Source organism: Mercenaria mercenaria, chromosome 8, assembly GCF_021730395.1.
Source record: "Mercenaria mercenaria strain notata chromosome 8, MADL_Memer_1, whole genome shotgun sequence".
Taxonomy (NCBI): Eukaryota; Metazoa; Mollusca; class Bivalvia; order Venerida; family Veneridae; genus Mercenaria; species Mercenaria mercenaria.
In genome coordinates this window covers 30438615-30510703 of record NC_069368.1, presented here as the reverse complement: position 1 = coordinate 30510703, position 72089 = coordinate 30438615, and the positions used below count along the sequence as shown (strand labels likewise).

Sequence of the window (72089 nt, the reverse complement as noted above, 5' to 3'; positions counted from 1 at the left end):
AGGACATAAACGGAATGGGGGCCCATCCAGCTCGTTTTTTCGGAAAATAACGAAAATGTTCCTGAGTATCAATCAACAAGCACAGAACCCTTCCGTGAATTGAATTTTTCCGCGAAATGGTGTCTCATTGATCATACAAAGCTACCAGCAGTTAGTTTTCCAACTGACATCAGAATTTTACATGTATCGGCTGTATAAATTTTCTAAAGAATTAATAATCATTATCTCTCACCGTAATTTACAGACATCCAAAATCACGATGTTCTCTTTATAACAAGTATTGACGGGGGCCAAAATTCGAAAGTGTACCCTGCTACCTAATTACAAGGTTTGATTAAAATCTGGCAAATAATTGCTGAGAAATAGCCAAACAAATTCCGTATACAGACGGACGGACGGACCGGAATCCAGAATAGCTAGTATCTGGGGGTATAATGATAACTGTGCAAACCAATAAAATGATCATAGCAACAAAAGGTGCCGATATTGTTTGCAATTTAGGTATAAACAGAAATGCTATGATCCATGTAATCACGAAGAAGCCGATAATCGTATATTTGTTCATGCAAAGCATGCCTCATTGACAGGAAACCGAACAATTACAATTGTTAGTTCTCGCTATATAGCAGTGTATTGATGTTATGTGGCTTGCATACTTGGTCCTCACTCAAAGGCATTGCCATTGTTTCTGCATTTGTCGGCAAGGGCAAGAAATCTGCATGACAGGAATGGAATGTTTGTGAAGCAGCTACTGAAGTATTTCATAGTCTCAGTGATTCCAAATACACAATAACTGAGTAGGAAATGGATACATTAGAAAAATTTGTAGTTATGTTGTATGCTCGATCAAGCATGACATGTAAGGTGGATAAAGCTCGACTTGATTTGTTTGCCCGGAAACAAAGAGCGTATAATGCGATTCCACAAACAAAAGATGCTCTAAAACAATTCGTCAAACGAGCGATTTTTCAGGCAGGTCATGTCTGGGGTAAAGCAACTTTTACCGTGCAGCAACTGCCGCCTCCGTCAAACTGAAGCTGAAGTAGAACAATGTGTGAATCCCTTATTGGATGGAATTGTCGGTTATAGCAGAATGCTGCCAGGTGCTTCAAAGGTGTGGCTGCAAAAGGACTTCTGTACTGGAAATTGCAAGTGCCACCGCTTAGGTCTGTTATGCACAGCAATTTTATGTTGCAGCTGTTAAGAAAATTACTAAATGCAGCATATGCATATTTTTTTTGTTTCGGTTAGAACATGTTTCCGATGTGTATAGTTTCATGGGTATATATAGTAAAGCAACAGATATAGTTTCTTAACGTTTGCATTATAAGAAAATGTTGCTCTTGACTAGGCAAGTAATTACAAAATGGCGGCCATTTTGTTTTTGCGGCGGCCATCTTGAAAACGACATTATTTCAAGTGGCCCTTGATCTTATGTTAACGCGCATGCCAGGTAGTTACTATCCTGTAAATCTGATGCTTGTAGCATCAACTGAAGTATTTTTGCAATATCCTCCTCTACTATAACAGAATTTATGTGTTATCTACAATATTTTCAGTGACTATAGTAAAAGGTTATTGATAGACATATAAGAACTTTGTAGTTACACGGTGGGGAAACCAAGAATGCAACGTCATCAAAACCCAGCGCAAATGAGCTGACCACACACAAATTTACGTCGATTCAGGTCAGAAAAGTCTTGTAACTTTTTTATTACTGCAGCTTTCGACTCGAGATAAAAAGCACCGTACCCGGCCTGGAGTATACTATTCTGCGGTAGTGTTCCATATTGTACGTATAGCTTGGTTTTTGCTCGAAAACGCGAACAGTTGGCAAAGAGGGCATGAGCTGTACCACACTTTTGTCTAAGAAAGTGAGTTTTGACCGTATTTTCGTGAAATGAGGACAGATTTGACGCTCATTTAATATCAGTGACGAGCATAATAGTCAATCATTGTTTTATTTTGCTATTTTCAAGGATTTCTGACGATATTTTATTCAAAACAAACAACATTATTAAAATGAGAACATCCACACTGACGACTTTGTTGGAGAACATCCAAACTCTTAATTACCATTATTGTAGTTATGCGTCCTAAAATCTATGTCTTAGGCAGTCAAGCTACGTTGTTCAACAACAAATGTCGTTGGGTAATTAATTTTGGTAAATCAACATTTACTTCCAGTCGTTTATTAACCCGGTAAGTCACATACTGTACGCGGAGCTTAAATTTGTTAACAAAAATAATTTTAAACACTAAACAGGTTAGCCAATAATTAGAAAAATAAAACTTCTCATTCCATTTAAATAATTTTGGCACCACTTACATATGCGAGATAACAAAGTATATGTAAATTTCTTTTGCCAAACCACAAACCTATACTTAAACACCCTTACAATTTTCCTGGCTGAACTACTATTAACGAACAATACGGCTAAAGCTCTATAAAACAGTTTGAAATTATTAAGATCTGCTAATGTGAATAGGTGTCCGCAACTAGTAAATTTATTAATACAGTTGTAACAGTATTTAGTGTTTGAAATTATTTTTTTGTCCAATGGCATTGCAATACATTTCAAATTATGGGAAATTTATTTTAATAAATCAGCATTTGATTAAAGTGCGATATTAGGGGCTAACCAGAAAACCTGCTCTGCGGGATCACTTAAGACAGTCACAGCGGAGAGAGAAAACCAAGATGTGAGGAGTGTGGAAAGGTGTATAAATACTGACGAAAGTTTAAGGCGTCACATGAAAATCTTTCCCGTATGATGCCTAAGGTAGTTCTACAAGTTCAGATCCATTTTTTTTCTTCACTGATTTAAAATTTGATTAAACTTCGATTTTTTTCCAAGTTATAGAATACTTTTGGCAAATGTAAATTGATAGTGTCATGTGATTTTTCTGCTTAACAAAATGTTTTGACCTTAAGTAACTTTTTGTAATATGTGCCAATATGAAATCATCTTTTCAAAAGTAAATTGTCCCCAATGAAGCTTTTAATGAATCTTCTCAGTCGAAAATATAAGCTACGGTCTTACGTGTGCCTTTATTTTAGTTTATACAGAATTCATTTTAGGTCGATTGTGAGGGAAGTTCTACAACTTATATTATTCACTCTCGACCCCTCATTCCTGATAGGATCAATCGCCACGAGGGTATGAGAGAAGAGGCCAGTTTCCCTTTTAATGATGAGCGCCAAGCAAGAGAGCTACTGGTACCATTTTTCACGTATTTGGTATGACGCGGCCGGGGATCGAACCCACGACCTCTCGCGCTCGAAGCGGACGCTCTACCACTAGGCTATAGACGTTGCCTTTATATTAAGAGATCAGCGCATTTCAAGCTGATTTAAAGACACTATTTAGAACTATTTAATGTTCGAACAATTTTATTATCACGTTTTATCTTTAGAAATATAATATTGTTGTCATGGGGTTGCCATTCAATAAATGAATTTCGGTTCCGTATGCAGAACCCAGGCTTTAGTCTCCGTAATGATAATACACTGTATGCCTTTCTGCCGGTTTATCAAATGTGCATAATCAGTGATTAATCACCTTAAGTGATAATGCCCTTTTTATGTATAAGGTAGGATAGTATTTGATATTTGAAAGAGACTTCCATTTGCTGAAATAAGATTTAAAATATCTTACAGTTATAATATTTAGATAAAGTACTAACTATCCGTGTTTTATGCACTTTGGAGTGGATATAATTATAAACAAAATAACAATACAATAACTATTCCAATCCTCTATTTGCTTTTAAACTTTGTTTGCAGGACTTTTATGCAAATTTGTCTTATTATCTTAAAATAATGTTTTTCCTAAAATGCAATCAATCTTAACACCGTGTCCTTATGCCACACTATACACAGAGATTAATGTTAGCCTAACATGTGCTCAGCCATTGCTATATGATTTGGCAGATCTATTTTAACTGGACTATAGCCTCGCGGTAAATGGTTAGAACTGCTGATTGTATGTATAGACGACATTTGTTGTTGAACAACGTAGCTTGACTGCCTAAGACATAGATTTTAGGAAGCATAATAATGTTGTTTGTTTTGAATAAAATATCGTCAGAAATCCTTGTAAATAGCAAAATAAAACAATGGTTGACATGATATGACTCAAGGTTCATAATTCTAGCAGCAATATTTCATGAATTATGTTTCCCTTTACTTAGAATTTAAGGTTCATTTCGATGCATTTTCACTATATCTCTGTTATTACAAAGAGGTTTTGATTCAAACTTAAAATAGTTGTTCCATAACATCACTCACTTCATATGATACTAGGACCATAACTCTTGCACCAGGATTTCATGAATTATCTGCCCTTTTTACTTTAAAAGACACTCAGGTTAATGTTTGGTGCATTTCACTCTATTGCACTTATTATTAAATAGATTTGATTCAAACTTGAAGTAGTTGTTTCACATCATCACATACATCATATGACACAAGGTACATGACTTTTGCACCAGTATTTCATAAATTTTGGCTCTTTCTTAGCTCACCTTAGCCAAAGGCTCTTGGTGAACTTTTGTGATCGCTCATTGTCTGTCATCCGTTTTCAATGGTCCGTCAACAGTTTCAAGTATCAAGTCAAAAGCTTTAATAGTAATAGAGATATTTGACTTTATCAAAAACTTAAACCAAAACTTGTAAGTAAAAAGGGGCATAATTCTGTCAAAATTCAAATCAGATCAGAGTAATGGGGATTGTTTCTCCTGGTTTAGACTTTAATTGTAAATAACTATTTAAAGTTTCAACTCAAAAGCTTTGATAGTAACAGAGATATTTGTCTTAATCAAAAAAATTAACCAACGGTGACGCCGACGCCGGGGAGAGTGCAATAGCTCTACTTTTTCTTCGAAAAGTCGAGCTAAAAACCACCCCGTCCAGTTTTTAAAAAATTTTATATTGTCTCTATCATATGTTATCCTCTACACCATACCTGTCCATATTTATTTAGTGGAAACTTTTATAATCATCTTGTCAGAACAGACATGCCCTATTTCAAAATAATTTGACAAATATTTTCCTTGCATGGCCATCTACCAAAATTGTTCAAGCAAGCAGTGTAATTCAGGTGAGCAATCTGGGATCTTTATAGTCCTCTTGTTTTTTTTTTAACACCACAGACTCTATATGACACCAACACATTTGTTTTACTATAGTTAACCTATAGACTTTCTTTTTTTTTAATATCTCAAACCAAACTTGAGTAATTGAGGAGAAATAATGGATGCCTTGTTAAAAAATGCATATGAAATCAATCTGTAACCATGGTAACAAGTCATTAGATTTGTAACCATGACAATTTCTAAACTTACAAAATAAGATAAAATAGATATAAAACAATTAACATTTCATGATGTGTCTTTATGGTGAAAATTTGAAAAAATATGCATTTTAGTTAATTTTTACCTTAATTTCCAGTTGTTTTGAGTGAAGAAGAGTTATCTCCCTTTATATTTCTTTTCTTATCCAAGTATTATAATGGATATTAAATGTCAAAATAAATTTCACACTATATTGGCAATGAATGATCAAGTAAATTTCTAATTTAAGTTAAGTAATAGCTTCAATATGACACTTTTTTAAAGCATACCCCCTTATAATGCAAATATTCACACACTTGGACGCATGTATATATAAATCAGTATTTTTAAAAAAATACTGACTTTATTTAGATATTTGGCAACTAAATAAAGAAAATAGACATATTTTATAGTCTAATGATGCATTTAAAAACAAAATTGAATTGGGGGCCCAAAACACCCCTTATCATACATGGTCCTTTGTGTGTGGCCAGCTCATTTGCGCTGCTTTTTGATGACGTTGCATTCTTGGTTTCCCCACCGTGAGTTATGAACGTGTGTTTTTAGTGAAAGATTATAATAGATTTATATTTAACTGGTCTTATCCTTGTGTTTTCATTTAGGAGTGTGTGGACTTTTCTTAATTATAATGAAAATTGTGCGGGAAAGACAGCCAGAGTGAAAACTTAAAATCTGGTGTTCACAAGTGACAAATATTTTGATCTGACATGTAAAAAAAGAACGCCATGATGGCTCTGTTGCACTCATCTGACCTAGTTCTTACCCAAGGTAACCTAGTATCCAGTCTCATCAATCTTTCATTACAACAGACATTCTGATAATGCTTTATCAGCATTTATAAACTTTTTAATTCATTTGACTCTAGCTGACCAAGTTTTGTACTTCATGTAGAGACATACTGACAAAATTTTATGAAGATCAATGTGGCCTCAAGTATTTAAAGAGGTTTTTTTTCACTTGACTGAAACAAACATTCCAACAATATTTTTTGAATATTAAGCGTATAACGTGACTAAGTATGGTAACTGGGTTTTTCTATTTTCTAGATTGTTAACACAGATAATCCAGTTTCAAACTTCATATAGATGTCATGAGGCATAAATTCGGACAAACTTCTACGAAAATTAAGCAAAATTGTTGTAACAAGCTTTCTCTTTGATTTGACCTAATCACCTAGTCTTTGATGACTCAGTTTCAAACTTGACCTAGATTTTATGAAGACAAACAATCTGACAAAAATATCAAGATCAGGTATAAAATGTGACAGCAGTAGTGTTAACAAGATATTTTATGATTTGACCTAGCTACCTAGTTTTTTTTATCCGGATATCCCAAACGACCCAGTTTTTGGCTTGGGCTAGATTTCATAAAAACATTCTGTGAAAACTTACAAGGATCAGGTAGAACATGTTGCATTCATACTGCTAATGTTTTTCAATAATTTAGCCTAATGACCTAGTTTTTTACCTCAGTTTACCCAATCTCAAACTTGATCTACTCTTCATAAGGATAAACAATTTTACATCTTTTTGAAGCTGAAAAAGTTGGTTTTAGATTGTTTATATGGTTTTTCTTATGATCTCATCTAGTGACCTAGCTTTTAAGTCAAAATGACCCAGTTTCAAAGTCAAACTAGCTTTCATAGAGACAAACAATCTGGCAAAATTTGATGAAGATGAGGAAGAAAATGTTGCTTCTAGTGTTTACCTTTTGCCTGCTGGCTGCAAGTGAATTTGCCTTTGCCAGTGCAGACGAAATTCAACCTGCATGCCTGTGCAGGCTCGTCACAGTCTGCACTGTCCGCTGTTCAGTCAGTTAATGTTCAATGAAAACCCCTTTAAATAACAAGTGGAATTGCCAAAATTGTATAATGGACCAGTCCATTGCAGAAATTTAGCAGGGTAAAGGTTAACAAAGTTTCCCTACATATTGAGCTAGTTTTTAACCCAAGATGACCAAGTAATTAACCCATCTAATAATTTATTGAGAGTAACGGCCTGGCTAAGTTTCATTAGGACTGGACCAAATTGTGACCTCTTTAGGGTGCTAACAATCAAACTGTTGACAATGTCACACGCAACAGGTAACGTCATAAGCAAAATCATAACAACTTTAACATGGAAAAGAACTTATTCTTTAAGAGTCTTTTAAATTTTAATACATGTACATTTGAAGGCACATCTGCATGACAGTCTTTACGTATTAACAAAATAAACTGCAATGCAACGTAAACTTTTCATTCATCACGATGTTAAACACCTTACTGTTTAATCACCTGATTTCGTGTGAAATTTCGTATGCAATTACTCGGATGACAATGAAATTGCATACAGTCGATTACTCTCTGACAGTGTAAGTTCATGTGAAGTATTGAAGGTAGTGCCTTTCTAACCATGCTAAACACCTATTTTAATAGCTGTTTGATCTAGTTTTTTTACATAAAATTTCAAGTCTCGCGGAACTTTAAGTACCCGTTTTCATCCAAAGGTATGCCTGCCTGAATCAAAATTATAGTCGAACTTCGTACGCTTGGCAGGCTCAATTTGTTCGATTTATCGGTTGTTCGAGCAATTAAGGTTTTGAGTCGTTACACCTAAATGTGTACTGGTTACTAGACTACTGGCATATGTATAATATATGCCCTTTGCCTCTTTCAAATAAAAAACAGTATATTGTACATGTGTTTATACAACAAGAGGGCCATGATGGCCCTATATTGCTCATCAGAGTTGACCTGGCCTACTGGTCTAGTTTTTGACCCCACATGAGCCAGTTTCGAATTTAACCTAGAGATCATCAAGACAAACATTCTGACCAAGTTTAATAAAGACTGATTCACAACTGCTGCTTTAGAGTGTTCATAAACTTTTCCTTTAATTTGACCATGTGACCTAGTTTTTGACCACAAATGATCCAATTTAGAACTTGACCTAGAGTTCATAAAGTCTGAGTCACAACTGTGGCCTATAGAGTGTTCACAAGCATTTCCTTTGATCTGGCCTACTGACCTAGTTTTGACCCAACATGACCCAGTTTCGAAACTGACCTAGAGATCATCAAAGCAAACATTCTGACAAAGTTTCATAAATATTTGGGTCACAACTATGACCTCTAGAGTGTTAACAAGCTTTTCCTCTGATCTGGCCTACTGACCTAGTTTTTGACCCCACATGACCTAGATTCGAACTTGACCTAGAGACCACCAAGATAAACATTCTGATAAAATTTCATTAAGATTGAATCACAACTGTGGCCTCTAGAGTGTTCACAAGCTTTTCCTTTTATCTGGCCTACTGGCCTAGTTTTTGACCCCACATAACCCAGATTCGAACTTGACCTTGAAATCCTCAAGGAAAACATTCTGACTAAATTTGATAAAGCTTGGGTCACAACTGTTCACAATCTTTTCATTTGATCTAGACTAGTGACCTAGTTTTGGACCCCACATGACCCAGTTTCAAATTTGACCTAGAAATCATAAATACAAACAATCTGATTCAGTTTCATAAAGATTGAGTTACAAACTGTGACCTCTAAAGTGTTCACAAGCTTTTCCTTTGATTTGAATGGGTGACCTAGTTTTTGACCCGACATAACCCAGTTTCAAACTTGACCTAGAAATCATCAAGTCTAACATTCTGACCACGTTTCATAAAGACTGGGTCACAAATTTGGCCTCTAGAGTGTTCACAAGCTTTTCCTATGATCTGGTCTACTGACCTAGTTTTGACCTTACATGATCTAGTTTCGAACTTGACTTAGAGATCATCGAGAGACTAACATTCTGACCATTTCATAAAGATTGGGTTACAAATGTGGCCTCTAGAGTGTTCACAAGGCAAATGTTGATAGACAACGCACGACGCACGCCGGACAATGACAATAGCTCACCTTGAGCACTTCATGCTCTGGTGAGCTAAAAATGATAGCCAATAGAAGATGCTTTTATAGAAAAGCACATGTTTCCGCCAATGCATAGTAGTAATAGGCAAGAAGTCAGAGAAGAGGAGCAAAAGTCCAAGAGACACCGATGGTTGGTTGCAATAGGTATCATCTACTCAGCATGTCCAATCATCCAAAGAAGTTTTAACAGTCTGGGCCTAGTTAGTTCTCAAGTTAAGGATTTGAAATGGTCTTCCATGTTCTGGCCCCTGTGACTTTGACCTTTGAGTGGCCCCAAAATCAATTGGGGTCATCTACTCTGCATGTTCAATCAACCTATGAAGTTTCAACATTCTATGCCCAGGGTTCATACAGCCAGACTAACAAAAAATTCAAGGGGTTTTCAAGGAGTTTTCAAGGACTTTTATTACGTTTTCAAGGATAAGCAAAAAATTGAACAAGCACTTATTACACACGAAATGACTGTCTTACAATTGGTGAACACTTCTTACATCCAAAATGACTATCACGTGATATAAGTTTTTCTATAAAGTTCCAATTTGCAATTGATCAACACTTTATCACACACAAAATGACTGGCAAACAATTGGTCAACACTTCTTACATCAACAGCGACTTATCATGTCATATAAGATCAAGTTTTAGGTGCCTCTGGCTGCTGGGGGCGAAGGTGGAATAGTAAACACATCAAGAGTGGCCGTGGGTGACCCTCGATTAGGTACAATTTCTTGTGCTTCTCAGACTTGACGTGCGATTTCAGCGCCGATTCACCCATTGAACTAATGTCAATAACTTTGTTACAATATTTGCACATGGCTTTCCGTTTGTTTTCGTGCTCGACCAGCCATGGATAGGATACAAGCCACTTCTTGTTGAAAATACACGACATTTTCTTCAATATCGGTAACGGAAATGGTGTCCGTAATTTTTACACGTTGTAATTTTCCTAGTCCCAGTCTGTTTAAAACCCGTTTCGTACGGTACACATAGGTTATGTAGACATAAAACATGGCGATGCGTACATATAACAAAGCGTCTTTTACGATCTATTTTTATTAAGCTGACCAAAATTTCTGAAGAAGGAAATTCAAGGACTTTTATCATAAAATCAAGCACTTTTCAAGGCAAGAAACGAATTCAAGGAGTTTTAAGGAGGTTTTTGCAAATTCAAGCACTTTTCATCTAGCAGCTTGAAATTCAAGGAGTTTTCAAGTCTGTGCGAACCCTGATGCCAAGTGGCTCTCTATTTATTTGATCGGAAATAGTTTTTCATGTTCAGGCCCCTGTGACCTGGACCTTTGCTCAAGTGAGCCCAAAATCAATAAGGTATTTTACTCTACAATTCTAAGTCCTACCAACCTATGAAGTTTGAAGGTTCTGGGTCAAATGGTTCTCAAGTAATTAATCAGAAATAGTTTTCCAATTTCTGGCCCCTGAGCCCTTGTGTTTGATCAAGTGCCCCAAACTTCAACAGGGGCCATCTACTCTACATTTCCAGTCATCTTATAAGGTTTCAACATTCTGGATCAAGTGGTTCTCAAATTATTGATCAGAAATAAGTTTTCCATGTTCAGTCCCCTGACCATGACCTTTGATCGAGAAACCCAAAAATGATAGGTGTCATCTAATTCATAAGCTCTAAAAGCCAATTAAGATTAAAGGTTCTAGGTCAAATGGTTCGAATTCTCTAATTATTGATCGAAAATAAAGTGTGACAGACATATGGCCCCTGTGACCTTGGCCTTTAATGAAGTGACCCCAAAAACAACAGGGATCATCTACTGTAAGTCCTATCACCCTATTAAGTTTGAAGGTTCTGGACCAAATCGTTCTCAAGTTATTGATCAGGAATGGATTTCCATGTTCTGGTCCCTGTGACCTTGATCTTTAATCGAGTGACCCCAAAATCAATCGGGACCATCTAGTCTGCAAGTCCAATCATCTGAAGAAAATTGGGTATTTTTTCAATGTTTCTGGCCTCTGTGACCATGACTTTTAACAGAGTGACCCCAAAACCAATAGGGGCCATCCACTACATGAAGTTTCAACATTCTGGGTTAAGTGGTTCTCAAGTAGTTGATCGGAAATGGTTTTCCATGTTCAGGTCCCTGTGACCTTCACCTTTGATAGAGCGACCCCAGAAAAAACAGTTGTCGTCTACTCCATAACCCCTACCATCCTATAAAGTCTGACGTTCTAAGGTCAAATGGTTCTCCAGTTATTGACGGACGGACAGGACAAAAACAATATGTCTCCCCCTAGAGGGGGGTGCAGTGCGGGGGCGGGGTGACATAATCATATTGCTTACAATTTGAAATTATATTACAGTGCTTTAGTGTATACAGGAGAGCCAACAACTTTTCCTGAATTCGTATTTAACGCAAATAAATGTGTATTCTTGTCAAAGTTTCATTATTCAGAGGACCCATACTTTACATCCTATCATCACATAGCTGGTTGGGGTGGGGTTGCGTCTGTCAGCTGTGTACATGTTTCTATTTCATTATGTTTTTATTCAGCACCTCACTTGATATCCCACCTTCAAAACTTACAAAATACTGAGTTTTTTACGTAGAAATGATTAGGTAAAAAAATAGACCAAAGTTCCTTAAAGTCAGAAAGAAAGTTGACCTCTAGACTGTTAGAAATGTTTTGATATGATTTAACCTAGTAATCTGGTTTTGGACTGTAAACGAGCTGTCACAAACTTTTCTTACATTTTCTACAAACGTTCTGACCGATGAAGAACATGTAAAAATGAGATCTCCACAGCGCTAACCACAACGTTTTTCAATGATTTTACTAGTGACCCGCATAAGATTCTGACGTTTCATGAAGACTTGTAATAAATTGTGGTCTCTAAGAGTGATTACGACCTCTGTTGGAGTTTCTTTAACCTAAGCAACAGCGTGGAATGGAAATCCGAGCGCTAGCTAGATTTTTTTATCTACGCTGTCCCAAGTGTTGGGAAAACATCCGCATTACTTAGACATCTTGTCTATCGTAATTAACTTTGCAACATTTTCGAAGAATTGTAAATTAAAAATTGCTCATACGTACATGTAACTTACCTTTCCAATAAGGTGACCTCCTTCCAGGATAACTTTGACTTTCTCTACTAGGTAGACAAGAAAACAAAGATTCTCAATAATCTGACTTGGCGACCTACCTTTTACTTTGATAAACAAGTTTTGAAATTTACTTAGAAATTATACTGAGTTAAACATTTTGACAAAGTTTCATTAACTAAGACTGACCAAAAGTTGTAAGCTGTAGAGTGCTAAACGTCAAGTTGTTTGAGATGACCACTTGGAAAGATGAACAGCCACAGAGTGATCATAATTGCTCACCTTAAAAACTTTGTTCTTAGTGCTCAGGTAACATAAATATAACAAGAGCTCGTAGAACACGAAATTCACCCCGCCCCCCTCCTTTGATGCATTCAGTAATTGCACAAGGAACAGAAATTATTTGCTCACTGTAAAAAAAAGTTCTACTGTTCTGGTTCAATGTGACCTTGACCTCTGACCTACTGACCTCAAAATCAACATGGGTCATCTGCTGGAAATGATCAACCTCCCTATTAAGTTTTGTGATCCTAGGCCCAAGCGTTCTCAAGTTATTGTCCAGAAAGGGTTAAACTGTTCTAGGACACTGTACCTTTGACCTACTGCTCTCAAAATCAATATGGGTCATCTGCTGGTCATGATTAACCTCTCTATCAACTTTCATGATCCTTGGCCCAAGCGTTCTTGAGTAATCATCCAGAAACTCTTTAACTGTTCTTGACCAATGTGACCTTGAACTTTGACTTAATGACCTCAAAATTAATAGGGGTCACCTGCTGGTCATGACCAACCTCCCTATCAAGCATTCTTGAGTTATCCTCTTGAAACCATTTTACTGTTCCTGGTCACTGTGACCTTGACCTTTGATCTACTCATCTCAAAATCAATAGGGGTCATTTGCTGGTGATGACCAACCTTCCTATCAACTTTCACGATCATAGGCCCTTGCATTTTTAAGTTATTATCCAGAAACGGTTTAACTGTTCTGGGTCACTGTGACCTTGATCTTTGACCTAATGACCTCAAAATCAATTGGGGTCATCTGCTGGTCATGACCAACCTCCCTATTAACTTTCATGACCCTAGGCCCAAGCGTTCTTGAGTTATCATCCGGAAACCGTTTATCTTTTCAGGGAGACTGTGACCTTGACCCAAGACCAACTGACCTCAAAATTAATAGGGGTCATCTGCTCGTGATGACCAACTTCCCTATCAACTTTCATGATCTTAGGCCCAAGCGTTCTTGACTTATCATCCAGAAACGGATTGGTCTACATTCCGACCGACCGACCAACAGACCAATCGACTGATATCTGCAAAACAATATACCCCTCCTTCTTTGAAGGGGGGCATAAAAATATTGCTACATTTTCTAAGACTCAAAAAATAAAATTGTCACAAAAAATTGAAGAGCTAATGAACTTGAAATGTAAACTTACATACTGATCCCTAGCTCTGTGTGGAGTTTCAGTTCAATACATGCAAAGAGTTAAAAATTCTCCTCTGCCGGCAAAGAGATAAAGAATATCACATCTGGAAGGGAATTAATTTATCAAAACAAAATCAAAAGTCATATGACTTATCACAAAGACTTTCTTAAAAAACCTGAACATCTATTCTAAATTTCAATAATATCTACATCACTTCCAGACTTTCTAGGACAGGCGGGACTCATGGACGAAGTAAATCCAAAAGAGCCCAATTCCAACACAAGATGTTTTGTTGGGGTATAAAATAGCTAGCCTTAGCACTTAACACAACAATAGTATTTTGTTGAAACCAAACCAGTAATTTTCCAACTAGGTCAACAAGAAAATACAAATAACTGGTATAATATAACAAAATTTATTTGTGCAAAGATTACAAGTTTAAACATATCCCCTAAAACAAATCCCTCTGAGCAATATTATGGTGTATTAAACAGTCTTCTTTAACAATGTATTAATAAGCGAAAGATGTCGAAATTAAGATCATTAAATTTTTTACCAAATACAAACCAAATTAATACTAACCTACATATTCATACAAAATTTCTGAATCCTTATATTGTATTTATTCATTTATCTATTTGGGTTTTTTGGCGCACCAACACAGTAAAGGTTGTAATTTAAGGTAATTCTGCACATGTGAAACAAATAGTATTCTACAAAGTAGAATTTTATTAAACTAAGTGACAGTGACATGTGCTCGATCTTTTGTTAGACTTACTTGCACTTGTGATGACATTTTCGAGAACAGAAAAAGTTCCACAATGTAGGCCTAGATTTTAATTAAATTCTCATACTTCATATTTCCATACTTTCAATAATATGGTCAAATAATATATATGGGTCTGCGTGCTTAATTTCTCACATTTGCCAAAATATCAAAATATCAATGCTAAGTCCTTATATTTTGGCTAATGTTATGCTGTTATTTTAATAATTTCATATAAAATTTGTTGTCAAAATTAAACCTACTGTTTAACATTTAGTATAAGGCATATAATATATTCCCAGCAACATTTATGTTACCTGTAAAACAGCTATGAGGTAAAATTCTAAGTTCTGTGGATAAATCAAATGTGCAGGACTGCCTTAAGTTTAACTTTACAAATTCAAATATTCTAAACCACTGAATTTATCTGATGTTTATTACCATCACTTTTACACAGTCATGTTTCTTGGGTTTATTTTCACATATTTGTATATGTACAGCATTACAGATTTCCTAACTGTTTTCGCAAATATTGAAATGTAAGATAATGAACCTGTTGTGGCAATTGTTAATTTGCGTGCAACTTAAGTGTTGTTGCATGACATTTCTTTGGGACAATTATGTAGCTTGTACCAACACCTGGATTACTGTCCATACTAGACAATGCCAAAATCACATACATCAAATACATAAACCAACGGAAATTTCCAACTGTGATTAAGGGTTCATTACCCTTTGAATTAATTTCAGCAAAATGTTCAAGAATACAATGAAGTAATGTGTGTTTATCAATTTTATAGAATACAATGTAGAAATATGTGTTCATATAATTTTCAAGAACACAATGTAGTATTTTGTGTTTATATTATTTTCAAGAATACAATTTAGTAATATGACTTTGTTCATATAATTTTCAAGAACACAATGTAGTAATATGTGTTCATATAATTTTCAAGAATACAATGTAGCAAGGTGTTTTTATCACATTTTCAGGAATAGAAATATGTGGTAAAGTATTTTTGAGAAATAAAATACAGTAACTTGTGTTCATATAACTTTTAAGAATAGTATGATGTGTATTTTATCAAGATATTGAAGAAAAAGATACAAAAGTACAAAATATATTCTATGTAACAGAAATAAATCTTATTATAAAGTCAAAACTATTGGGCCCACAGCAAATTCCAATGTGTTCAACCCTGACAAAAGTAAATATATGTGTACATAATTTGGTAGGATACATTCTGTTTAATACATATATATCATTAGACACTGTTAAGCCTCAGCATGACAGACATTTCGTCTACTAAAGGCCATTACTGCAGCATATCTTTTAACAATCATAGAGAGAAAAATAATGATAAGAACCAATCTAAGTGAGTGCAAATTTCCATAATTATAACCTTTTCTCACTCTCATAACATCAGCAAGCTCAGTTCTTGTCATTCAAACTTTTTATACAATTTAAAGACAGACTCCTATATATAGTTTGATGTAGAGGCCCTCTCAAAATTTGTTTAAAAAAAAATTATAGGTCACTTGCATTAACTTACTGGCAAGTGAGATTTTTGCAAAGGTCAATGGAATGTAAAAGAACAATGTTTAAAAATATGTACAGTGTCTCGAAAGCTTCAGAAACAATAAAAAAATTATTATTGTCAATACTGTGAAATTATTGATATTCACAGGGGACTTACTTTTTGTGAATTTCATAGTTCAGTCAAATTATGAAATAACATCCCAACAGACAAGTAAAATTTCTATTCATTTTATGTTCAAAACAAGAACTCAACACATCTATATCCCCATGAAATAGCTATTTTTGCTCAAACCATGACATTCTGAGCCCATAAACTCAAATGATTTCATAGTATCTAAAACCAGTTTTATCATTAATTGAGCCACGCCATGGGAAAACCAACATAGTGGGTTTGTGACCAGAATGGATCCAGACCAGCCTGCACATCCGCGAAGTCTGGTCAGGATCCATGCTGTTTGCTATTAGTTTCTCTAATTCCATTAGGCTTTGAAAGCAAACAGCATGGATCCTGACCAGACTGCATGGATGCACAGGCTGGTCTGGATCCATGCTGGTCGCAAAGCCACTATGTTGGTTTTCTCATGGCACGGCTCGATTATACTTTTATTTTTCAAAGTCAGATATAATTGTATGGCAAACTCTATGTGAACAAAAATATTTATTTTTTCACCAAACAAGGAGCATATTCTTAAATTAGCATATAAAGCAGAAGCAAAGTTATTTAAAAATAGATTAAATCAAGTATTCTGTTGTGGTTTTTTTTTCTGGATTTAACTTCTCATAGACATTAATACAAGCCATATGGCCGCCTTCTAGCTCTTGGTATTGGACGAAAACTCCCAGAACCCCTCTAGGCATGATTTAATCTTGGGCAGGCAACTTGGTAGAACATCGACTTTTCAAAAGTGATTTGGATGACTTTCTCAAATACATTATAGCTACTATTCCGGGGTTAAATTTGTTAAGACTGACTTTTTGTCAATGAATGATATTGTTCTTCTCCAAACAGACAACAAAATTAAATGCCATTATATGCTTAAGTCAACAAAACAAAGAAAAAAAAAGCACCGTGTCTGTTATATAATAAGTAAAAAAGGAGAATATTCTACAATGCTTCTTGATTAAAACAAGAGCTCCGCCAAGTGGGGCAATATACGTCGGAAAGGTTACATCAGAGGATGGGAGCAAAATTTAATCAACTTGACTGTTGAAGCCTAAAGGAAAGAAACAACAAAGGGAAGAAATTTAAAAAAAATTCTAAGTCAGACACTGGGGATATAATGGACACTGGGGATATAACATAATACGTCCCTTCTGACATTTAAAAACTCGTACAACATTTTAGAAATAATGAACTTTTTCACGCAAGTCAAAATGACCAACTTAAAGAAAAAGCAATAAAGCTACCCGAAAAGCTTTAGACTTATTATTTTGGATTAATAGGTGCAATAAAATAATTGGTGCAATAACAAAGGTGCAATAAAGTAAAAACAAATACATGTTTACACACTTTTAAAAATTAAATTTATCAATGTATAAAATTAAAACAGACTATGCATCTTAATATATATACATACAATATATAATATGATATTAAAGAAATAAAACATCAAAACAAAAAAGAATAAGGACGATTTATATATAGACAGTTGATAATACTGTCAATTCTGACTGTACATTGAATAAATGAACACTTTTACAAGTAAAATTATATTCAATTAATGCAAAAGAAGAACAGAAATGAAAAAAAAAATACACTTCTACTAAAAGGATTTCATCTTAGAATCACCACTGCTCTAACATGGCCCCGATTTGTTTTCCAGTTTAACAAAGAAGAATGAAAGTGTGAAATGAGCCGTGCCATGAGAAAACCAACATAGTGGGTTTGCGACCAGCATGGATCCAGACCAGCCTGCGCATCTGCGCAGTCTGGTCTGGATCCATGCTGTTCGCTTTTAAAGTCTATTGGAATTGGAGAAACTGTTAGCAAACAGCATGGATCCTGACCAGACTGCGCGGATGCGCAGGCTGGTCTGGATCCATGCTGGTCGCAAACCCACTATGTTGGTTTTCCCATGGCGTGGCTCATTAATTATTATGCAACAAAACCACTGCTTATAGGTCATAATTATAAAGTCAAACAGCATAGCAGCAAGCTGAATATGAATACGAAAAACAAAAGAAGCAAATATATATGGTGGATGTTATCAAGGACGCCATATTTAACATTTACATGTGTGGCATGCATGAATAACTATATCAGGTTTCAAGTCAAAAGTTTTGATAGTATTTAAACATAGTTATTTGACTTTATCAAAAGCTTCAACAAAACCATCCTTGCAAAAAACGGGCATAACTCTGTCAAAATTCAAATCATAGCTATGGCGATTGTTTCTCCTGCTATAGACTTAAATAGTAAATAACTATTCTAAGTTTCAAGTCAATACCTTTGATAGTAACAGAGATATTTAACTTGATCAAAAACTTTTAAGAACTGTGACGGCGATGCCGGGGCGAGTGCAATAGCTCTTTGTTTTCTCTGAAAAGTTGAACTAACAAGAGCTGTCAGTGGACAGCGTGCTCGACTACTCTCAGTGCTTGATAGTATAATACAAGCTATGAGTAAACCTTTAACATTACAATAAGCATATTCTAAGTCGAAAAGGGGCCATAATTCAGTCAAAATGCTTGATAGAGTTGCCTCCTCCTTTTTACAGACTCGGGTCAGGATGGTTAGTAAGTATGCAAAATATCAAAGAAATATCTCAGTGGACTTTGAAAATATTTGGGGTGGTACGCAAACTGTGATGCTCACGGTAACGCTCAATTAACCTCAACATAAAATATTACAAGTGTATCAAACAAGCAAGAGATTTTTGGGGCACAGTAACAATCAAAAGATGAGCCATGCCATGAGAAAACCAACATAGTGGGTTTGCGACCAGCATGGATAACCCACCAGCATGGATCAAGAGCAGCCTGCACAGGCTGATCTGGATCCATGCTAGTCGCAAACCCACTATGTTGGTTTTCTCATGGCACGGCTCAGATATAGAATTGTAAGATTCTTGATGCATAGCTAGAATTTATTTGATTACTTAAATGGTTATACCTATAAATTTTCATGCCAAAAGAAATTTTAAATATTTACACTATTATTCTTTTTTAACATGAATTGTTTTAAATGCCATCACGCATTCTATATCAAAGTAGAATGATATGACGACAAGATAACATTGTAACTTAACAGTTCTTATTGTTGTGTTTAACACTACATCGACACAATTATAGGTCATATGGTGACTTCCTAGCTTTTGTACGCGGAAGAAGACCCCCAGGTGCCCCTCCATGCATAATTTCATCACAGGTAGGTACCTTGGTAGAACCAACGACCTTGGCATGACTAGATGGCTTCAAGTCGGACTCAAACCAACATCGATGAGGCACATGTTATCAGCGATATCAACCACTAGACAAGATAAGACCACTTGTAACTTACAGAGTTATGAGATATGTAATGTAATAAGACATAATGATTATGATATGGTACTTCTGATTATCAAAAAAAATCTATATATATATACCTATATATGGCCCACCAGAGCTGATCTGGCCCACTGACCTAGTTTTTGACCCCACATGAGCAACAGTTGAACCTGACCTAAAGATCATCAAGACAAACATTCTGATTAAATTTCATAAAGATTTGGTTACAACCATGGCCTCTAGAGTGTTCACATGCTTTTCCTTTGATTTGACCGGTGACCTAGTTTTTGACCCCACAAGACCCAGATCGAACTTGACCTATAGAATATCAAAACAAACATTCTGACTAATTCTCATGAGTTTCAAACTTAAATTGTGGTCTCTAGAGTGTTGAAAAGATTTTCCTTTGATCTGGCCTAATGACCTAGTTTTTGACCCCACATGACCCACATTCAAACTTGACCTAGAAATGATTAAGACAAACATTCTGACCCAGTTTCATAAATATTCGGTCACAAGCTTTTCCTTTGATTTGACCAGGTGACCTAGTTTTTAATTCAACATGACCCAGTTTCGAACTTGACCTAGAGATCATCAAGACTAACATTCTGATCAAGTTTCATAAAGATTGGGGCACAAATGTGGTCCCTAGAGTGTTCACAAGCTATTCCTTTGATCTGATTTACTGACCTAGTTTTTGACCCCACATGACTCAGTTTCAAATTTGATCTAGAGATCATCAAGACTAACATTCTGACTAAGTTTCATAAAGATTAGGTCACAAATGTGGCCTCTAGAGTGTAAGAAGCTTTTCCTTTGCTCTTACCTACTGACCTAGTTTAAGACCCCACATGACCCAGTTTCGAACCTGACCTAGAGATCATCAAGGCTAACATTCTGAACAAGTTCCATAAAGATTGGGTCACAAATGTGGCCTCTAGAGTGTTCACAAGGCAAATGTTGACGGACTACTGACTACGCAAGACGGATGCTGGACAATGACCGGTCACAGTAGCTCACCTTGAGCACTTCGTGCTCTGGCGAGCTAAAAATAGAAACATGAATATTGCAGATATATAGTGAACAAAATACATAGCATAAATATGATTTTATCAATGCAAAACTTACTTAACAGTGTGACTAAAAAAATAACAGTTGTGAATATTTTCAAGCAATTTTCTCTGAGGTGAACCAGTTAATGTCATATCATTAAACTTCGCTGACATAAAATTTCTTGATTCTATGTTTACAGAGAAAATATATCAAAAATATATTTGTAATTTTCTTTGTGTTTCGAATATGTCAAATAAGCCGCACCAAAAAAAACCCAACATAGTGCATTTGCAACCAGCATGGAGCTGCGCATTCTGGTCAGGATCCATGCTATTTGCTAACGGTTTCTCTAAATGCAATAGGTTTTGAAAGCAAACGGCATGGATCCTGACCAGACTACACAGATGCGCAGGCTGGTCTGGATCCATGCTGGTCGCAAATGCAAAATGTTGGTTTTCTCACGGAGCAGTTCAAATATCAAACAAGAGCTCGTAGAACACGAAATGCCCCCCTTGATGCATTCAGTAATTGCACAAGGAACAGAAATTATTTAGTCACTGTTCACAAAAGATCTATTGTTCTGGGTCAATGTGACCTTGACCTTTGACCTATTGACCTCAAAATCAATAGGGGTCATCTGCTGGTAACATTAACCTCCCTATCAACTTTCACGATCCTAGGCTCAAGCATTCTCAAGTTATTGTCCGGAAACAGTTTAAAGTTCTGGGTCAATGTGACCTTGACCTTCAGAATCAAAATTAATAGGGATCATCTGCTGGTCATGACCAACCTCCCCCATCAACTTTCATGATCCTAGGCCCAAGCGTTCTTGAGTTGTCCGCTGGAAATCATTTAACTGTTCCGGGTCACTGTGATCTTGACCTCTGACCTACTGAACTCAAAATCAAAAGGGGTCATCTGCTGATCATGACCAACTTCCCTATCAAGTTTTGAGATCCTAGGCCCAAGCCTTCTCAAGTTATCGTCAAGAAACAGTTTAACTGTTTCAGGTCATTGTGACCTTGACCTTTGACCTACTGATCTCAAAATCATTAGTGGTCATCTGCTGGTCATGATAAACCTCCCTATTAACTTTCATGATCCTAGGCCCAAGCGTTCTTGAGTTATCATCCGGAAATCATTTAACTGTTCTGGGTCACTGTGGCCTTGACCTTTGACCTACAGACCTCAAAATCAATAGAGGTCATTTGCTGCTCATGACTAACCTCCCTATCAACTTTCATGATCCTAGGCCCAAGCATTCTTGAGTTATAATCTGGAAACAGTTTAACTGTTCTGGGTCACTGTGACCTTGACCTTTGACCTACTGATCTCAAAATCAAAAGGGGTCATCTGCTGGTCATGACCAACCTCCCTATCAATTTTCATGATCCGAGGCCCAAGCGTTTTTGAGTTATCATCCAGAAACCATTTTAACTGTTCCGGATCACTATGACCTTGACCTTTGAACTACTGATCTCAAAATAAATAGGGATTGTCTGCTGGTTATGACCAACCCCTCCATCAACCTTCATGATCCTAGGCCCAAGCGTTTTTGAGTTATCATCCGGAAATGGATTGGTCTACATACCGACCAACAGACCACCGACAGACATCTGCAAAACAATATACCCCTCCTTCTTCGAAGGGGGGCGTAATAACAAAACAAGAGGGTCATGATGACCCTGAATCGCTCACCTGAGTAATATGAGCCACATGTTTAAAATGGCAAACTGATGCTAAAATATTAGAAAGTAGGTCAGTAGGTCAAATTCATGGTCACTGAAAGTCAGTTTTAAGATTGGTGTGCAAAACTGTACATGTCATCTAAATTTCAAGGCTGTATCTTAAAAATCAAGAAAGTCGGTCAGTAGGTCAAGGTCACAGTCATGTGACCCCCTAATCACTTGGGGTCAGCAGGTAATTATAATTCAACAGTCTAGGAAATATGATCTGATAATTTTTTAAGTGACCTCCAGGACCCCAAGGGCAGGGCCTCTTTTCACCCAAGGGGCATAATTTGAACAATTTTGGTAGAGGAACACAAGGCAAGGCAACAAACCAAATATCAAAAGCCTAGGCCTTGCAGCTTCAGACAAGAAGGTTTTTAAAGTTTTTTCCTATATATGCAAAACTTGAGACCCCCGGGGCAGGGCCTCTTTTCACCCCAGAGTTATAATTTGAACAATTTTGATAGAGGACCACAAGGCAATGCTACATACCAATTATCAAAAGCCTAGGCATTGTGGTTTTATACAAGAAGATTTTTAAAGTTTTTTCCTATATAAGTATATGTAAAGCTTGAGATCCCTGGTGCTCTTTTCACCCCAGGGTTATAATTTAAACAATTTTGATAGCGGACCACAAGGCAATGCAACATACCAATTATCAAAGGCCTAGGTCTTGTGGATTTAGACAAGAAGATTTTTAAAGTTTTTTCCTATATAAGTCTATGTTAAACTTGTGACCCCCGGGACGCGGCCTCTTTTCAACCCAGGGGCATAATTTGAACAATCTTGATAGAGGACCATTACATGATGTCACATGCCAAATATCAAGGCTCTATGCCTTGCGGTTTTGAACAAGAAGGTTTTTAAAGTTTTTCCTTTCGGTTGCCATGGCAACCAGAGTTCTGCATGGAATTCAATTCTTTGAACAACTTGAACGGGGGCCACCCAAGGATCATTCCTGTGAAGTTTGGTGTAATTCTGCCCAGTGGTTTTCAAGATTTTTTTAGAAAATGTTGACGGACGACTGACGACGGACTACGGACAATGAGTGGTCACAAAAGCTCACCATGAGCCTTTGGCTCAGGTAAGCTAATAAACTGATGTGAAATTCAAACACTATATAGTATAACAATATAGAAAATGCATAGATATATGTAATGCTACATTTTGTAATTGAAAATGCTTTCAAAAAACAAAACAAAACATCTTGTTTCCTACTGTGAAATCATTAATGTTCCTGTTGGCTAATTTTCATTGTTTTCCTGGATGCATTAATTTACAAAACTATCCCATGAACAAACAAACAGACTAAATTTGTTCATAAGGATGCTTAAAACCTGAAAACTAATAATGTAAACGAGTTGTTTTATGCCATGACACACATACAAAGGGTGTCACCTAATAGATATGAAGTTAACACCTAACTATTGAAAAACATTGATCTTAGCAGTTCCATTTTATCACTAAATCTATCACAAGTCATCAACTCTTAAACAGATCTGGATGGTATTTCTCTAGCGCCCATTGTATCGACCAGACGGCTAATGCTCGCATGTAGCCGAGAGATCGGAAATGTTTACTCGTCATGTACGCCTCCGGACTCTGAAACATAAATCCTAACCATTCCCAGCATACATTGTAATTTCCCCATGCCGTCTTGAACGCTTCTTCTAACATACCCTGTAACAAAAGATAATACCATTTAAACTTTTATATAACCTTGCTGGTCTCTTGCAATTTACTTTACGATTGAAAGCTACTACATTATCACATAAGCTGTACATAAAAGCAGACCTGTAAATTGGACTTGTGGGGTAAGTACTCTTATAAACAGCACTGGATATAAGCCTTAAGTCAATTATAATAATACATATAATCTTTTCACAGACTATTTACTATCACAGCAGCTGTCTTTAAGTGCTTTGAGGCAGCTGTAAAATGTCTTCCCATTCTTTGACTCATTATTGTTATATTTTCTGGTCCTCTGGAATCATGGGATATTCAATCTGACTTCAATAAATTCCACTTAAGTCGGTGCTGAGGGTGTGAGCAGTGTTGCACATTTCATTACTTCTCACGAACAGACTTAATCAAACTGAGTCTGCTATCATGTTGCTTGGTTGCATACTATGCATCCAAGGGATCTTCCCACAGAATATATTTACCTCTCTTCCAAGGAAAGATCACATTACATTTTTCAGCAAGTATATTCATGAGCGAGGTAGTGACAAAGGCAATTTTCACATGTGTGTTTCATAATATAATGCCAACAATCAAATATTAATTTTAATTAAGGCATTTTTAATGATTGTACAAACATTCATTGATTATGCTCAGCAAAATTAATGTCTGCTAATATAATTTAATATTTCTGGAGGCAGAAAAATAAAGCAGTTCTTTCAAATTGACAAAGAGGTTTGCATTTAATCAAGAAGTGGCATAAACGCTTATCTTCTTGTAAGAAATTATTATCATTCAATATGTCTTTATCCAAATTTACTTTTGGCCAATAACTGAAAACATCTGAATATATTGTTGATATTTATTCAAACTGAGCTACTGGAAAGTGTATATCAGGATATAACTTTATAATTTAATTTACAGATTTTTGATGACAGTACCTCTTGAATCATTTGTGCAGCCAGTCCAGACGTAACACCTGTCCAGAATTCTTCCGACTGACAGCTTGTAATGTCCTTCTTGCCGTCTGGTCGGGTGCCATTTATAGCTCCCATATTTCCATCTGCAAACCCCATCACATTGCTCTCAAAAACAGTTTTTAACGCTATCTTTACCCGATCCTCTGGGAAAACCTGCAAATAAGGTTCATAATTAGATTAAAGTTTAAATAATTCACAACAGTTAATATTTGATGGACAGAATCTATTTTGTTCTATGTTAAAAGATATATAACATGCCAAACTTCATCTCTAGAAATATGAAGGATTACTGCATATTATGTATGTGAACATAAAGTAAGCATGTTTGTATGTATGAACAGTAAGGTTGAAAATACTACACTAACAAATTGTCTCCTTCAATAATCACAGTATAAATATGTTATACCACTACAACTTTACACCTTATTTTTCATGACGGTGTTACTATAAATAGCATTTCAAAAATGATTGTAGCTGTACAATATGCAACGCTGTGGCTGTCTTATTAGAACATTTTTCATCTTATTTGTTTTAAAAATATATTGGTTCAGTCACTCATTATATAAACTGGATAATGCAATATAATATGGAACCACTTCATTTTTATACGAAACCAACTTTTCATTATATTTATTCAATTAAGAATATAAAGGTTCATTCGCTCATTATAAAAATTGGAGCATTGCTTTTTATGGAACCATTCTCTCTTTATATGGAACCAGCTTTTCATTACATGACAGCAAAACATTATATAAATTCAATTCCCCTTTATATGCATTCAAAATTTAATATATGAAACCCTTCTGTCTTTATATGGAACCAAGTTTTCATTATATGATAGCATTATTACACAGATTTGATTCATCTTTTACCGTATTGTCTGTGATGCCTGAGGCCTTCATGTACCAGTTGCCAGCCAGCTGGTCTGCCATAATGCTGTCATGGTTACCACATGTGCTGCAGTCATAGTTGTAGTAATGACCTGTTGAAAGAAAACTGTCATGGTTACCACATGTGCTGCAGTCATAATTGTAGTAATGACAAGTTGAAAGAAAACTATCATGGTTACCATATCATCTGCAGTAATATTTGTAGTAATGATGTCTTGAAAGAAAACTGTCATGGTCACCATTATGTGATGCAGTCATTGTTGTAGTAATGACCTGCTGAAAGAAAATGATCATGGTTACCGTATGTGCTGCAGTCATTGTTGTAGTAATGACCTGCTGAAAGAAAATGATCATGGTTACCATATGTGCTGCAGTCATTGTTGTAGTAATGACCTGCTGAAAGAAAATGATCATGGTTACCACATGTGCTGCAGTCACAGTTGTAGTAATGACCTGCTGAAAGAAAATAATCATGGTTACCACATGTGCTGCAGTCATAGTTGTAGTAATGACCTGCTGAGAGAAAACGATCATGGTTACCACATGTGCTGCAGTCATAGTTGTAGTAATGACCTGCTGAGAGAAAACGATCATGGTTACCACATGTGCTGCAGTCACAGTTGTAATAATGACCTGTAAAAAAAAACTGTAAAGGTTATCACATGAACTTGAACCAGGGTTGAACCTGGAGTGATGACCTGTTCACAGAAATCTGTTACCACAGGCATTGTAGTCCTAGTTGTAGTAATAATCTGTTCAAAGCAAACTGTTAAAGACGCGCCACATAATAACTGTATTCTTTTATATTTCCATGATGGTAATTATACATGCTTTGCATGAAGAAAATGAGAAATAACAAGTATATAGTTACAAACGAACAGTGACATAATTATATAAGGCCAAGACAATGTGTTCAATGTTTAAATATATTATTAAATTAATGCTGAAAAATGCACAGTACTTGATATATTAAGGTTAGTTTAGACACCACTTTGTTTCTACAGTGTAGGACAGTTATCATTATATGTTTATATAACTATACTGAAAAGAGAATGACTGAATTAGTTTGCAGATTAACTTGTGGAAACACATTATTTTAGGGAGGGCCAAAATTGTCTACATGTCATTTTGCTGAATGGCTGTATTATACCAGTATTATTAGAATGATTTGCATGAAGTTCATGTTGGAGAAAAAGTAGGTCACTAGGTTGTGGTGGGTCTTTAAAGAAACTTGTCATGGTTACTACATGTACAGCAGTCACAAGTGTAAAAATAACTGTTTAAAGAAATTGTCATGGTTGCCATGTGCTGCAGTCCAATATATACAAGTCTCTCTGATCTACACTTCAAGCTGTACGTTCCAGTATTCAAAAGCCTTGCCCCTAAAGTAAGTTGAAATAATGAATACAAAGAAACTTTCACCTCTTATAATCCTTAATGTGATACAGATGGACGGACGAACGAGCACAAGGACGAACGAGCACAAGGATGGACGGACGAATGGACAGGACAATCACTATATAGTAGATGTCGGGGGCATAAAAACTGTTGCAAATTCAAAATTACATAAATTTACAATAGAAAATAACCTTTCAAATCGTTTTTATAAAGAAAAAATTCATGACTATGAAAGAATTTTAAAAGTTTAAACAATCATTGGTGTTCTTTACAGTGATGTAAAACTTGATGGTACAGACATATTTAATAAGTGAAATCAAGGGAAGATGTAAAGCAAAAAGAAATTTTTTGTTTTTCATTTAAAGAAATCTTACCATTCCAGAGCTTTATTTCATAAGATTCTTTGGCTTTGTTCAGAATACTTGTGTACTTTTCAAGATCATCTTGCTCATTGAGAATTTTTGCTGACTCAACAAACATTCTAAGTGCACATAACCACAGACCACCACAGTAGGCGCTGAAATTTAAAAATATGGTAGCATTGAAAATGACTTGCTTTCACACAACTGTAAAACCATACTACATATAATTCCACAAAGAAAATTGGGACAAGACATTTTTTTATATACAGACAATAACATAAGTATCGTTTGTTTGTTTTGTTTTGGGTTTAACGCCGTTTTTCAACAGTATTTAAGTCATGTAGCGGCGGACAGTTAGCCTAACCAGTGTTCCTGGATTCTGTACCAGTACAAACCTGTTCTCCACAAGTAACTGCCAACTTCCCCACATAAATTATCAGAGGTGGAGGACGAATGATGTCAGACACAATGTCTTTTATCAAATCGTCATGGAGAACATACGCCCCGCCCGGGGATCGAACCAGTGACCCTGCGATCTGTAGACCAACGCTCTCCCTACTGAGCTAAGCGGGCAGGCTAACATAAGTATCAGAAATGTGTTTTAACTGTAACTGTACCACTTTGCCAGAACTATTCATTATTATCAGGCATCTGGCATACCTCTGAACACTTTGTTTAGCAAATACCAGCTGAAGTAAAATCAAATAAAATCTGGAGTAAAGTGCAGAGCATAAAAAAAGTTATTTGTATCTGTAAGCCTAGGGTGTTTCTTGCTTAATATGGGTAGACTTAAAGTCACTTGTCCCTCCCTTCTGTAGGATCTACCCAACACAATTGGCTGACATGTTTGAAACTACAGCTATCACTAAAGGTGATGAATGTATCCCCACATGCACTGACACAGTACATTGCAATCTGACGCACACAATATTGCATAATTATGTGGACTGTATTCATATAGACTGTATGTATACAGTATAGTAACAAAACAAAAAAAGGCCAGTAACTATGCAGAATATTTATCTAAAAGAATGTTACATGCACCATGCACAACTAAGGTTGGTACTGATCACTTGTATGAAGATTCATTAAACTGTGTGCAAGGGTTCGGAAGATTAGGCACGCACAAGATTGCATATGCAGACTGTATGTACATAGTATGTTAACAAGAAACAAAGTCCCATAACTCTGCAATTTTTGTTGTTGAAAACCTACAATGCCCCATGCACAACTACTGTTGTTACTGGTCACTTGCTTGAAGTTTCATTAAAGTCCCATAACTCTGCTTTTTTTTTCTGAAAGAACCTAACATGCCCAATGCACAACTACTGTTGTTATTGATCACTTGTGTGAAGTTTCATTAACTCCTTGAGGCCGATATCATAATATACATGCTGCGGCGAGATAAGAATTACCACCTGACGTCGAAGAACATTATCTGATCTTATCATAATCACACTCGTGTGCAGTCAATTGAAATCATGCGTGGAAATATTATTAACATTAGTGTAAATCAAACTATACTTTTAAAATTTTCAAAGTTTAATCAAATATTTATATATATCCTCTTTTGTCCGTAACTTATATCCAAATAAAATAGTAATTTCACTTCGAAACATTCACCATTTTTGCAAAGCTATTGCATTTAATAAATATTTGAACATTTCCGATTTCATTACTATTTTCACATGTAAACATGTTTAATTCCAATAAATAGAAATACATTCTTAACACAGAGTATTTACATCAGCATTACTCAAAATTAACACCCATTTTGAGAGTATATCGATGGTTTATTTTGATGTAAATTATTTCTAAACATATACACAAACGTGGTGTGACCATTGAGACAGTTAAATTGTAATATTTACACCCATCTTTGAAGAATTATTAAATTTACAAAAAGCGTTATTTACAAACATTTTTATGTATGAAACATGTTTTGCTGTGTTATTTTTATCCATTTGAATTTAATGCGATGTAAGTGTACGAATATTTCAGCTTTCTAAAACTTAAAATCTTCTGACCATTTATTTCTCTGATAATGAAATTTCATCGTCGGAATCATCATCCGACGAAACTGATACGTCAAAATCAGCATGATAATGAATATTTTCTTCAGTGTAAGAAAAATCTCTGGCAGCCGACATTATTTTAATCTTTCGAAATACAGTATGAACGAAACACAGCGGAGTTCGTCTTTTTTATTTCGTTTACCGCATATTTACAAACAATTATTTTAACAAGGAAACTAATTATTAGCATAATTAATAATTATAACATCTAAGAAACAATAACTGGTATGCAAAATAATTTTGCTTTTATCAGGATTATCAAAAATTAACAAGTATGTGATGCAATCAGCATGATCTCGGTGCCGCGACTATACTCGTCAATCGCCGTCCTGGGGAGTCCTGATAACGCGCGTATAGTCGGATATCGACGCTACGGGGGTAAAAAATATAGCGCCTTTAGTCGCATTTCGGCCCCAAAGAGTTAAACTGTGTCAAGGGGATGAGGAGAGATGGTGTACACAAGACTGTGTCTACTGACTGACGGACAGATGGACGGACGTTCCCACAGATGGACCTTTATTCTGTATTTCTTTTGTTAAAAAGTACCCACTAAGCGACAAAAAGTACCCAATAAACTCTACAGAATGAATAGAATTTACCTTTTCCTATTGTTCTCTGTACCCAACAAATGTTCATTCATGGGCTCCGACAGACAGACAGACAACTTGAAACCAGTATACCCCCCTTACAACTTTGTTGTTGGGGGTACAATAATCTTTTGAAAGGCACCTGTGGTATCTCTCCAACATAAACCTTAAAATAGCTATTACGTTCACACAGACTTTAGCTGACAAAATCCACATTTTTTCCTTAATCATCGGCAATACATCTTCATAAGCATAATTCATAGTTATTTAAGACAGCATTATCAATCTTTAAAATTCTTTTCGTAGAAAATATCATTCAAATTATTTATCACCTTTTTGCATCTATCATAATTTTGATGAAGGTATTTTTCATGAAAATACTATCCATGCCTTTTTCAGGTCCGTGCACATCCTGAGCCATATGAAATAAATTGTGTTTGTGTTATAGCAAGCAAATAACTCTTCCAGTACTGTCAGCATGTACAAGAACATACCTAGCTCCATGTACAACCCAGGCATCGAAAGTCTGGTCGGCAAATCCACCATTTTCTATAAGACCATCATTATCTTTATCCCACTGCAATGACCTCTCCATCAACACCTGTATCAACAAATGTATGATAGAATTAATATTTGGAGGAATCAGCTTGCTTAAAAACAATATTTCAATACAGAACTTTAGTCAACACATGTGTAGTAACAGAAATTATCAATAGAATATCAAAAATCAAGATAAAAACACGAAAGAAATGTGTGTTAAACAGCACTTAAGTCATGTATTCCAGGCAGTACTGACTGGGTTCATGTATTCTGAACAGAAGCATGTGCACTCTGCAATACTCACATTATAACTGGGTATATATGTATTCCAGATAGAGATATGTGAACTATAGTGTCCTACCTTCATAACTAGATGTATGTACTCTAGCTACAGACATGTGTACTTAGGAGTACTGACCTTCGTAACTGGGTACATGTACTCTAGATTGAGACATATATACATGTACTTGGAGTACTGGGTACATTTTCTCTTGATAGAGGCATGTGCACTATATAGAGTACTGACTTTCATACCTGGGTATATGAAATCTAGTTAGAAAAACATGCAGCTTGGTGTCCTTATCTGCATATCTAGGTACATGTATATGTATTCTAGATAGGGATATGTAACAAGCACTACTTACCTTCATAATTGGGTACATGTATTCTAGATAGGGATATGTAACAAGCACTACCTACCTTCATAATTGGGTACATGTATTCTAGATAGGGATATGTAACAAGCACTACCTACCTTCATAATTGGGTACATGTATTCTAGATAGGGATATGTAACAAGCACTACTTACCTTCATAATTGGGTACATGTATTCTAGATAGGCTCTATCATTGGTTGCAAAATAATCTCTATACACTTGCAGAACAAACTTCAGGTTGAGATCCTTCCAGTCTACAGTGGGATGTATGTTGTAAGAATTCACTCTAACCCATGGTTCATCCTCTGAAGCGAGAACAGATATCATTTTTTGTTAACACTTAATTTCCTGCATTTGACTGGTTTATTCTGAGGATTTTGGAACAAAACCCCAGTGTAAAGATTGAATTTTGAAATCCTAACTCAGTTATACAGCACTGGTGCCTATAGAATACCGGGTTGTGAGTTTGATCCCCTGTTTTTCATTTCTAATGAGAGTCCTGTGTTTGAGTGCCTTGCACTTGGCACTTGAGACTAGAGAATCATCTTGAACTGGAGTATCTCTTGCATCTTGCAATATCATCAAATTAAAATCACTCACATCATTCCTGAGGAATCACCTATAGGTGAAGCTGGTGATAACTTTAGATAAACAAAGAGAAACACATACATGTCATATAAGGACATGTTATCATCACCAAATGATATGTGTAGAACTAAGAAACTATTCTTCCACTAAACCGTAAGAGATAAAACTTTTCATAACTTTCTATTTTGGAAGATCTAGAACATTTTTTAACCTAAAGTATGAACAGATATATGGTCACAAATAAGTTCCTGACTTAATGCATAATCATGTCAGACAAAAGACAAATAAAACATTTTAATAGTGGTACCTGGGTCTCCCATATCATGGGGAACTGTGTTTAAAACCTTACGGTGTCCTACCGATCCTCCCATACAGAATTTCATACGTTCCTGATCTTCTGATATCACAGCTTTTCCTGCAATGCAATACAAGTGTTTTATAATTACATGTAATATCTAAGAGAAAGCACATGCATTTTCAAACATACAGAACAGCTAAGCACATTACATGTATTTTCAATCATATAGAATAGCTGAGCACAGTTCATGTAGTTTCAATCATATAGAACAGCTGAAAAAATATGTGTATTTTCAATCATATAGAATAGCTGAGCACAGTTCATGTATTTTCAATCATATAGAATAGCTGAAAAAATATGTGTATTTTCAAACATATAGAATAGCTGAGCACAGTTCATGTATTTTCTATCATATAGAATAGCTGAAAAAATATGTGTATTTTCAAACATATAGAATAGCTGAGCACAGTTCATGTATTTTCTATCATATAGAATAGCTGAAAAAATATGTGTATTTTCAAACATATAGAATAGCTGAGCACAGTTCATGTATTTTCAATCATATAGAATAGCTGAAAAAATATGTGTATTTACAATCATAGTATTATAATATCTGAGGAAAATGTGTGTATTTACAGTCATTTAATAGTGTCTGAGTAAAATATGTGTAATAACATATGAGGAAAATATATTTATTTACATTCACATTATAACATATTTACAGTCACATAATAATATATGAGGAACATATATACAATCATATAATAACATCTGAGGCTCAGATATTCAAACTATAATAGGGTTATTATAATAGTAGCTCGATCTCTGATGCTGTATTCGGCTCGAGTGGATTTTTGCCAGATCGGATCTCACGAGGCGCGCAAGCGCTAAGTGTGATCTGACCTTGCAAAATCCATGACAGCCTAATACAAAATCCCAAATCTAGCTACTGTTATAATGACCCTTTATTATATACCTCCACCTTCTCTGTTTAATGTTTTGCTATTGAACGAAATCTTCATTGTTTATCTATGTTAAAATGGAACTTATGTGCGCTTTCTATAGAACTGTCAGGCCATGCATATTATTGAAAGTAGTCCAGCAACATAAAATACAAAAGGTACAATACGGAATTTTTTTTCTGCCTGTTCATATGTACTTGTGAAATACCAGCCTAATTTTTTACAGACTTTATATAGGTATATATTATAACTGAAATATCATTACAGTATGAATATGACTACATTACGCTGTGTTTAAAGTTTGAATGAAAATTCCTAACTCATGTTTCATGCATACATGTGATACGTCCCGGATTGTCCCGGAAATTACATACTCGTCCCGGTGTCCCGGACAGTCTTGAAATGTCCCGGAAAAATAATAATACAGGAACAAAATAAAAATAATCCCTAAAAAACTTGTTTTTTTTCTCTAAGTTGTTGAATTTTACACAATAAACAGTCCACGGTGTCACATTGTTTATTCCTAATCAGTTTCATGCCCTCGAGCAGGACACGTGTTGATTAAGCCCACTTTGATCACGCGAAGATCTTTTGATGACACTGATTAAGTTACAGTCAGATATTATGATGACCCTGATTAAGAACTGACAGGATTATGCAATCAATAACTGTTTTATGATACTTAAATTAGGAACAATAGTCATAAATCTCGTTATTTTTAACACGTTGGCGGTAAAGCTACATGTAGCCTTTATGGAAGAGATTGTTGAAAACGGTCAATTAAACGATAATTATTTTAAAAGGTTGTAATCATTTAAGATCTAGATCGATTGTCACACATATTCTAAATTAAAATGTTGAATGCCTTTGCCGACAGACCCATGAAAATTCACCTGACTCCAAATATTTTATATTGTCGATTTTATCTACAAGATTTATTTTATTCCTTTAAGGATTCAGTTCAATCATAAGATAAATGTTTAAGCTTTAGAATGATACCAAATTAGCTAGAATCTAAATCACGATGACCAGGTCGATTCTTCGTATATATTAAGTCTCCGAATTCTGTTCACTTCGGGAACGCAATAAATTCACGTGCCGAACTATATATGTGTTTTACCAGTACATGTATTTACCTCCCTTAGAAAGCTAGACGACATTTGCAGCAAATTAATACAAGCAAGTGAACAATGTTTATCTCAGGAAACTACATGTAACATTATATTTTTGCATGAAACAGACGAATACCAATGTCACGGTGTACGTCCCGGACAAAAGGTAAAAATCCTGGAAATGTTAACTCAGAATCCCGGAAACGTTCTGAAAAATTATGGCATGTATGTTTCATGACTAATATTCAGTGGTGTATTTTTCTTTGATTTGAATTATTTCATTTGATTCAAATACCTATAGATTATAAATAATTTACTGACCTAATGACATTATGTTTTGCAATATAGGAGCACAAAGAAGTGAAAGAAATAACTTTATTCAATAGTAATTCAATAAGTGATCTTTAACCTATCTTAGTTTAAAATGTGGAACTGTAGGGAACCATTAGCAACCCTGATATTTGCGGCTAATGGATTCACTTAATAAGTACAATAAAATCTGGCATACGATACAATGAAATGAGACAAAGTTTGGAAAATCTCTGTGTTCTATTATTCTGTACCGATATACTCTCTACTGCTAGTTAATGTGTTTATTAGCAACCATCCATGTTTATATGTTAGATCTACTGTTAGTCATTTTGATCGGTATACTAATTTCGCATATTTCCATGGACAGTTATTGTTAAACTAATTATTCTTAAATTACTATCAACCACTTATTTTTAGCCTAACCCTAAATGAAAATTTACTAACCCTTCACAGAAATATGGTGACCACCTTTTAATCAATAAAAATGTATGAAGGATTAAACTCATCTCTGACAATTCTAAATCTTATTTTTTACCTAATTTTCTGTCAAGGGGAGGTAACTTACCTAGATCATACTGTAGAGATAATTGTAGTTTTGGCCATAACATGATGAGGGCAAACGATGCATAGAAATGGACATCATAGGTGTTATACATGCGATACTCATGACCTGTAAAAAACACAGTATCTATTTATAGCATTTTGCAGTATACACAAATACTCCATGAAGTTTTCAATGCAGTTTGACATTTCTGTGTTATATTTTTAAAGCATCATCAACAGAGTGTATAAGTATCATCAACTGAGTGTATAAGTATCATCAACTGAGTGTATAAGTATCATCAACTGAGTGTATAAGTATCATCAACTGAGTGTATAAGTATCATCAAGTGAGTGTATAAGTATCATCAACTGAGTGTATAAGTATCATCAACTGAGTGTATAAGTATCATCAAGTGAGTGTATAAGTATCATCAACTGAGTGTATAAGTATCATCAAGTGAGTGTATAAGTATCATCAAGTGAGTGTATAAGTATCATCAACTGAGTGTATAAGTATCATCAAGTGAGTGTATAAGTATCATCAACTGAGTGTATAAGTATCATCAACTGAGTGTATAAGTATCATCAAATGAGTGTATAAGTATCATCAACTGAGTGTATAAGTATCATCAACTGAGTGTATAAGTATCATCAAGTGAGTGTATAAGTATCATCAACTGAGTGTATAAGCATCATCAACTGAGTGTATAAGCATCATCAACTGAGTGTATAAGTATCATCAACTGAGTGTATAAGTATCATCAACTGAGTGTATAAGTATCATCAACTGAGTGTATAAGCATCATCAACTGAGTGTATAAGCATCATCAACTGAGTGTATAAGCATCATCAACTGAGTGTATAAGCATCATCAACTGAGTGTATAAGCATCATCAACTGAGTGTATAAGCATCATCAACTGAGTGTATAAGTATCATCAACTGAGTGTATAAGTATCATCAACTGAGTGTATAAGTATCATCAACTGAGTGTATAAGTATCATCAACTGAGTGTATAAGTATCATCAACAGAGTGTATAAGTATCATCAACTGAGTGTATAAGTATCATCAACTGAGTGTATATGTCAAATGGTAAATGTGCAGCTTTAATGGTGAAGGAACACCCCTAACTGCCCCTCCTTGCATTATTTTGGCTGTGGCAGGAACCTGCGTAGAACCTTCAACTTTCCGCAAGCCAACTGGATAACTTCCTCACATACAAAAATCTACATCAAAAGTAGAGGATTCAGACCAACAGTAATGATTTCTATGTCAGTGACCTTAAGAAGAATAGTCAAATTGTTTGTTTTGTTTTTGCTGACTTTTATAATAGCTTCACACTGAAATTATACAAGTCATAATTATGATGGCTTCTAAGCTAACAATGGTGAGGGAAGTCCCAAGGTGCCTCTCTGGGCATTCTTTAATCAATGGCGGGCACCTGAGTAGAACCACTGACCTTCCTTTAGCCAACTGGATGCATTCCTACAATGACAAAATTCTGCATCCTTATCAGTCTTGATCCCACAGCAGTGAGAGGCCAGTGATTCAAAATCAGTGATCTTAACTATAGAGCCAAAAAGCCCCAAAAACAGTGAAACAGAATCAAAATAATAATAATGTATAAGAAGTATTAAGCCAAACATTACCTTCAAGATACGCAAATTTCCCGTATTCTTTCACTATGGAATGTACTTCAGAATCGCCATCTCCTATCTCTGCATCATCAGCCACGTAATATAACTCATTGAGCAAGAAGGACTTGTACCAAGCTGGTATTGCACTGTTTGGTAAAAATTGCATATTGTCTTAGTTTGCAATGAAAAACTATTTTGGATGATAAAATTACATATTCCTGAGTAAAAGAACTGTTGTTTAATAGGGCAAACTGTTGAATACCCTCCAAAGTGATGTACAGTCCGTCTATTTACTGAGAGACTAGCTACTGTACCCCTTACTTCAGGTATTTCTTTTTTAACCAGAGCACCGTCTTTTTTATTTGTTTAACCCTTATCTTACTCACTTTTTACAACTGTTCACATGACTTGTGCCTTTGCCATACAATCATCTACAGATTGTGCAGAGTATTCCGTAGAAGTAGAAAAATCACATTTCCAAGGTTACTGTGATGTACAAAAATTCTTTATTCACTATCGAGTCAAACCATACCATTTTCTAAAGCTGTTCAATGAGAGTGCTGAATATATTAATTCAATGTAAAATCATTTGTGACCAAAACATTAGTAACTCTAAATAAACACAAAAATACCTGCAATTTAAAATGGGATTTTGCCAGGCTTGTATCTTATCCTCCCACATGCTGTAGTTCTGTAAACAGTAACTTGACATCTGTGGTGCCTGATCCCTGGACTTCCCAAACCAACGCGCATAACGTCTGAAATATAGACATAAGTCATGAATTACTATGAACTGTGTCAGTTTTTCCCCAATCAATGAGGTTCCCCCACAGGAATAATTAAAACCTATAAGGATTGTTTGTCCAGGGTAACATCTACAAAATTAGTAAAGGGCAAGCAGGTGCTGTTTCTTTTCAATAGAGGACAACAGAAACGACAATCATACTAAAATTGCTAGTCTTACACTTTTCAAGATAGTGTGTGAGTACCTGCATGTGTGCGTGTGGTTTAGTGTCTTTTTCAGAATTTCTTCAGTTATATAAACAACAGTGTCTACTTGCAGCAGTTAGCACAATGCCCAGCTTTATAGTGCTGCCTCACTGAAATACCAGGTTGTATGCACACAACATAATACCCCACCCAGTCACCATTATATTTACACTAGACTTACCAGTCCTAGCACTATCCTCTTAATGCTGAGCCCCAAGCAAGGAAGCTACTAGTACCCACAAACTCCCGAACCCGAAGTGGGCACTCTACAACTAGGCTACCGAGGCAGTACATTTCAAGATAGAATATATAAGAGATTGCATTCCTACATTAAGCAATCCTTGGTGTTTATTCCCCTTTAGAACTACCTATATGCTAACAAATGAAAAATGTTGCTAAAATATGAGAAATTAAAGCTAGAGTAAATAATTTTTTGGCAGGTACGGTCAGGTAACCCTAAACAATTTTTGGGTCTAATGTAAATGTTAGACCCACGATGTCAAATAGAAGCACTAGCCTCTGTCAGAATTTGAAATATAAACTGGTAGTTTTGTCATAAGAACATATTTGGTAAAAAGACGCCAACAATAAGCAGAACATGGGTTGCACTGTGAGGGCGTCCTTTAACTCCAACATGAAGTAACTTCACAATTTCTTAGAACCAGTCACTGACATGCTTGTACTAGCTGCAACCACAAGTAAACTGAAAACACACAAACTTAAAAGATCCAAGTATACTTTCGATAAGACTAAATGTTCCATTTTGAAATTCGTTAATTTCCACCCACCTTGCATATTGCACTTCCTTTGACCTGAATATCACAACCGGCATATCCCAGACTAGACTGAACTCCAGGGTTTTAGTTGCTCCCCCGGGTAAAGAACACATCGTGGAAACAGCCGCACCAATCTCTTTCCCTTTCCTTGTCTTTTCACTTGACCCTGTAGAAAGAAATGGTAGTCGCCATGTGACAATTTCCATCTCATGTCATTTGATCTATTTGTAACAGTTACTGATTTTTTAAGATATGACTATGTTGCGTAAGTAATATTCTTTACCTCGCCTTCTACAAATTTCTTGCATTTCTATTGGTCAATAGACGTCACATGCAGACACGATATATTCTATATCCTGCAATTAATTTTCAGATATGAATTTTGATTAAAAATAAAATGGCTGCCACATTGTTGGTGTAGACATTTCTGACATTGTGAAATCTGATGATTCTCGGAAGGATGGAACAGAATTTGTTTGTTTCTGATCAAAACCAGTTCATAACCTGTATAAATCAGCTTTTTTGTTTTGTGATTCAGCATTAATTTCATCTCTACTATGCATCAGTCCCATTAAAACATGTTTTCTTTAAACTCAACTGATGACCTCCCTTTCTATCAACACTTTTGACTTCAATTACAGGCAACAGAAAGTATAAAATTTATTTTACCTTCTTTAGAGTCCAGTTTTCCATTTGAATGTAATTCATTCCATACTTCAGCACCGGAACCATGGGGGTCAAAGTTCAAACAATGACTCACTTCCACACCATCCTATCAATACAAAGAGTCAAATGAAAAGTCATATTATTTTCAAGTTAAAAAAAGAGTTCCTATTCATGTACTGTATGCATATTCTAAACATACCAAAAAATCATCATTTTTAAGTTAATGAGAGACTGTTTCACATGGATTCTGAGGTTATGTCAATCCAAACAACAGCTGTCTAATGACAGTACGCTCAGCTATTTGAAATCCTTCCACATAACACTAGCAAATATACAACAGCTTTAACCAACTGTTGTAAGCTGAGAATGGCGCATAGTTCTGCTAAAATGCAAGCCGGAGTTACAGAACTTGCCATATTATTCTAAGTTTGGTGAACATTTTTTTAACAGTTCACTAAAAGTTACTTAAGGGCTTTTCTATTTTTATGCTGTTACAGCCGAAAAATATAAATCCATTTGAATGAAACTGCCAGTAAATGGTGACAATTTATCAATAGAACCAATTAAACAAAACTAGTAAGAGGTCTGTGCCAATGATGCTACAGGCCAAATTTTGTGATGAGCCATCAAGTCATTCATACAAAGCTGTTTAAGTTTTTCTATTCTTAGCTCTGCCAACCAATAAAAGGGTCGAGGCCTATAAAAGGCTGACTGGAACCATCTCAGTAAATTGAAGATATGACCTTAAAACCATGTTAAACACCACTTAAATGAAGATCCATTCTGCAGTTCATGACAAGTTATTAAAAGGCTTTTCTATTTTTACATCCTGGGTCACTGAAAGGGGCCAATTGTCTCCCATGAAACAAACTGAAAGTAGACCTTATAATCCATCAAGCAGTTCATGAGAAGAAATTGTTTAAAGGTATTTCTATTTTTAGTACTAGCAGCCCCTTAAATTGGCCAACTGCCCCAATTTGCATAAATTTGGGAGAGGATCTTATAATAATGCTACAGACCCAGTTTGATGAAGATCCATCTAGCTGTTCATGAGAAAAAGTCATTTAAAGGTATTTCTTTTAGCTCTAGTTTAAAGAGCACCTCAATTTGAAGGTAATTTGGAGGGGACCTTATAATAATGTGAAAATCAGCTTGTCGCTTATTTACGATAATTTAATAATTGGCGCCTTTTTTGACAGTATGCAGGCTCAATACGGGTAATGCTTTATCAATTAATGTTAACACTTCATTGATTCTCATTACCTATGTGCACTCGCCGTGACGTAACTTGCTGATAAAGAAAAATCAGCATGGCATGTCCACAGGATAAAGGGCGGGATTTAGCAGATCAAAGGCAAGGAGGGCATGACCGCGAGTGTTTATTTTGAATACACAAGTTTATGTGGACATAGTTTTACTGTAGGAAATGACTGATAAGAGGAAGGATTATCAAAGGAAAATGTCTCCGGGTCCAAAGTGACGCATAAGGCAATTATCATGCCGGGTCCTTTGAGCGTCTTTTGAAAATCTCCTGGGTCCTGACCCGGGGTCCCGGGTCAAATGGAGCCCCTGGGAGTAGGTGTTAGATGAAACATAACTCAAGTAATTTGTCTTAAATATTCAAAATTCAAACTTAACTACGGATCAAGCTTACCATCAACAACTTGTTAAGTTACAATAGACAGAACATTGAAACTCTATGGTTCAGGTAATTTGATAAGAGCTCAATGTTATTCCAGTTAAGCAATGGTAATTTAGCAAATTTCAGTTAAGCAAAAGTGGTTTAAATTATTTCAGGTAAGCAATACTCATTTAAGTAATTTCAGTTATGCAAAAGTGCTTTTGTTAAGCAACAGTAATTTACCCGTAAGTGATTTCAGTTTAGTGTGCCGTTAAGCTAACGGTGGTTCAAATGATCTTAGATATGACCTAGTTTTTGACCCCAAATAACCCATATTAAAACTTCACCTAGATTTTATCAAGGCAATAATTCCGACCGAATTTCATGAAGATCAATTGAACAAGAGCTTGTCGAACATGAAATGCCCCCCTTGATGCATTCAGTAACTGCACAAGGAACAGAAATTATATGCTCACTGTAAACAAAAGTTCTACTGTTCTTGTCCAATCTGGCCTTGACCTTTAACCTATTAACCTCACAAGAGATCACAGAGTGATCTTAGCATCGACCACTGAGTCATTTTTGAATGTTCAAATTTCAAGATTAGCTCAAGATCAAAATCAAGGTAAAATATCATTTTGGTACAAAACACTGTGCATGTGGTCCAAATTTGAAAGCTGTGGCTTGAGAAATGTGAAAATAGGTCACTAGATCAATTTCAAGGTCAAAGTGCATAGACAGAACTATGCATGTGCTTCAAATTGGAGGCTGCAGCTTGAAAAATGTGAAAGTAGATACTAAGTAAAAATCAATGTCAAATTTCAATTCAGAACACAAAAATATGCATGCAGTCCAAATTTGAAGCCTGTAGCTTCAGAAATGTGAAAGTAGGTCACTAGGTCAATCTCAAGATCAAAGTTCATTTCGGTACACAAAGCTACGCATGTGGTTCAAATTTGAAGGCTGTAGCTTGAGAAATGTGAAAGTAGGTCACCAGGTCAAAATCGAGGTCAAATTTTATTTCAGAACACAAAACTATGTACGTGGTCCAAATTTGAAGCCTGTATCTTCAAAAATGTGAAAGAAGGTCACTAGGTCAATAACAAGGTCAAAGTTCATTTAGGTACACAAATCTATGCATGTGGTCCAAATTTGAAGGCTGTAGCTTGAGAAATGTGAAAGTAGGTCACTAGGTCAAGATCAAGGTCAACTCATGTCAAGGTTCATCTTCCCACTTAAAACAATACATGTGATCCAAATTTGAATGATGTAGGTTATAAACATGAAGATTCTAAGATTTTCCTGATATAAGTCTATATGAACCATGTGATCCCCGGGGTGGGGCCATATTTGACCCTAGAGGGATAATTTGAACAAACTTGGTAGAAAACCACTAGATGATGCTACATTACAAATATCAAAGCCCTAGTATTTGTGGTTTGGACAAGAAGATTTTCAAAGTTTTTCCCTTTATAAGTCTATGTAAACCATGAGACCCCCAGGGCGGGGCCATATTTGACCCTAGGGGAATAATTTGGACAATCTTAGTAGAGGACATCTAGATGATGTCATATAAAAAATATAAAAGCCCTAGGAGCTGTGGTTTTGGACAAGAAGTTTTTCAAATTTTTTCCTATATAAGTCTATATAAAACCTGTGAGCCCCGGGGTGGGGCCATATTTGACCCCAGGCAAATAATCTTAACAATCTTAGTAGAGGACCACTAGATTTTGCTAATACCAAATATCAAAGCCCTAGGCCTTGAGGTTTTGGACAAGAAGATCAGAAATCGTTAAACTGTTCCTGGCAAATGTGACCTTGACCTTTAACCTAATGGCCTCAAAATCAATTGGGGTCATCTACTGGTCATGACCAACCTCACTATCAATTTTCTTGACAATAGGCTTAAGCGTTCTTGAGTTATTGCCTGGAAACCATTTTACTGTTCCTGGCCACTGTGACCTTGACCTTTAACATACTGACCTCAAAATCAATAGGGGTCATCTGCTGGCCAATCTCCCTACTAACATTCATGATCCTAGGCCCAAGCCGTCTTGAGTTATCATCCGGAAACTGTTTTACTGTTCAGGGTTACTGTGACCTTGACCTTTGACATACTGACCTCAAAATCAATAGGGATCATCTGCTGGTGATGATCAACCTTCCTTACAACTTTCATGTTCTTAGGCCCAAGTGTTCTTGAGCTACCATCTGGAAACTGTTTTACTAATCAGGGCCACTATAACCTTGACCTTTGGCATACAGATCTCAAAATCAATAGGGGTCATCTGCTGGTGATGACCAACCTCCCTATCAACTTTCATGATTCTAGGCCCAAGCATTCTTGACTTATCATCCGGAAACAGATTGGTCTACATACTGACAGACCGACCAACATCTCTAAAACAATATACCCCTCCTTCTTCGAAGGGGGGCATAAAAATACAGCCTCTATCTCATACACAAGGTTTTTCTTTGATTTGACCTAGTGACTTAATTTTTGACCCCAGATGACCCATATTCAAACTTGACCTAGATTTCATCAAGGCAATCATTCTGACCAAATTTCATGAAGACCAAATTGAAAAATACAGTCTCTATCGCATACACAAGGTTTTACTTTGATTTGACCTAATGACCTAGTTTCTGACCCCAGATGACCCATTTTCAAACTTTTCCAAGATTTCATCAAGGTAATCACTCCGATTAAAATTCATGAAAATCAACTAAAAATACAGCCTCTATCTCATACACAAGGTTTTTCTTTGATTTGACCTACTGACCTAGTTTTTGACCCCAGTTGACCCAATTTCTAACTCGGCCTCAATTTCATCAAGGTTAGCATTCTGACAAAATTTCATGAAGATCAGTTGAAATATACAGCCTCTATGGCATACAGATGTTAATTGTTGACAGACAGACAAACAGACAGACAGACAGGCGACAGATGACGGACATCGCGTGATCACAAAAACTTACCTCAGGTGAGCTAATAAAAATGAACATTTAATTGCAATTTTCCCTTCTTCTGACCATAAGCAAACTAATTGGCTGATTATCAGCCTGCGCGTCTCTGATTTTTATGCATTTTTTATTTTTTTAAAAGATATGTACTTCAACAAATACTTTTGTTGTTCTATCATCTCTTTCATAAACTGTATTTTCTCTATTTCTATTTATTAATTAGTCATTTCAGAGTGTTTTTTTTTTTTCATACAGAAATAAGATTCATATCCTACCCCACCCACCTTACTTTTAAAGGAAACTTAGAATAATAATCTATTAATTAACTCATTGTGGAATACTGAAGAACAACCATGACAGTAAAACAGAAAGCTGTTATTACAATACAATCCTATGGGAGAAAAGAAAACTGTATTTAATATTTGTTGCCTCTGAAAGATTTATAAACTTAGTCACGGACTGTCAACTGAATTCAAAACTTAATCTAAAGATATCATTTCACAAAATAATTTCGTAAACTTGTTTAAACATTGTCACCTGACAAGGAAGTAAATTGATATCATTATCACCAATAGAGACAGCAAAATATTTACAACAAACATCAGATAAAGATTAAGACGAGCATTGTAAAATTTAAGCAAAAACAGGATTTCTCGTTTGGTATGTATTTTAAAACAATTATTTATCATTTAATACAAACTAAACAAGAACAGGGTTTATATTGATCAAACTTTAAACATAAGCTTACAGCTTTGCAAACTTTGTGTGTCCTATATAGAGAAATCTCTATAATTATTTTCTGGTTACAAATAACCAACAAGATCATACCAGTGAAAGCTTTACATATTTATCCCTATAATTATAATACGGTGTAACCTGTACTAACGGTCACCTCTGATCAGCGGTCATTTTATGATGCCCCCGACGGATTTTCCTCTATTTTATCACTTTATTCAGTGGCCACCTGCCCTCCTCAGCCAGTGGCCATCGAAACTGCCTCCAGACTGCCATATTTGACCCCTTTCAGTGGCCATTTTTCTTTCAAAACCAATTATTTTTAGGCGATAATCACTGAAGATACCCGATTTTTGAGAAGCACGATATTGCCAAGTTATGCGTGACCACCACAATAACGACAAAATGACATGAGCTTCTCAATTAAAACTGATAACCAAAGGTGTAATCCCCTTTTTGTTATGATCAAATGGCCAGTAACTATCGACAGTTAGCGTGTCACCTCGTGTCAATTTTGTTGTTCACAGTTTGATCTCGGTTAAAGATAATACTTGATATCTAATTAGTAGCATAATATTTGTGATTTTTTTATACTTCTGTCATCAAATATTTAATTTATAAGAAATTAATTGTGTTTGAAAAAAATGTAAACCACTCTATCTTTTACGGAACGTAACGGCAATCTTAGATTTTAGCGTAGACAATAAGCGCGGAAAGTAGCTTCCCTCACGAAATTGGCGAAAATTGTAAACATACTTGTTCTGAAGTTGGAAAATTGTCTGTAACAATTTTTGTTGTAAAAAAAACATGTCGGATTTTTAGATTGCAAAGAAAACCATTTGTATTGCGAAGGCAAATGCACGTCATTGTATACTGGTAAAATAATAATAGAAAACCAAAAAAGAAATGTGCCTAAAGGCTAAACTGGTCAGAAGTCTGAAAAATACATATAATACTGGCTGCACCTCCGATCAGCGGTCACCTGGCTTAAGCAGCCAAATTGTCTGCTTCCCCTGGCTGGCTGCTTAAGACAGGTTAGACTGTACTTACAAATAACGTAAAAAAGTTTTAATACCATAAGCAGCTACTATTATTGGCATATCACATAAAGATATAAAACCAAATTATTGTTTTTTTTCATCTACAGCTATCAATTATTACAATCAACAATGTCAAATAGCATAGAGAATAAATTTCAATAAAAATTTAAATGGTACTTGTTTATTTTACATTTCAGTTTAGACATGGATGTACCAGGAAAAAAGATGCCCAAAACATTTTTATCATCATCAACTATGGGGTCTGATGAAGATCTTATAGTTTATTGCCAGCCTTGTGACTGTGACGGTCCTCGACTCCCTGCCCATGGCTATTGTGTTGACTGCAGGGAGCACTTGTGCGACACTTGTTTGGCAGCTCACAAGAAACAAACCCTTTCAAGGCATCATACTCTTCTAGATAAAAACAGAATGCCACAAACCATGTCTCAAGCTTATGTTCATCCAAGCCAGTCTGACAACCTTACCAAACCTTGCCCTAAACACATGAAAGAAATGATCAAGTTCTACTGCCAGAATCACAACGCATTACTTTGCAGTGTATGTGTTACACTTGAACACACAGGTACATCTTGCAAAGTCAACTACATCCCTGGTATTTCTGGACAGTTCATAAACAGCAAAGAATATCAAGATATCTTGAAAGATATGGATATTATTACTGAGCAATGTTGCAAGAAATCAGAAGTTGTGAAGAGACTTACTGCAAAGTCAAACAGTTCTCTGAAAGATGTTCTGGCTGATATAAAGAAGTTTCGGAAAGAAATAAATCAAAGACTAGATGAACTAGAAAGACAAGCTGAAGATGCAGCAAAGACAATCCAAGTAGAAAATAATAAGAACCTTAAGTCAGTAGAAACAACTTGCAATGATGTAACCAAGTCTCTGAAGACATCATCAGACACCATTAAACATCTCAACACATCTAAACAAGCAGACAAACTTTTCATGGAGCTAAAATTAGCTAAAGAAATGATCAAAGATTATAAGAAACATGTCCCACAGCTAGCATCAAGTGATGTCAAGGAGTATAACTTTATACCAAATAAAGCAATATCAACCCTACTTGAAAAAAAGAGGTCACTGGGTACATTCACAGAGAAATCATTAAAACAACCAAGTCCTCCTCCAGCTGTTGATATAAAATCCAGACAAACATCACATCAGGGTGAAATCTGTGTAAAAACATCAATAGATGAAGACATATGTGTGATAACAGGAATGATTCTCCTTACTCCTGATCTACTTATCGTCACTGACTGGAATAACTGTGCTGTAAAAATGGTGGATACCCGCAGTCAAACTGTAACTGATCAATTACAACTAGATACTTGGCCACAAGATGTCACCACATTTGCCAGTACAGAACTTGCTGTCACAGTTCCTAACAAACAAAATATTCTGTTTATATCAGTCTCCTCAAACAAACTCAAGAAGAAACAAACTCTGAAGGTTGATGGAAAATGTTATGGTATAAGCTGCTGTCAGGGGAAACTTGTTGTGTCATTTCTTGATCCTGCAAAACTCCAAATTCTTGATACCAATGGTACTATACTGACAACAGTCAGAGGAGAAAATATTTTCAGCAATCCACTATATGTTACCACTAACACTAATTCTATCTATGTATCTGACTTGTACATGAAAACAATTACAATGTTAAACTGGCAAGGTGAGGTGACTGGTAGTTATGGTGGTATGGCTGTGCCTTCTGGTATAACACTGTCAGATGATGGTACTGTTTTTGTATGTGACTGGGGGAGAAAGGCTATAGTGGAGATAGCAGGTGACTGTTCTACAGGAAAAGTTGTGTTGAAAGACCTCAGTCTTCCCTATGCTGTCTGCTGGTGTGCTGAAACAAGTCAACTGTACTTCAGCTGTAATACTACACAAGACAAATATGACAACTTTCTCCAGGTCTTCAAGCTGTCATAACTAGAACAAAATTCATCAGCGGTTTAACCAATGTATACTGTGAAATCATTCATAGTCATGGGGGACTAATTTCCATTGATTTTGTGATTGTGTCAATCAATGACAAACTAAGAATATTCCTACATGTTTTATATTTAAATGGCCATGCCTCCAAATAAACATTAGATTTTTTTAAAAAACAGACAGCAGTTGGTACTAAATTATCTTAAGTGATAAACTAGTATAAATAGATTTTTCATGTTCAACATAAAGCAAAATTCCTTTAATTCAACATAACACTTTTGAGACTTTTCTACATGTTTTTTTGTTATTGTTTTTTTTTTATTACTAAAAGAGTGTTTATTAACAGAATCTGTTTGTTATCTACAAAATTTTCAGTGACTATAGTAAAGTTTATTGACAGACATATTCAAAAATATTTCAATCTGACAAGTAAACAAGAGTGCCAGGATGTCATAATATACGCCCGTCATAGCAAATTTCTTTAATCTAGCACCTGTACTTGCAAATGGAATTTTTAAATTCTGTGGTTGTTAATTCTTGTAATTAATATTGGTGAGAAATGCCCCAAAGCATGTCCAAGAATGCTACAGTTGTCTGCGGAACCCCCACCCCCTCCCCCCACCCTCAAAAAAAAAAAAACCACATAATTTTGTGACTTTTACCCGAAAGGCCTAGGTCCTAAGCATAACACACATTTTCAATATTGTTTACATTTGTGTCAAATTATTTTCAAATCCCTTGATCAATGGCAGAGTTATGGACTAGACGCGGAACATCTTTGACTTCTAAGTGTGCCCTTGACATTGGAGCTAGGGGTCTGGGTACTGCGCACGACACGTCATCTGAATATAGAGAATATTTTTTGCCAAATAATTTAAAATCCCTTCATCAATGGCAAAGTTATGGACAGGACAAGAAACAGACCAAGTTAACCTTATACCTCTAAGTGTGACCTTGACCTAAGAGCTAGGGGTCTGGGTCTTGCACATGACATGTCATTTGAATATGGTAAACATTTATGCCATGTTGGCATGGATGGCAGTTATAGACCGCACAAGAAAAGAACAGATCCTGTTAACCTTGGACCTCTATTAAAGTGTGACCCTGACCTTGGAGCTAGGAGTCTGGTCTTGTGCATGACAAGTCGTCTCATTATGGTGAACAATTATGCCAAGTGATTTCAAAAGTTATGGCTGGCAGAGTTACAGCCTGTACAAGAATTTACAGGAACACATGCACAGACAGTGAGATTTTAATATGCTAACCATCTGGGAGCACAATAAAAATTTAAGTCCACACAAAAAACCTTATCAGGTTAGAGATAGGTCAAACACACAGCTAACAAGAGTGCCAGAATGTCACAATATACGCCCGTCACAGCAAATTTCTTTACATTAGCACCTGTATTTGCAAATGGAATTTTAATTTTCTAGTTGTTTACAATGTTTTGTTGTTGTTTTTTTTTTAATTTATTGTAATTCTTTTTTCTTTGTAAGTAAACAAAAATAAATCATTACCAGGTTAAGATACCTTAAAATACACCCAAAATTTGAAAGTAACATCAATGTTGTACCAAAGAAAAGTGGTCTTGGTTTTTCCCTACTGTCAATTATAAAAAACTTACAATGTAAGTTATTTATAGAAACAACTAAGGGAAGTTACTTAGTTGATCTTTAAAGAGAAAAAAACAAAAACAACAGCTGTCACTAATGGTGACAAATGCCCCCGCAGCACCTTGACCTTTGACCTGGTGACCCCAAAGTCAGTAGGGGTGGTGTACTGAATAAGTACTATCAGCATATGAAGTTTGAAAGTCCTGGATGAAGTGGTTTGCATGTAAAGTGCCTTCATGCAAAAAGTTAACGTTGGCTCATGTGACCTTGACCTTTGACCTGGTGACCCCAATGTCAGTAGGGTTGGTATACTAACAAGAGCTGTCGGAGGACAGCAACGCTCGACTATTCAACAGCCTTGTCAATTGAATTAATACGAGTCGAAAAAGGGGCATAATTTTGTAAAAATGGGAAAAGGGTTATGGAACCTTCACAGTGCTTATCAGCTCATAAAGTGAACAAGTGCATGAAGTTTCAATCCTTTCCCATAGGTGGATACTGAAATAACAGCTTACATATAAAAACTTAACCAAAAACTGCTAAGTCGAAAAAGGGGCATAATTTTGAGAAAAATGCAAAGTAGAGTTATGGGACCTACACAGTGCATGTCAGATCATGACAGTGAACAAGTGTGTGAAGTTTCAATCCATTCCCATTAGTGGGTACTGAGATACCAGCTTACATACAAAACCTTAACCAAGAATTTCTAAGTCGAAAAAGGGGCATAATTTTGTAAAAAAGCAAAATAGAGTTATGGAACCTGTGCAATGTAGGTCAGTTTATCACAGTGAATAAGTGTGTGAAGTTTCAATCCATTCCCACAAGTGGTTACTGAGATACCAGCTTACATACAAAACCTTAACAAATCGGGACGCGGACGCCGACGCTGACGCCGACGCATGGGTGAGTCGAGCTAATAAAGTACTATCAGCATGTAAGTGAAGGTCCTGGGAGAAGTGGTTCACGAGTAAAGTGTCTTCATGCAAAAAGTTAACGTTGGACCCTATGACCTTGACCTTTGACCTGGTGATCCCAAAGTCAGCAGGAGTGGTGTACTCAATAAGTACTATCAGCAAGTGAAGCTTGAAGGTCCTGGGTGCAGTGGTTCGCAAGTAAAGTGCCTTCATGCAAAAAGTTAACGTTGGCCCCTGTGACCTTGACCTTTGACCTGGTGACCCCAAAGACAGTAGGGGTGGTGTACTCAATAAATACTATAAGCATATGAAGTTTGAAGGTCCTGGATGCAGTGGTTCACGAGTAAAGTGCCTTCATGCAAAAAGTTAACATTGGCTCCTGTGACCTTGACCTTTGACCTAGTGACCCCATAGTCAGTAGGGGTGGTGTACTCAATAAGTACTATAAGCATGTGAAGTTTGAAGGTCCTGGGTGCAGTGGTTCGCCAGTAAAGTGCCTTCATGCAAAACGTTAACGTTGACCTCTGTGACCGTGACCTTTGACCTGGTGACCCCAAAGTCAGTAGGGGTGGTGTACTCAATAAGTACTATAAGCATGTGAAGTTTGAAGGTCCTGGGTGCAGTGGTTCGTGAGTAAAGTGCTTTCATGCAAAAAGTTAACATTGTGACGAACGAACGAACTAACGAACAGACGGACAGTTGAAAACTAATATGCCTCCCTTCGGGGGCATAAAAAAATCCCCCCCCCACTCCCCCCAAAAAATTACAAGTCCACACAAAAATCCTTACCAGGTAGAGATAGCTCAAAATATACCCATGAATTGGATGTAACATGCATGTTGTACTACAGAAAAGTGGTCTCGATTTTTCCCTACGACTTGTAATGAAAAAGTTACAATATAAGCTATTTATAGTGACAGTAAAGGGAAGTAATTCAAAAGAAGGGACCAGTGCATGACACTCCGTCTCAAAATGGTGTACAATTGTGCCAAGTAACATCAAAATCCCTCCAGGCATGAAGTAGAAATGCTCCCGACAAAGTCATTATTGTATCTGACCTTTGGCCTCTAAGTGTGACCTTGACCTTAGACCTAGGGACCTGGTTCTTGCGCATGACACTCCGTCTCATGATGGTGAACAATTGTGACAAGCTACATCAAAGTCCTTTCATCCATGAAGAAGATATGCTCTGGACAAAGTTTTCATTATTGTATCCTTTGACCTCTAAGTGTGACCTTGACCTTAGACCTAGGGACCTGGGTCTTGCGTACGACACTCCCTCTCATTATGGTGAACAACTGTGCCAAGCTACATCAAAATCCTTCCATGTATAAAGAAGATATGCTCCGGACAAAGTCATTCTTGAATTTTTCATTCTTGTATCCTTTGGCCTCTAAGTGTGACCTTGACCTTAGACCTAGGGACCTGGTTTTTGCGCACGACACTCCGTCTCATGATGATGAACAATTGTGCCAACTTTCATCAAAATCCCTCTATGCATGAAGAAGATATGCTCCGGACAAAGTCATTCTTGAATTTGACCTTTGACCTCTAAGTGTGACCTTGACCTTAGACCTAGGGAACTGGTTCTTGCGCATGACACTCCGTCTCATGATGGTGAACGACTGTGCCAAGTTTCATCAAAATCCCTCCATGCATGTAGAAGAAATGCTCCGGACAAGGTCTGTAGACGCCGCCCGCCCGGTGACCTTGACCTTAGACCTAGGGACCTGTTTTCTGCACATGACATTCTGTCTCATGATGGTTAACAACTGTGCCAAGTTGTATCAAAATCCCTCAATGCAAGAAGAAGAAATGCTCTTTTCATTCTTGTATCTTTGACCTTTAAGTGTGACCTTGACCTTACCCCTAGGGACCTGGTTCTTGCACATGACACTCCCGTCTCATGATGGTGAACAATTGTGCCAAGCTACATCAAAGTCCTTTCATCCATGAAGAAGATATGATCCGGACAAAGTTTTCATTCTTGTATCCTTTGACCTCTAAGTGTGACCTTGACCTTAGACCTAGGGACCTGGTTCTTGCGCATGACACTCACTCTCATTATGGTGAACAACTGTGCCAACCTACATCAAAATCCTTCCATGAATGAAGAAGATATGATCCGGACAAAGTCATTCTTGAATTTTTCATTCTTGTATCCTTTGGCCTCTAAGTGTGACCTTGACCTTAGACCTAGGGACCTGGTTCTTGCGCATGACACTCCGTCTCATGATGATGAACAATTCTGCCAATTTTCATCAAGAAAAAAAAGGTAACTACGTTTTACGACCGTGCTACGCACCTGGATCGGATGACGTCACTGCATGCGCAGGATTATCGCATAATAACCGTTGACTGATTTTCTTCTATTTGTAGGGTTATTTGTTGGTAGAATTTTTTTTTGGTGTTGTTTTAATCAAAAGTCAGAGTACAAAACTGAATTTAGCATGAAAAAAGTTTTAAATCCATAGGACCTGTTACATTCTCAAATGCATAATGTAATTTTCTAAAATTAACTGCTTTACCGTTTAATGAAAATATTTTTTTCAAATATTTTCGTGCGACAGCCCTGCCTCTTTGTAGGTTAGGCTATAATCATCCTGATCACTGTTGATGCTAGTTTTGTTAACGTCCGGAGGTTGATATAAATGTTTGCGATCAACACGGTACAACATGATAGTATTAATTGCAGTTTAAAATGCGTATATATTTAAGAAACGGGCGGTAATAATTAATGATAAAAAACACCGATAATAACAATAACAAATGTGTTCAAAGCAATAATTGTAAATTAAGATATCATTAAAGAATATGCAGAGTTATCTCAACGCATTTTTGCTATTTATTTTCTCAATTATTTATTGGACGTCAAATTGACGTCGAAATTACGTTACGCATTTGTGCAAAATAGCGTGCGACGTACGAATAATAATAATAATAATAAATAATCATAATAATAATAATTATTGTTATATTACATAAAGGATGATTAAAGATACAGTAATAATATTGAAAATAATAATGATAATAAAACACAAGTATAGTGAAAACTTCAGGAGTTCTTTGTGCTGACAAACAATATTTTTTTTTAATTGGAAAATGGGTTTCTTGTGTTCATGTAATCAACATTATTTGAACTTTAAATTATTGTGTCCCATCTATACTGAATTTTCATTTTCAGTATGTTGCCAAAAGTGACTTTTTTTCATGCTTTGCTTTGTAACTTTGAAATGCACATACTGTTTTCAATTTTTAGACAAATGTTATTTACATTACAAAACTCTGCAAGTTTTAGATGAGTGAAAGTCACAATTTTCTGAAATATCACAATTCTCCAAACAGACTTTGAAAAAAAAAAACTTGCATATTTTTTTAAGTAAGTTTATCATTATTTCATTATTGTGAAAATAAGTTTCTGATTATCTTATTATTATGTTTGATAAACAAAATTAATATTTTTCTTTACACAGAAATGCCAAAAAAAAAAAAAAAAAAAAAAAAAAAAAAAAAAAAAAAAAAAATAGTATAACTTTAAAAGTTGTCAATTATATATAATAATTTATGATAAATTACATCGTTTCCCCTTCTCACTAATTGATACACTTGTAAGGTAGACTGACTCTCCAATAAACATTGACCCTTGTTAACTGGAACCAAACCAAGGTGTGACACTGACGTAGACGCCGACGCCGTGGTGAGTAGGATAGCTCTACTTATTCCTCGAATAGTCGAGCTAAAAATAAATGAAAATAGCAGCGGCGTGTAAACCCAGATACTGTGTATGTCGTATAATCACATCGCTATTTCCGTTTGGGTTGTTCACTGTTTCTACACTGTGATCTTATAATACCCAAAGCAAGTTTGAAATTTGACAGTATTAAATTTGCTCATTCCCTAGCAACCTGGATACCTTGAACATTTTGCTCATCTCCTAGCAACTGGATACCTTGAGCAATTTGCTCATTCCCTAGCAACCTGGATACCTTGAACATTTTCCTCTCATCCTCTAGCAACCTGGATACCTTGAGCAGTTTCCTCTCATCCTCTTGCAACCTGGATACCTTGAGCAATTTGCTCATTCCCTAGCAACCTGGATACCTTGAACATTTTCCTCTCATCCTCTAGCAACCTGGATACCTTGAGCAGTTTCCTCTCATCCTCTAGCAACCTGGATACCTTGAGCAATTTGCTCATTCCCTAGCAACCTGGATACCTTCAGCAGTTTGCTCATCTCCTAGCAACTGGATACCTTGAGCAATATGCTCATTCCCTAGCAACCTGGATACCTTGAGCAGTTTCCTCTCATCCTCTAGCAACCTGGATACCTTGAGCAGTTTCCTCTCATCTCCTAGCAACCTGGATACCTTGAGCAATTTGCTCATCCCCTAGCAACCCGGATACCTTGAGCAATTTGCTCGTCCCCTAGCAACCTGGATACCTTGAACATTCTGCTCATCTCCTAGCAACTGGATACCTTGAGCAATTTGATCATTCCCTAGCAACCTGGATACCTTGAACATTTTGCTCATCTCCTAGCAACTGGATACCTTGAGCAATTTGCTCATTCCCTAGCAACCTGGATACCTTGAGGAGTTTCCTCTCATCCTCTAGCAACCTGGATACCTTGAGCAGTTTCCTCTCATCTCCTAGCAACCTGAATACCTTGAGCAATTTGCTCATCCCCTAGCAACCCAAATACCTTGAGCAATTTGCTCGTCCCCTAGCAACCTGGATACCTTGAACATTCTGCTCATCTCCTAGCAACTGGATACCTTGAGCAATTTGCTCATTCCCTAGCAACCTGGATACCTTGAGCAGTTCTGCTCATCTCCTAGCAACTGGATACCTTGAGCAATTTGCTCATTCCCTAGCAACCTGGATACCTTGAGCAGTTTCCTCTCATCCTCTAGCAACCTGGATACCTTGAGCAATTTGCCCATTCCCTAGCAACCTGGATACCTTGAGCAGTTTGCTCATTCCCTAGCAACTTGGATACCTTGAACATTTTGCTCATCTCCTAGCAACTGGATACCTTGAGCAATATGCTCATTCCCTAGCAACCTGGATACCTTGAGCAGTTTCCTCTCATCCTCTAGCAACCTGGATACCTTGAGCAGTTTCCTCTCATCTCCTAGCAACCTGGATACCTTGAGCAATTTGCTCATCCCCTAGCAACCCGAATACCTTGAGCAATTTGCTCATCCCCTAGCAACCTGGATACCTTGAACATTCTGCTCATCTCCTAGCAACTGGATACCTTGAGCAATTTGATCATTCCCTAGCAACCTGGATACCTTGAACATTTTGCTCATCTCCTAGCAACTGGATACCTTGAGCAATTTGCTCATTCCCTAGCAACCTGGATACCTTGAGCAGTTTCCTCTCAGCCTCTAGCAACCTGGATACCTTGAGCAGTTTCCTCTCATCTCCTAGCAACCTGGATACCTTGAGCAATTTGCTCATCCCCTAGCAACCCGGATATCTTGAGCAATTTGCTCGTCCCCTAGCAACCTGGATACCTTGAACATTCTGCTCATCTCCTAGCAACTGGATACCTTGAGCAATTTGCTCATTCCCTAGCAACCTGGATACCTTGAACATTTTGCTCATCTCCTAGCAACTGGATACCTTGAGCAATTTGCTCATTCCCTAGCAACCTGGATACCTTGAGCAGTTTCCTCTCATCTCCTAGCAACCTGGATACCTTGAGCAATTTGCTCATTCCCTAGCAACCTGGATACCTTGAGCAGTTTCCTCTCATCCTCTAGCAACCTGGATACCTTGAGCAGTTTCCTCTCATCCTCTAGCAACCTGGATACCTTGAGCAATTTGCTCATCTCCTAGCAACCTGGATACCTTGAGCAAAGAGGAACATTAGCTTGTTACAGTCTAACCTGTACTAACGGTCACCTCTGATCAGCGGTCACCTCCGTTCAGCAGAGAGTTTATGACGCCCCCGACAGATTCCAATCATTTTTAGGCGATAATTGCCGATGATATCCGATTTTTGAGAAACACATGGTTGCTAAGTTTTGTATGACTTCACCACAAGAACGACAAAATGACATGAGCTTCTCAATTAAAACAGATACCCAAAGGTGTGATCCCTTTTTTGTAATGATCAAGTGACCAGTAATTATCGGCAATTAGCGTGTCACCTCGTGTCAATTTTGTTGTTCACAGTTTGATCTCGGTTAAAGATAATATTCAATATCTAATTAGTAGCATAATATTTGTATTTTTTATATTTCTTTCATCAAAATACTATTAAATTTATACGAGATTTATTGTGTTTGAAAGAAATATAAACCACTCCATCTTTTATGGAAAGTAACGGCAGTCTTATATTTTAGCGTAGGCTGTAAGCGCGGAGAGTAGCTTCCCTTACCAAATTGGTGAAATTTGTAAACAAACTTGCTTTGAAGTTGGAAAATTGTCCGTAACATTTTTTGTTGTAAAAAAACCACAAAGTTTTAGATTGCTAATATTAATAAAAAGACCATTAGTATTGCGAAGGCAAAAGCACATCAATGTATCCTGGTAAAATAATAGAAAACTGAAAAAGAAATGAGCGTAAAGGCTAATCTGGTCAGAAGTCTGAAAAATACATATAATGGCTGCACCTCCGATTAGCGGTCACCTGGATTAAGCGGCCAAATTGTCTGCTTCCCCTAGCTGGCTGCTTAAGACAGGTTAGACTGTACTTCCCTTGAAAAGTTGGAAGGATAAAGCGCAAGGATAACCAAATACTACACTGGTCCCTTTCAGTTGGATTCCTCCGACTTTTTCGTTATAACCTTTATCCAAGATGTTGCGGTTGGTCAAAATACATATGCTTTTTATTTGTAGATTTCTAAATAAAAATGATTGATCAAACCTAAATTTAACATAAATTTAACAGAGAGCCACTAAAGGAAAACCTGTCTTTAATCATATTTTAATCCAATGAAATTTAGTACAGATATTGCTTTTGAAAATTACAAAGAAGTCAACGATAAAAACAGAGGAAGGACCAATCTCCTTCTTGGACATAATCAGGGGAAATAACTGACTAATGTTCCCCATTTGCTCATCTCCTAGCAACCTGGATACCTTGAACATTTTGCTCATCTTCTAGCAACCTGGATACACCGAGCTGTTTGCTCATCCCCTAGCAACCTGGGTACTTGAGAAATTTGCTCATTCCCAAGCAATCTTGAAAACTCGAGCAATTTACTCATCTCCTAGCAACCTGGATACCTTGAGCAGTTTGCTCATCCCCTAGAAACCTGGATACCTTGAACAGTTTGCTCATCCCCTAGCAACCTGGATACCTTGAACAGTTTGCTCATCCCCTAGCAACCTGGATACCATGAACAGTTTGCTCATCCCCTAGCAACCTGGATAACTTGAGCAATTTGTTCATTCCCAAGCAATCTGGATAACTTGAGCAGTTTACTCATCCCCTAGAAACCTGGATACCTTGAACATTTTCCTTATTTCCTAGCAACCTGGATATCTTGAGCAGTTTACTCATCCCCTAGCAACCTGGATACATTAAACAGTTTGATCATTACCTTGTGACCTTGTGATATACTACTATAACAGCAGACACAAACCTTTTTGGTAGCAGCAATGGCATATGTACATGCCATATCATAAAGTTTTTGGTGAATCATAACACCGGAAACAGTGTCCTCCTTGTCCTTGTCTTTGTTGCAGAAAGATTCTGTCCAACAGCCACCAGCATGATCTTTCTTTCCTCCTGTACCATTCTGTTTGATAAATGAATTGATATATGATATATATTAAAAGCATCATTCAGAGAAACCTCCAGCATCATACAAAGAAACAAGAGCTGTCACTATTAGTAACAAATGCCCCCAAGCCCAAGAATGCTACAGTTGTCTGCGCAAAATATGCCACAATAGTTTAGGTATGAATCATTTTGTGAACTTGACCTGAGAGACTCGGGTAATAAGCACTAACATGGTTAATATTTGTGTCAAATTATTTTTCAAATCTCTTGATAAACGGCAGAGTCATTCTGAAATTCTAAGTAAAAAGGGAGAATAATCCCTGAAAAATCTGTGCTAGAGTTATGTACCTTGTGCCATATGATGTGGGTGATGATGTTGAACTATTATTTTAAGTTTGAATCAAATCCATTCAGTAATAACAGAGATAGAATAAAAGTGCATCAAAGCTTTAACCTGAAAATCTAATTGAAAAGGGGAGATAAATCATGAAACATTGGTGCAAGAGTTATGGCCCTTGTCAGATGATGTGGGTGATGATGAGCAATAACTATTTTAAGTTTGAGTCAAATCTATCAAGTAATTACAGAGATATGATGAAAAAAAGAGGAAGTGTTAAAAAACTTTAACCAAGGTGGGGATGCGGAAAGACGCCGACGCCGGGTTGAGTAGGATAGCTCTCCTTATACTTCATATAGTCGAGCTAAAAATCCCTTCATCGATGGCAGAGTTATGGATTGGGCAAATACAAACAACCTCTAAGTATGTGCATGTGTGTATGTGTGTGTGTGTGTGTGTTCGGGTTTAACGCCTTTTTCAACAAGTGTGACCTTGACCTGAGAGCTAGGGGTCTGGATCTTTTGCATGACATATCGTCTCATTATGGCAAACATATATGTCAAGTAATTTCAAAATCCATTGATGAATGGCAGAGTTATGCACCAGACAACTGTTAACCTTTGACTTATTACTGTGACCTTGACCTTGGAGCTACAGGTCTGGAACTTGCGCAAAACCTACCGTCTCATTAGGGTAAAAATTTGTGCCAAATTATTTCAAAATCCAACCGGTTTCATAGCTCAATGTCTGATCACTCCACCATAAATGTACTGACTCATTTTTAGCTAAATGGTACCAAAAATTCATGAGATCGGGAGTTAACCTTCTCCCCCTGATGTGGCATTTCTTGTCCAAATATTTTGTGAAATGTTTATCATTATCCATTTTTACTTTTTCTATGAATTTAATGAGAAATAGGTTCAATTGTTGAAAAGTTAATTTTTGTGCATTTTAACCAATTCTTTAAATAACTAAGGTATTTGAAAAATGGAATATACCCTAATTCTGTAAAGACAATGATCTCACCTTGAATGTGAACGTGATGCTAACATCTAAAGTCTCCGTTCCCTGATTTTCTACCTCCCATATAAATGCTGTCATCGGAAATGATGAGTCCTTCAATATAAAACATAATAATATATATCACCTGCCATGCCTGAAATGTACAAATATTTAATTAGTGTGTAATATCATGAGAACATCACCAATTTATACCATCTATCATTGTTCAATCGTCATCAATTACTAATAGACATCATTGTATAATGCACCAGTCAAAGACAGGTCTACCAATGACTATTAATTATATGGTTCAGACAAAACAGATCAGACAGTGACTGTACTCATCTCTATCTATAATGATAAATGAAGCAAATAAGATTCTTACACACCTGCCTATTTAAGACAAGGTTTTCACAATAAAAGAAGCATACTGGGATGAGAAATTAAACACATGCCAGGTCTGTCCAGGGGATCGGGAAAACAACGGTCTTGTTCAGGCAGTATACTAGATCATAGTTTCTGCCTTCTAGATTTTTCCAGCTATAAATATCACATGGGAATTCTGTATATAAGTAATGATGTCATAAAATAATACCAAAGTGCACACCTGCAACAGCTTGTCTTCACCTAATATGTAGACAAGAATAGCTATAATTTTGAGCTGCATAACACAGTGTTCACACATCTGAATTGTTGATTTACACCAATTAGCCAACTAAAACTCACGGTATCCCAATTAAATAAAGTATCTATTTTCCAATGATTTTTTAAAGTTGAAAAAAGCTTGAAATCAATCTGGAGACAATCGTCATGCTTGTTTATTTGTTTGTTTGTTTGGACTCAGCACCATGTTTTAACTGTATCCCAGTTATGTAATGGAAGACACTTTTAAATTTAACCAGAGTTTCTTGATTTTGTAAACCTGGCTGCATGGTTATTTTTTAATGTACACTGCAAACATTTTATAAGTTAATTTTAAGCCTCTAAAATAGCACATTTTTATCTGATGGTTAAACCTATGTTCAGAGTCAGGGGCAATAAAAATGTCAATATAGAAAGAACCTGCTGGAGTTAATGCCACTATTAAAGAAGAAAACTTATACATGAGAAATATTACAGAACAAACATAGGGATGGGTGCCAGTCTAGGATTCTGTGTTCTCTGCAAATACATGTTATAGCAGACTTCCCCATATGAACCTGAGAAGGAGGATAATTGACTTCAGACAATGTCTTTTATCAAAATGTCAAAGAGAACATATATGCCTCATCTAAGTCTTACTGTTTACCTTATTAGCTTAATGAGTCGATCCTATTCTGTCAGAGCTTTTTATTCCCCTATAAATCTACCTCTAGTAAAAGGAGGTAATCTAAAGGCAAGAAAGTATGTTCCTTTCCCCAATTCTTGATTTTAAATTCCAATGGAGTGATAACTTTTATGGTTTTTGATGTTTGAAAATAGTTTTGCTAATTTGTATGTATATTTTGATAATTATAACAACAGTTATATTGTTGAACAATTACTGAAATGCAACATTTAATAGTTTACTAAAAACTGTCTTTACATAGGTTTTGGTAATTTGCAAATTTTTTCTTCATTAAGACAATTTCAGAGAGCATTTAGTTTACCCAATTCCACTGGTGTTGGTGGCATTCCCAAAATGATAAAAAAGGCCTCTGTTTTTATGTAGTATTACCTTATAATCATGAGGAATGATAGGTGAAATCTGCCGGCAGATTAAACGTAGTTTATGTTCTGGTATATTGTACACAGTCCATGCCCGTGGGTACAATGTCTGGTATGTGGCCTGATTCTGTGGGAAGCCCCACTGCCACGTCTTCAATGATTTACTGACCCTGTGTCCTGTCAGCACCTTCTGGTAGACTGTCTGACCGTCTTTACGTATACACAAAATAAACTGCAATACAAAATAAACTTTTCATTCACCATACTATAAAACTGCATACTGTAGAATCCTTTAATGCTGTGACTGTGGAATTTTGTGGTTTTGACAATGAAACAGCACACAGTAATACTTGATTACTTTTTTGTGGGTGGGAGTTTTTCATCTTCAAAGTTAAAACAAGGGCAAATCTCAATGCCTGCATGATATTAAATTTGAAAGCCAGTAAAATTCCCTAACAACAACATTATATTATAACTTTTATCATACTCTTACTGAATAGCTTGCAAGTTAACAGTCATAACTATTTACCCAAAATCTGAAAGACATCAGAAATAAATTTTCAGACTTTTCCTAACTTTTGACTTCAGCCCTGTAAACAAGTGCTGAACTACATTGTATAGGCCAGCCAATAGCTCAAACTATGGACCTGCCACTTATATAAGGAGTGCTGTAACAACAATACATATAGACTACTATACTGACTACTTACAGCATCAGCTTGAACAGTGTGATAGTCATATATTCCAGGTACCATATGAAATCTACAAAATTCTCCTCGATATCCTCTACCAATTGTTCCAGATCCTATACCACCAATAGGGCATCCTACAAGCAAACAAAAAAGAAATAACACTAGGCTTTCAAAACAGTGACAATTTTCCATATTTCTTTTCTTTGTTTATTTCAAAATTTCCATTTTTTTACTGTATTGAATAATGCTGTTATCATGTGTCAGGCAGTCAAGCACATTGTGGTAAACCCTGCTAAATCTAATTCTTTGGGAGCTTACTTTAATAGGACAAAAATATACACGTACATGTGAAATTCATTTTTACAAAAATTGCTACATTGTACATGTAATTTTGTATGCAGTATAAAATCGCTTAGTACCTACATGTAAGTAAACCAACAGTTGATTTTATGTTAAACTGAAACACATTCCCATTTTTTTTTGTTTTCAAAGTATAAAATTGTATGTCTTCAGTCAAATATTAACTGTTATATATTTTTGCATTGTTTACCACCATTCATTTAACCTTTAGCCTGCTGCCAGCTAGTGATCTTGCCTTTGCAACCATCTGTGCAGGCTGACCACGGTCAACACTGTTCGCTATTTGGTCAGTTTGTTTGTTTGTTTTGGGTTTAACTCCGTTTTTCAACAGTATTTCAGTCATGTAACGGCGGGCAGTTAACCTAACCAGTGTTCCTGGATTCTGTACCAGTACAAACCTGTTCTCCGCAAGTAACTGCCAACTTCCCCACATGAATCAGAGGTGGAGGACTAATGATTTCAGACACAATGTTGTTTATCAAATAGTCACGGAGAACATAATATTATGCCCTGCCCGAGGATCAAATTCACAACCCCGCGATCCATAGACCAACGCTCTACCTACTGTGCTAAGCGAGCTGGCCTATTGAGTCAGTAAATTTTCAGTAAACGCCCCTTCGAATAATAAATGGTACTGCCCAAACTAAATGACAGACAAGTCCATTTTAGAAATTTAGCAGGGCAAAGCTTAATAGGTCATCATTTTACTATTTTCACTTACCATATATCGGTTTATGCAGGACAGGGTTGACAAAATCCATGTGAGGACGACGTCCTTTCATGTAACATTTCAGCGTATGATGAGTGTACCTAAAATACATAAACAACTCTGCATCTCATAGGTCTTGCTTAATTTCATATTGTCACATTTCATTCAGATTACCTTGCTTTGCCTTATTAAAGTCATAGTAGGAACAGGGTTTTCCTTGTGCACAATTTTGTGCGTTTTAGCATGTACTGATTTTCAAAATGACCCTCAAAATAATTCCGAACGCATCATTGATGGCGCAACTTAATTACTGGTCAAAATAACAGCATCTCAAATTTTCATACTTACGCCATACCAGATTGATTAATAGTTCTTCAGAAAATTTTCAAAAAAATGGGACCAAGCGAAATTTTTATCTTATTTTTTTCCTCAAATTTGATTTTCAGAGGCGGGTAGATTTTACATGGAGCGAGCGGGTTTTTAAAAATTTTATTCCCAGCTTGAACCCTTGAGGCAGTTATGATTACACATGAAGTAAACATTTCTTTAGAAATAACTCAAAAATCAAACATTTACAGTGTGACTAACACAGTAGATAGCTTTTGTATACGTTGTTTTAAAGACTACATCGTACATGAATGATTTTGCAAATAAATTCTTGCCAAAACTCACTGAATCACTTTGTTTCTATTACTAAGGGATGAGTGTCTTATTTTTAATTTTGATTTTTCTACATTAATCTGAAGGCGTGCCCATTTAACGGGAGAGGATGAGGAATATTTAAGACAAAACCGGCACCTGAGTGGATTAACATATCTTCTGAAACCAAGTTAGATGGCTTCGACACATGAGCAACTTTGTGCCCCTAGTGAAACTTCAATTAATTGCTGTGCAGGGAAAGTAATAAACCACTTGACCAGTGAGACCAAACAGAGTTGGGCATACAAACTCATAACAAGAGGGCCATGATGGCCCTATATCGCTCACCTGTTATCATTGCACTTGAGGACAAGAAGGTCCTCAGAAAAAATATCTAAGTCCAAAGGGCAGGAACAACAAAGGGAAGAAATTTAACCAAAAAGAAAAAAAACTTCTTACAAGGTATAGATATGTCAAAATTATTTTAAATACACCAAAAAATTGGAGGTACCATCCATGTTGTACCACAGAAAAGTCGTCTCGGTTTTTCCCTACGGCCAATAATAAAATAGTAACTAAAAATAAGCTATTTATAGTAACGTAAAAGGGAAGTAATTAAAAAAATAAATAAATATTATAAGAGAACAAAAGAAGGATCTGCCAAATAAATCTGTTGACATAAATGAAATTTCGGATCAGTATCTTCATTAGTTGTGGAGATATACCCATTTTAATTTGAAATAAAGGGAGGTAATTTGACATAAAATCAGTCCATAGTTATCTACCCTGATTGTCTCACTCCAACTAATAACAATAATGAAATTTCAAATAAGTCCTATAAGTACTTACTGATATAAATCCATTTTGATTACAATCAGGGGAGGTAATCAGACATAAAATAACTCTGGAACGTATGATTGGATCTGATTTGTCATGGAATCCAAGATTTCTTGTTGTTGAAGACATTTTGGAAGTTTGTATCAAATAAAACCAGAAATGAAGTCTCTATATGGCTGCAAAAGCCAAAAAATCCAATTCTGGACCTTTAAGGGGCCATAACTCTGGAACCCATGATGGAATCTGGCCAGTTCAAGAAAGGAACCAAGATCTTGTGGTGATACAAGTTGTGTGCAAGTTTGGTTAAAATCAAATCATAAATGAAGCTGCTATTGTGCAGACAAGGTCAAAATAGCTAATTCTGGCCCTTTCAGGGGCCATCACTCTGAAACCCATGATGGAATCTGGCCAGTTGAAGAAAGGAAGCAAGATCTTGTGTTGATACAAGTTGTGTGCAAGTTGGTTAAAATCAAATCATAAATGAAGCTGCTATTGTGCAGACAAGGTCAAAATAGCTAATTCTGGCCCTTTCAGGGGCCATCACTCTGGAACCAATAATGGAATCTCCCCAGTTCAAGAAAGGAACCAAGATCTTATGGTGATACAAGTTGTGTGCCAGTTTGGTAAAAATCAAATCATAAATAAAACTGCTACTGTGCAGACAAGGTCAAAATAGCTCATTTTGGCTCTTCAGGGGCCATAACTCTGGAACCCATAATGGGATCTGGCCAGTTCAAGAAAGGAACCAAGATCTTATGGTGATACAGGTTGTGTGCAAGTTTGGTTAAATTCAAATCATAAATGAAGCTGCTATCATGCAGACAAGAAATTGTTGACGCACAAAAATAGCAAATTCTGGCCCTTTAAGGGGCAATAACTCTAGAACCCATGATGGGATCTGGCCAGTTTTTGAAAGGAATTGAGATATCATGCCAATATAAGTTTTGTATAAGTTTGATAAAAATTGCTTGCAAAATGTGGTCTCTATCTTGTTCATAAGAAATTGTGGACGGACGACGGACGAAGGGCGATCACAAAAGCTCACCCTGTCACTATGTGACAGGTGAGCTAAAAACAAACTTTGAATGAGATGAGAAGGCACATGCATAATTATGTAGTAATTCCATGTAGAAGATGGAAGGATTTTATCTTATAAAACGGACCAATAGTCTACCATTGGTGGATTTTTCAATTGCAACAAAACTGAAGACTAAATAAATCGAGAAACACGTAGACTTCTAGAAGTTCTACAGAACAGCCTGAACTCTTTGCACAGTGAAGGAACACATCCAGTTTAGAGGAAACCAGAAAAGAAACAATAATAGCATGCTTGAGAAAGTCACAAGTGCACATACATGTAGCACACCCTGGTGCCAACCAAGAGGCCATCTCTATATAAAGAGCTGTTTGCAACTTAAATAAACATAAAATCAACCAAACTGCTCATCTCCTAGCAACTGACCAAGAACTGGGCGAGTAGTTCTCTAGCCACTGCCAAATTTATAACCAAGGCAGAAATAGCTTATATCTCTCAAGAGTACTTCTTTAAAATATACCTACAGCTAAATTGAGCTAATATATATCCAGCTCCAGCAGTCAGGGGTGTAACTGTTTTAAGTTATGTAACCTATTTCAGCTACTTTTTCAAGCATTTTATAACCTGTATTAGTTATAAAATATAGTTAACTCTGGTAAGTTACTCAAAAAAGTATTTTTGCTGTTCTCACAAAGAGACCTTTAAAGTGAAATGAGTAGCAAACTGAGGTTAATCAAATTCTCTTTTAGTCTAAGCATGACCTGATAAGCATAATGGGATATTAAGAGTTTAATAGCTTTAAAGCTTTTGCGTAAAACTTTATCAGCCTTGCGTAAAAACTTTTACTGCATAGCTGGAAAGATAAAAGGTCAAGGATTCAGGAAATAATTGCATTAGTCTCATTCAAAATGAGGAATTGGCACAGGAGGGCTTTGTAATATTTTATGACAACTGAAACAAGTTATGAAAGTTTAACCAATAACTCAAATGGGTTATAAACTGCGATTACTTGAAACAGTCACACCCCTGACTGTCCGGTTTTGATGATTTTGATTTGTACTGGTATTAGTTTATTAAGTACATGCGCCTCTACCAACCCACTTTTAAAAGGCAGTGGCTAGAGAACTGGAATCTGTTCCCAAAACAGCAAACTTCTGTGTGGAAACTGGTTCTTTAGCCAAAGTACCGGGCATAGGCTGGGGAACCAGAATTTTATTTCTAAGCATAAAGCTGCCAAAATTTATTTTTTCATTAAAATCTCCACTTTCTTCTCTGAGATAAATTATCCTGTCTGTGGGCCACCAGTTTTACAAAGAAATTATAATGTTTATTAATCAGGTCAGAGAGATGGCCTTTTTGAACCAGGCTGGTTCGTTTGAACCAGGCTAGTTCAATTGACCCATAATAAGACATGTATACATAAAAGTCCTAATTAACCATAAATCATGAGACACACGTTTTTATCTCCCTTTATACTATTTTCAGGTTCGCCAGCATCAAATGGCTACTTTCAGTCACATGATCATAATACAGCTGGGAAAATTGCAAACTGGCGGCTAACTGATGAAACACAGCAAAATAATGTATAAAAGTTGAAATATACCATAAATTTGATGCAAATAACTCCTGCTTTACTGATCCATATTATCTTCGTTCTGCAACAAAAATCTAGTCTAGGCAGCTTATATAGCTTGTCTGAGCACGAAGTGCATGCATAGAAGTAAGTGTACACGTCAAAACAAGATTGCGAATGTGTTTCTAAGCGCATATTTTTTTACAAGATTTTCATCACAATTTGATATTTATGACAAATATGGTTCATTAGCCTGATTAGGCCCATGTGTACATGTCTTCTTATGAGTCAATTGGACCAAAATCATGAACCAGCTGGTGCAGCCTTAACAGGCCATCTCACTGACCTGTTAATTGGGTTAGCATTGGAAATAAATTATGAATATGTAACATATGCATAAAAACAAATTTATTATCTTTATGTAATTACACACCTTAACCCAAGTCCAACCAAGGATGGGATCTGACTTAATCTTGGCGACTGAAATGGCTTGCACTTTTCGGTAAATTGGTGGTCTAAATTTACACGCCATCCATAATCAGGAAGTCCAGAAATCTTTTCTTTTGGAGTTGTAAAACTATCTTCAGGATTTCTGTTCGCCATAGTATATTTTCGAAGTGTTCAAAACGCCAAAAAGTCCAGATTTTAATGAAAAATTACCAAAAAAAATAGACGTCTGAATTTGCAGACGCTTGACGGTGATTTCATTATTATTTCACTCTGTGAGGTTGTCTTGCAAGTTAAACGACGAAAGGAAACGGAACGGAACGGAATCAGCAGGAAAGGCACGTATGTGGCCGCCTTCAATCGCATTTTTGTTACTATTTGTGGCAGTTAGCCTTGAAGGTCGATGCGCCTTGCTTATGTCAAATAGTTAATTTAAAATGGTATTTAAATGCTTGTACTCAAATATTTAAGGCGGTAGGTATAGAGTGTAAAATGGACTCCATTTCGTGAAATGGACTTTACGTCTACGAAATGGACTTTTATTATTTAAATGACGGCTTTAATTTCAATGATATCTGTATTTTCTTAAATGAATATGATAGATGATAGTTAAACCTACATGCTGGTTATATTTCATAATATATTTATCGGGTTTATAAAAGAAATTTTACGATTTATCAAGACAGCGTCCTACAAAATGGACATTTTCATGCAAAAACTTACACAAAATCAAAGAGCTATAAAAGAAATTATACTTCTTTGAAAAAATGGACTTTTATTTTAGTTGTGACATTTATTTCAAAGATTTATGTAATATCTTGAAAATATGTATTAAGTAATAGATAAAACTTCATGTTGGTCATTTTAAATGATATATTTATCTTATTTATAGCTTAAATATTACTGTTTTGTAAGACCGCGTCTTACGTACAAATTATAGTATTCTTTTGGTTTTAATTTCAATGATATCCGTATTTTATTCGGAACATATTTACATAAGAAATATTAGACAGCTTAGACAGTTTAAATAATGATTTTTTTATGACATCGAAATGTCCATTAAAAGTTACAAATAGATACTTTCAAAATTTATCGAAGTTGTTTATCCATGTCATAAAGAATTTATTTAATTGTAATTTTAAAAATTGCAATCAATTGAACTTGTCGCAGTTATTTGATTTTAGCGGTAATTGTCCGATAATTGGATTATCAGACCTAATTAATCAGTGCATGCACGTGTATATTATTAGTGTCTCTTACATGACACGTACGCGTGTGTATGACCACATGTGTATCATTACCATTGTCATCTTACTAATTATCGTAGATTAGAGCGACGTGTATGTCTTTTCGCTCCGACATCAAATCAAGTCAAATGTAAGTTTAATAATAATTATAAAATTGTCTAAAGGTAATTATCAAATGATAAGTGCTAAATGCTTCTTGCTTATTTAGATACACAGCTGAATAGGTCAGTGAGTGATTGCATCCTTTTCATGCGTAAAAAGTGTTTGTTCCCGATATTACGACCTACCCTAAATTTTTGGCCCGATACTAAATGTTTCCATGGCCTTGGAGACTTTTTCAACTTTTTTAAACAAAAATTTGCAAAACTGCACGTTTTATGCTTTACACATGGTCAGTTAAAAATCAACTTACTAATGCTCTAAAGGCACCACCCCCTTATTTATATTCATTTTTGACACGAAAATAATTCCCGAAAATTCCCACTTAGTAATAATCTCTGTTCTCAATATGGTTGACATTTGTGTCAAATTATTTTCAAATCCATTGATAAAGGGGTCAAGAGTTCCAAGGCGGTGCCCCACTGTGTTCCCCTTTGTTTGTTCGTTTTGTCCTGGTATGTTGGCTTTGTGTGTGTGCACGTGTATGTGTTTGTGGTGTGCGCGTCTGCGTGCTGTGGGTTTCGTTTTGGGGAGGCTGCGTTTTTGGTACGTGGCATTCCCTGTTTGATATTTGTCTTTGTTTTTTATTGACCAGACAAGAAATATATTTGACTTCTTAGTGTGACCTTGACCTTGGAGCTAGGGGTTTGGATCTTGTGCATGACACGTCATCTCAATATAGGGAACATTTATGCCAGTTCATTTTAAAATCCCTTAATCAATGGCATAGTTATGGACCGGACAAGAAACATACCATGCTAATATTTAACCTCTAAGTGTAACCTTGACCTTAGAGCTAGAGGTCTGCATCTTGCGTATGACACGTCGTATCATTGTGGGGAACATTTATGCAAAATAGTTTCAAAATCCCATTCATTGGCAGAGTTATGGACCGGACACGAAACAGCCCCTTTTAACCTTTCACTTCTAAGTGTGTCTTCGGCCTTAGTGCTAGGGGTCTGGATCTTCGGCATGACTCTCAGAATAATTTATACATGTATATTTGATATATTGATAACGTTATACATAAGCACAGATAGATGTTACCTTTATGCTAACAGTTCAAAAGCGTCTGACCTGTAACAATAATAAAGAATGGATGCTACTTTTCACACATTATAACTTCATTTTCCAAAATAAACAGCTGATCAGACGAGACAGTATCCCTCGTATCAGAAATTGTGTTGAATTAGTGGACTACATGTGTATGTTTTATGTATGCGGTACAGTGCTGTTAGTTGGTTGCATTGCCGCTGCGTGTATCTTACATAATGTTTGCATTTTCAATGAAAATGGAATAAATGATTTTTGTGAAGGACCTAATAAAGATATGTTTGATTTCCATAATAAGGACAGACAGTCTGGTATCGTTGTTAGAGATGAACTGGTACGACTTGTCAGAGTGAAAAATCAGACTGGGTTATTTTCAATCGACATCAAGTAACACTTAGAACAAATGTTCAAACCCATAATGTTTAATAACTAGAAAATTCTATTTTAAAGTTAATTTATGACAATTCTACATTCGTAAGAACTGAGGGAGATTGCAAATGGCCATGGAAAGAATTTCTTCGCTAACCGATCAACCCTGTGCCTTTGGGCTGGCAGTACAGTGCATCAACTACTGAGCTAACTAGACAACAGTATCATATGTATCATGGAAAGAAGGTTTTGTCGGGAAGTAGGAGGTTGAATTTTTTACTATAACTTCAACATCAATGTCTGGCTTCTTTTGTGGATTACTAGTATTTGTCCTTATCAGTCATTATGTTCTTAAGCCTAGAAGTTTTTCTCAAAGTTGTCCCTTGTGAACCTAGAAAGAAAACTTACAAGCTTTAAGAAACAGATCGAAAACCTTCGAAATATGCTTGACATGGATGTTGCGTAAGAAGCAGATTTTTCAACCTCTTTCCAATTCACTGTATTACAGATGGGGGCATGAATGCCAAAAGAGCATTTCAAAGTTACTCGCATTTTGAAGAAAATAAAAGGTTTTAAAATAACAATGACAGCACACTCCACTATTCAAGGCAATTGTCAATATGAATATTTTCAGTTCTAGAACTGAAATAATATTCAAGGATTATTTTAATTGATCTAAGGGCTGGCTGTAAAACCCTGAATAGATATAAAAAATTTCAACCCAGAACCCCCCTTAGTTTTGACAAGAGCAACTTGATGGTAAAATTTTTAACCGTCATTTTTTACACCAAAAAAAAAGATATAACTTTGCCAAAATTAAAATAAGTGTTATGGGACTTGATGCTTTTACCTTGCTTTTCAACCCTGAAGACCCTTTTGGGGAAATGTCAATCCAATCCCCCATTAGTTTTGGAGATAGCAACTTGCATGCAAACACAACAATATCTATGCACAAGAAAGAGGGCATAACTTGTCCAAAATTAGGTTATTGGAATTGATGCTTTGACCTTCCTTTACATCACTGGAGACATGTAGGAAGTTTCAATCCAAAATGCATCAGTTTCCGAGATAGTAACTTGCATGCAAAACTTTAAACAGCTTTTCTAAGTTTTAAAAAGTGGGCATAACTTGGCCAAAGTTCAAGTAAGTGTTATGGAAGTTGATGCCAGTCCTTTACAACATGGAAGACATGGGGTGAAGTTTCAACCCAGTAAACTGCATTTGTTTAAAAAAAAAAAATTGCATGCAAAACTTTAAAACCCCAAAAAGGGTCTGACTTAAGTAAGAGTTCTGAGGGTTATGATATGTTATATGACCTTTTTTTACAGACCTGAAGAAATGTGTGAAGTTTTAACCAAACATCTGCATTGTTTGGATATACTAAAATAACTTGCACGAAAAAATTAAAAATGCAATTTTCTAAGTCCCAAAAGGGGCATAATTTGTCAAAATACATATTAGAGTAATGGGACTCGATCATCTGCGGTTATAGGTAATGACCGTAAAAAGTAAAAATAGGTTTCAAAGCAATATGTCTATATTAAATTGAGACTCATAATTTACATTAGATTCGATCAAGAGTTATCTAACTTGATTATTGTGGTAGGTCTGATGATGGAAAGACTTGTTTGAAGTTTCAATTCAATATCACTGTGATTATTGAGATAAAGCCTTAAAGTAATTGCACCCAAAATTTTACCCGGCTACCAACACGCCATGTTTAAGTGTTAATGCATTCGGATACGATCACCCGCCTTTCCCACTCAGGGGCGGGTAGAATTCGGGTGACACAACTACCATCGCCCGGGTTACACGAGTTATACTCGAGTAATACCCAGGGTGACTCGGGTTAGCTCGAGTATGTATGCCGAACGCGCCCATACAATAGTTAAAGGGAACCAACGTTTTGTTAAAGCAAGTACCCGTTGTGAAATACTATGTACATATTCGAACTAATCAGAAACAAGTTCTATAT

At 36.1% G+C, this 72089-nt stretch overlaps 1 protein-coding gene across 1 annotated transcript; it reads right to left on the bottom strand.

Moving 5' to 3' along the window:
- Positions 1-17559: 17559 nt before the first annotated feature.
- Positions 17560-67530, bottom strand: LOC128559002 (non-lysosomal glucosylceramidase-like). Its single transcript, XM_053549659.1, has 18 exons — positions 67273-67530; positions 62767-62855; positions 61704-61819; positions 61004-61225; positions 59332-59421; positions 57829-57984; positions 39388-39490; positions 38731-38884; positions 37585-37710; positions 36965-37098; positions 35337-35441; positions 32395-32502; positions 31653-31804; positions 30798-30904; positions 27654-27796; positions 25864-25973; positions 24953-25144; positions 17560-24011 (listed from the first exon to the last, which is right to left on the bottom strand). The coding sequence occupies exons 1-18, from the start codon at positions 67440-67442 to the stop codon at positions 23814-23816; spliced, it is 2475 nt and encodes an 824-aa protein (XP_053405634.1). The 5' UTR covers positions 67443-67530; the 3' UTR covers positions 17560-23813.
- Positions 67531-72089: the final 4559 nt, after the last annotated feature.

Coding starts and splice junctions, on each gene's coding strand:
- LOC128559002 (XM_053549659.1), bottom strand. CDS start 67,442: ATGGCGAACAGAAATCCTGAAGATAGTTTTACAACTCCAAAAGAAAAG. Junction 62,856..67,272: donor TTGGTTGGACTTGGGTTAAG/GTGTGTAATTAC, acceptor TATGTATTTTAG/GTACACTCATCATACGCTGA. Junction 61,820..62,766: donor CCTGCATAAACCGATATATG/GTAAGTGAAAAT, acceptor GTTTGCTTGTAG/GATGCCCTATTGGTGGTATA.